The sequence below is a fragment of the Quercus robur genome, chromosome 9, assembly GCF_932294415.1.
Source record: "Quercus robur chromosome 9, dhQueRobu3.1, whole genome shotgun sequence".
In the NCBI taxonomy this organism is placed as follows: domain Eukaryota; kingdom Viridiplantae; phylum Streptophyta; class Magnoliopsida; order Fagales; family Fagaceae; genus Quercus; species Quercus robur.
Genome location: NC_065542.1, coordinates 17,593,152 through 17,650,990, shown reverse-complemented (window position 1 = coordinate 17,650,990; position 57,839 = coordinate 17,593,152). Strand labels below are relative to the sequence as shown.

The window sequence follows — 57,839 nt, the reverse complement described above, 5'->3', positions numbered from 1 at the left end:
TCCATTCCATGACCCACATCCATGTTTAGGCGAAGAAGAGCCCAAACCTGGTACTTCTCTGTATCCTGCATGATTCACGTCTTTCACTTTCTTGTTGCTACGAACTAACTCTTCTTGTTCTTCTCGTGACAGGGGAAGAGGAGAGGGATCCATATTCTCTCTTTTTTCACTTTACCTTTACTAGACTACTCTAGACACTCACACTCAGTCCTGCAAATATGGATCATGCAAATCCTTGCTTTCTCTCACTACTTCTCGTAACAAAATATTCTTGTCTTTCTCCATATATTGCATTTGTACTACCCTAGCTAGGCATGCACAGCTGTGCAGCTAAAGTTAATGTTTTTCTTTCATAGAAACTAGTGGCACAGCGCCATCCACGATTTTGATACTAGTGATCCAATAAAAGTTCACAATATCAAAAAATTTACAATATTTTGATATGATGTTACTCTTTAAGTACACTTGGAGAAGCGGGTTGTAACCTTCTATTAAATATCTTAAAAGTTTGGTCGTATCCTATAAGACAGTTTTTCAAAAGTCGTTTAAAAAACACAAACTATTTCACAAATTTAATTTAACATGTAATTATGTTTGTTGCTTCACCAAAAGTTACTTCTTCTAGTATTTTTTTTTTTTTTTTTTAAGAAATAGTTGAAAAAGCCCCATGAATTGTGACCTCATTTAACTCGTTTCACTAAATCTATATTTTATGAGTGATATATCTCAAGAGACGTTTAATTCAATAGCATTTTTCAGTTATTTCATAGAAGACAATTAATTTGATTCAAATCCTCCTATCCTAATTTTTTGTATAAAAAAATAAATAAATAAATAAAGAGGAAGAAGAAGCTATATATCTAAAATAAAATCTTAAACAATGTCAATGGGGAAAAAAATTAGGTTATTCAAATTTATATGTAAAATACGCAGGATTGTTGTTAGATAAGAACGTATATGTAAGTTTAGTTCCCATTAGTTTGCTCAAAAGTTCTGCAAAGATTATCTTAATCATTTGAACTTTCTAGAAGAAATGAGAAGTAAATTCATTTTGGAAAACAAATGGGCCTACTTCGAAATTGATCAGATTGGTGCAATTATGACAGTAGAGTCACGTGGTACGCTTTGCGGGCTAGCGTGCTGGCCTAAGCCCATGTTTTACGTCATTAAGTCTAATAAGTTATTGGGCCTTAACTGTAATTTTGGGATTTCTGTTGTCCAGCCCACTCGACTAACCACATCGGGTTATTGGTAGTCATATTCTACTGAAATAAGTTGTTGTGTTCTGCTTTATACTTCACTACTCACTTTTTGTGTTCTACTTAGAACGAAATTGCAATTGATTGAATCAATATGATGAAATGAATTTTGGAGTTTAAGTAATGGCCTAGTCGAAATGCTTCCTTTGTGATGTTAAATGTTTATGGTTTAAATACCATCTCACACTCTCCCACAACTTATCAATAAAAAAAAAGATTTAAAATTAAAATTAAAACTAAAATTCAGAATTTAATTTGTTAATTGGAATGGATTGAATTGGCTTTTCAATTCAATTCAATTCAATTCATTTGTTTAAAGGACAAATTGAAATAGAATTTTTTTGGATGTGTGGCTTTTTTTTTTGGACAATTCGATAGTTGGGGGGTGGGGGAGATTTGAAATTTTGAAGTATGTTTCTGCTGATAAAAACATAATCAATTGAGTTATAAGATTCTTAGCAATAAATATGTGAATAAAATATGATATTTTTATGACTTTGGTAAAAAGTATAAATAAGGCTTATTGGCTTAATGTGGAGGAAAGTTACAACTGCAAAAAAATAGTGGAAACAGATTTTCCTATATGGATTGTGCATTCTGTTCTCTTGGCCTCAAAGAACTTTCAAATTGCTGATGCATATTTATTTTTCTTGAGTCTTAAGATTTGGATTGTCCTAAATATTGCAATTAGAATTTTTTTTTTTTTTTTCTCTCAATATTATGTGGTTAAATAACAATTTATTTGACAAGCTCTGGTGCAATTTTGCTTGTTTTAGAAGCATGGTAAATTTTGTATTATTATCATCTGCTTTTCTTTGTATCAAACCTTAATCTGCATTTAGTTCCCTTCTTGACTTTGATTATTGTTCATTGCCAATACCCAGGCAATTAAAAGTTATAGAGACAAGATAAAGAGAGTGCTAATTGTTTTAACCTTTCAATGCCTTTAACTAAAGTGGAATGGATACATTTCTTAAGTACGACTCAGATAACCAAATCTTTAAGACCTGTAAAAAATGCAGCAAAGTATTGAGGATGGTGGGATGAAGGGACCACTGGATCATAAGGGATTATTAGTATATTTCAGTAGCATATACTGCAAATGAAGCCATTCTTCTTAATTTTCAATTCTCATTCATCTTCTGTTAAATTTCTAGAAATGACAAAGCAAATACCAATGTGATGGTTCATTGTAATAAGCTTCTGCAAACATTTTCAGTGCCAGGTTTTTTGGGTTTATGCATTTACTTTTTCTCTTTTTTTGAGAATTTTTTTTTTTTTTTTTGGCTGAGTGTTTATGATGTATTAATCTTTGATTTGATTTGAAAATGATAAACTACCTCTATATATAACATAATTTTATACTTTATAATGTGCCATAAAGAATATTTTAACTCATTGCACCAACTCATCAAAAAAAAAAAAACTCATTGCACCAAAACAGAGTGCTCCACATCTCTTCGATATTGTGTTAGTCACATAATCCCATTCCCATTAAAGGTTTTGGTAGAATTTCAGGATTATGAATATGTATATGTAATGTGGTCAGGTGAGACAAAAGGTCCAACTTTGACACCATAGCATTACTTCTTTCCGTGTTTTGTATTTTCACCATTAATTTTTACCTTATTTTGCTAATTTTCACCAAATCTACATTTATGAGTGACACATTACAAGGGATTTGTAATTCAGTTAAATTTTTCAGTTATCTCATGAAAGAAAATTTGATTCAAATCCTCTTATTCTAACTTATTGTTTTTTATAAAAAAAAAAAAAAATTGAAATTAGCTTATTCAAAATCTTTAAACAATGTTAAGAAGGAAAAAAATTAGTTTATTCAAATTTTATATGTAAGATAAGAACATGCATGTAACTTTAGTTTTCGCATCAATTTGCTCAAAAGTTCTGTTTAATCATTTGAACTTTCTAAAAGAAATGAGAAGTAATTGCCGGGGAACGTGCTGGTCCAAACCCATGATTACATCCTTTAGTTTAATATGTTGTTGGGCCTTAACTGTAATTTAGGACTTTCTTCTGTTCAGCGCACTTGAATAATTACTTCCACCCATATTAATTCAAAGCGTAGTTCAGCCCAAAAATAATGTCCGTTGTTAGTCAAATGTTACAAGTTTGGAGTTAAAGAATAAAAATCTTATAAATCATTTTTCTTTTTTGTGTATTTCACTTTATACTCTATTAATAACTTTTTATACTCTATTTGGAATGAAATTGCAATTGATTGAGTCAATCCGATGAAATGAATTAGAGTGTTTAAGTGATAGCTAGTGATAATACCTCATTTGCGATGTTACATGTTTGTAATTTGAACTCTCCTTTTCCCACTATCTATTTATATAGTAAAAAAAAAACTAAACCTCAAATTCATAATTTAATTTTTCTAAATTGGAATGGATTGGATTGACTATTCAATTCAATTCATTTATTTAAAAGACATGAGTTGAAATAAAATAGGATATTTTTTACGATTTTGGTAAAAAGAGTAATTCAATAAATAGAAACCGAAGAAAATTTTCTGTCATTTGCATCTTTATTGGTCAATTTACATTAATCATAATCCAATTTAATCTAATATGTTAGCTCTGATTCCAAATACATAAATTCAATTCAAATTCAATTATGTTTTTTTTTTCGTGGATTAGTCTTTAAACTTATTTCTTTTGTTCATTGTTTTGTAGAATTCTATTCAATTCATTTGGGATTTTGTGGTTTTAGTTAGCTAAATTGGCAATAAAGCCCCTTATTGTCAAATAAAGAATTTGAGACCAATCTTGCCTTTCAAAAAAAAAAATCCATTATTGTCTTGATTTGATAGTAAATAACAATCTACATTTAAAAACATGAGACACTTTCCATGAATTTGAATTATTGTCATAAAATTCACACAATAAATGACATCCACAATATGTAAGGTAAGAGGTACATACATCATTAAAATTATAATGATTTGAGGAAAGTACTAGATACATTGATACTTATACCCCAAAAAGGCTAGTCAAATGGCAATTAAGACTCCTTCTTGTGTTATCATTTATAAACTCAAGATCCACTTAATAAATTTGATGTGGAATTAGCACACACTCGCACACCACACACTCAAATAATCTATAATCAAAACCACACAATTTGGGGTATTATAATAGTGTAGATGTAGCTAATACTTTTCTTTGACCATTACAAATGGTATCAGTGCAAATTTAGTAATGCCATATGTCTCAAGAGCACTGCAACAAAATGTGGTTCTTGACAAAGACGTTAGAAATTTAAGTGGAAAATATATTACGATACCCTAAGTAATACACAGATGTACATAGATATGGCTAATGCTTTCCTGGATTTTTTACAAATTTTAAAATAGTACATCATATAAAGTTCCTACACTTTAACCTTCCATCTATGAATGCTTTGGATTGTGCCACATCAATTTTTATTTATTTATTTTCATTTTATGGCTTTTTTCTGTTTCTTGTTTAACTTGAAGATTGCATGTATGGACTTTGTTCATGTTGCTTGCATATTTGTTGTTACTTATTAGGGTTTTATTTTATTTATTTTTTTAATTGTTTTTATAAATAAAATAAAGTTTCTGTCCAAATCATGTTGCCATAAAATTCTTCATTTCATCAAATCTTGAAGATTTCATGGTCTCTAATGATAAATGATATAATCAGAATCATTTCAGAATTTTATGGTTTTGCTTGTTTATTTGGATCTCTTAAAATTCTTTCGAATAGAAGATGATGAAGATGGATGAAATTTTAAATTTATTACTGATTAATATGAATTTATTTTTTGATAGAGAATGATTGGAGGTAGAGAAAGAGTCTTCTCTTTTAATGTGACACATAACCTTTTTTTAGAAAACAATATGACATAACCTGATTCGTTTTTTTTCTACCTTCCCGAGTTTTTTTTTTCCTAGTAACATGTTGATATGATATAATCTGAATTATGATGATATGCATAAGGCCATAGGGTCTCTCACCCATATGCACAACTATTACTCTACTTTTTAGTTTTTAGGACACACACCTTTAAAGGGTCACTATTATTCTGGTATAGTTTGTCTTGGGCGTGTTGTTTTCACCTACTAATATAATTGCAATTGGACACACCAATCACATAATTGCGTGACAGATAACAATACCACGAAGAGAATAATTCTATACGAATCATCAGTAGTCAGTCAAACAAAGCAACTACGTTACGTAGTCTCCACCAAAATATTTTTTCCCAATATAAATGCTTTCATAAAGCTTTTTTTTTTTTTTTTTAATGGGAAAGCTTTCATAAAGCATTGAATTGTCTTAAGCATATAAGTTTGTAACACTTTATTTATTTTTTTATAATTGGACAGTGCTATGGAACTGAATTGTAATGTTCTTGGCGTAATGTGTTAATTATTAGACACACAATTTAAAAATATATATATTAATTTTTATTATAAAATACTTACAAATTGATAGTGACAATAAATAAAATTTTAACTTTTTTTTTTCTTTCTTATGTTTAAAAGTTGACACATTAATTTGTAATGTAGTAAGATTTATAGTATTTTTAATATTATTGCACAACAACAAAAAGTAATTAAATTATTTATTTATTATTATATAGTATAACTACAGTAGCTTTAGAATTTTCCATAAATTAATAAAGGAGCCAATAATAAAGCATTAATTGCGTATGAAAAAAAAAATCATGCTCTTGACAAAATGATTATAATTACAATTATATCATAAAGTAATACTTGCTAACAACCTTCAAATTTTATATTCACTGTTGATACTTGATAGCCACATTATACCCTTTCTGCTAGCCGCTAGGCCAATCACTGCGCAGAACATCATTTCCACTGCTCCATTCTTTATTTTTTCATCCACTCCACATAAAAATAAAAAATACATAAACAGTCGAACCTACTACAGGGTTACAAACCAACACAGGATAAAAGAATAATTCTAAGACACATTTAATTCCGTACTTAAATTTATAACATATTGACATATACGATTGTGAGTACGATAAATATTTTCTAATAACTTCTGATTTTATAAACCGACAATATTTTATCGATCACTCACAATCTATAAGTCAATAAATTATAAAATTTAGTATGAAAAATGGATATATCCGTATTATCGTTATTAAATAAAAATGAATGCACCTCACACAAGCGAAAGGATTATAATGCATATGACAGATGATGATGATGATTTCTGCTTATTTAGTAATGTTGGTACGGTCCTGGTGGCGGTGGAGGATAAGTGTGAGCCCCAGGTACCTCTGGTTCAGACGGAGGTCCTCCTCCATGCAAACCAATACCACTACTAGTACCCACAGCTTCATGAATTCGGACATCATCTTCTATTGTCACAGTTTGCTCGCCATATGGACCGGTTGCTATTGTTTCATGGACTCGTTCTTCTTCCTCAATACAAACTGGTGCAGGAACCATCACTGGCCTCTGCTTCTTTTTCTTGGCTAAGCAGAAGAGACCGACTAAAAGGAATGCAAGGAAGAAAGCACCGCCTAGAGAGACACCAACAGCTATAATAGTTGTGTTGTGATTCCCAGATGGAGGTGACAATGATGGTGGAAAAGCATTTGGAGGAGGAGGAGGAGGCACATAAATTGGTGGGGTTTTACCAGGGAAGTTTGGTGAGGACGGTACAATACTATAAGGGGTTGGTGGTGTTGATGAAGTTGGAGTCGGAGGTGATCTTGGGTATGGTGGTGGTATTGGACCTTTTGATGGTGTTGGTGGAGATGATGGGGATTTTGATGGTGGTGTCTTACCTGGTGTTGTTGGTGATGGAGCTGGAGTGGTGGGTGGTTTTGGTGGTGGGTTTGGGCTGGTTGGGGGATAAGCAGGTTTAGGTGGTGGTGCATGTGAATGTGGTGGTGACCAAGATGGGGTTGGAGGTTGGGGAGTTGGACCATTATGAGGTGGTGGTGGTGTTGGGTGTGTTTCTGGTGAAACTTTAGGTGGTGGAGTTGGACCATAATGAGTTGGTGGTGGTTTTGGGTATGGACTGTGTGGTGGTGGTGCCCAAGATGGGGTTGGAGTTGGGGGAGTTGGACCATAATGAGGTGGTGGTGCATGAGTTGGTGGAGGTGGAGGTGGCTGAAAATAGCCAGGGTAGTGGTGTGGTGGTGGTGGTGGTGGCGGTGGTGGTGATTTGTGATGAACATGATGGTGTGGTGGTGGTGGTGGTGGGGGGGGAGGATGGGCATAATGGTGGTGGTGGTGGTGGTGGTGATGGTGAGGTGGTGGTGGTGCCATGATAGGATTACATGGCAACGGTGATGGTGGTGGTGGTGGTGGTGGTGGAGGAGGTGGTGTAGATGGTGGCGGAGGAGAGTAGTATGGGTAACTCATCTTTTGTGAAGATACTTTGAAAAGAGTTCTTTGTTGAAGTGTAGATGAATAGAATGGCTCAATAGTCGTGCTCTATTTGTACTAGTTGGGACTCTCAAGCTCGATTCACTCTTTAGTTGCTTCAGTCAACGTTTGCTCCAACATGTACAATATTTATTTAGGTATTTTTTCGGCTTGCTCTAATTATAAGTTTACGTCGAGTTGTCATTGCATTAAAAATTAAATGACTTTATATCACCCAAAAACACAATTTTAAATGAAATTCGAACCCAATGATAGCCGACATAGCACCACTATTTTGAAGTCCTTCATTTTGTTCCCCACCATTTTTATTTTTATTTATTTTTTTATAAAAAAGAAGTCCTTATTCGGTGTAAACACACATTTTAATTTCTTTTGGTGCTGTACCATGGACCATGCATTATTGGGTTAGTCTCGCTGTAGCCTGTAAGGACACCCCACGTTTAATTATAAAATCACGTGATCGAACTGAATAAACATTTTCATAAGCCTAATAGCGAATCATGGGTCAGAAAATCCTTTGTTTTATCAATTTTATACTTTTTTTTTTTTTTCAAAGATTACGTACCAGATTGCATATAATGAGTTAAATTGAATGATTATCAACTTGCTCATCAATTTGAAGTGTTTGAATTTTACACCATGAAATTTCAGAATTTGAATTTTATTTTCTGAAATTTAAAGGTGTTTGAATTTTATATCCTGACATTTCAAAATTTAGATTTTACCTCATGAAGTTTGAAAGTGTTTGAATTTTACACTCCCAAATTTTAAAATTTCAGTTTGTAAAATTTCAACACCCCCAAACTTTATACTGTGTTTGATTGGGGGATAATAGGGAGATGGAAAACAAAGGGAGGAAAATAGGGTAGAAAATAGTGTTTTCCACTGTTTGGCATGCTGAGGAAAATGCTAAGGATGGAAAACTGAGAGAAAATTTTCTCTCCCGAGCCCATAATTTGCATCCTCCCAAATCGGGAGGAAAATTATGGAGAGAAAACTGCTCTCACCGTGGAATTATACAAATGCCCTCTCCCACGTACCCTCTTCACAAACACAACGGCTGTTCTGGAATCAAGTAAAAAAAACAGAGAGGAAGAGCTGGAGAAAAAAAGAGAGAGGCGGAATGAGAGCACTTCTTGAATGAGGGAGAAAAAGAAAGAAAAGAAGGGGGAGATAAAGAGATAAGGACAAACGTGAATGGAGGAAGAAAAGAAAAAAAGAAGAAGAAAAAAAGAGCGAAAGCCGGAGAAAAAAAGAGAGAGAATGAGAGCACTTCTTGAATGAGGGAGAAAAAGAAAGAAAATAAGGGGGAGATAAAGAGATAAGGACAAACGTGTATGGAGGAGGAAAAAAAAAAAAAAAAAAAAACATAGATAGGAAGTGAAATGAGAGAAAGGAGAAATAATATAAATAATAAAAAATTGAGAAATGTTACAACAATATTTTCACAATAAATTTTAAGTAACAAATTGTTATTAGTTAATATTAGTGAGTAAAAAATCATTTCAGTGGTGGGTTCAAATTAGAACTAGTAACAACTTTCCACATAAATTTTGTTGTGAAAGTATTGCAAAAAATGTTGTGGACGAACCACTTCTCATTGAAAGATATAATTGTTGGTAAATTTTATATTATTTAATAAGTACAAATAAATCTATTTTTTACCTATTATGTAACAAGGGTATAATAGTTAATTTATATTAACTACATTTTCTATCTTCTCACTTTTCTTTTCAACCAAACAAAAAAGTTTTCCACTCTCCCACTTTTCCATCCCTCCAACCAAACACACACGGGAGAAAACTAAATATTTTTTATCTTCCCACCTTTCCATTCTTCCACAATTTTCCATTCTCCCACTTTTCCATTCCTCAAACCAAACGGACCCTTAAGGTCCATTTGATTGGAAGAGTGGAAAAGTAGAAGGATAGAAAAGGAGAGTGGAAATTAAAGTGAAAGGATAGAAAATATTTTATTTTCTCTCCTATTTGTTTGGTTGATAGTGGAAAAATAGAGGGATGGAAAAAATGAGTTTGAATAAATTTACTCATATACCCTTATTAAAAAATAATGTCCAATTAAAATAAAAAAAAGTGACAAATAACCACAAAAAAAAAAAAGAGCAATCACCTAAAAAAATCATGTCTAAAAAAAAAAAATTCACATCTAGTTAAAAATAAAAAATAAAATAAAATAAAAGCATCACGCCAAACCCTAGAAAATCAAAAGAAAAAGAAAAAAGAAGGGCAACGTTACTACCCAGAAGGGGGGGAAAAAAATGATGCCCAGGCCTAGAAAATCAAAAGAAGTAGAAGAAAAAAAAAGAAAAAAAGTAGCGTAGGCACCCCCCCCCCCCCCCCCCCCCCACAACAAAAAAAAAGAAAAAGGCAACGTTAGAGAAGAAAAAACATAATAATAAATGCAACTTGAAGAAGCCAATCTGTACATGTATATGGGCATTTTTGCCAATAAAAAAAATATATATATTCCTACTCAGTTTTCTCTTTATTTTGGGAAGAAAATTTTTTGATGGGTCTGGGAAAAAACACATGAACCCTACTATTTATTTTTCTTTCTCTTCACCCAACTAAACATACTCCAAAAAAATTTTTCTTCCTATTTTTTCTTCAAAATTTTTCATTCATCGTATTTCACTTCCAAATAAACACACATTTAGATAATAAAATCTAAACACCCCTAATATATAGGGGAGTAAAATTCAAGTTTCAAAACATCAAGGTGTAAAACTAAAATCTATATACCCTAAATTTTAGGGTAAAATCCAAATTTTGAAATTACAGAATGTAAAATCCAAACTCTCTCAAATATAATTTGCAATTTAGCTTTTTTTTTTTTTTTTTTTTTTTTTTTTTTTTAAGTGATTATCAACTGCATACTATCATATATCTTCCTATATTTTCTGGAAGAAAAAAACTATCATTAATATAATTAACAATTTAACGGATTGTCTTGCTCTGACGCCACCGAATAAGAACGCTAAGCACATCTTAGTTAGCCCACGTGCTTTGAGTTTCGTGGTCTATCCTCCCTCGATGACTTTTATTCATTAAATTTTTGATTAGGTGAACTATTCCTTAATTTATTTATTTCCTTTACTTTATAATTGGATGAATGGAAACTATTTCAACCAAAAGGTACCATATTACAGACTAGCATGACATATAAAACAAATGCAAGCTGCTAGTTTTTTTTTAGGTATGATCACATGGCTTCAATTATTGGCTGAACGTACAACCTGAATTCAGAAATTCTTCAACCAGGAAATGTAAACATATATAGCTTTTATAGTCATCTTGTTTGGATTTCATTCTCCTCAAGATAAATATATTTAAATGTAACAAAAAAAATTACGAATTGGATTTGTTAATCCCAACTAAGTAACTAGTAAAATCACTAAAAATAGAGTTCTTAGAGCTTCAAGAATTAATGCTGATAAACATGGAAAAATGATTCTGACAAATTGGCTAAAATCCATAGTAGGTTCATTAATTCAAGCTGGTTTGTGACTTTGTGGTCCAGAATAGACAAACCTCAAACTATATTTTATGTGCCTCACAGTGCAAAAACAAAAAAGATACTGTGCTTGAAGCTTAAACAAGGCAAGGATAACACACCTGGCCTTATCCATTTGGTAAGCAATCAACATTACATCTATAGGACTAGGATGTATCCCACTCCTTGGACTAGTCATAGCCCTAGTTTGTCAAGTTTTGTTGCTTGATTCTCACTGTGGAACATGACAGTTTTGAGTGTCATATGGCAGAGCCATAATCCATGAAATTTTAGGCAAAAAAGTCGATTAAAGTGATGTCAAATTCGTCCAAAAAAGTAAAATACAATCATTAAAACTTATACGTAATTAATTTTTTTAGGTGTTGTACCGTACCGTAAGTATCTCGATGATTGAAAAAAGTCCTTAATGGTTGAATAAAAAATCTGGGATGCAATATTTACTTACACAAAAAATCGATTAACAATTTTAATGTTATGATAAAAAGTAGAATCATTCGAAACGGATGTCATAAGTTAAAACTTAAAAAAAAAATAAAAAAATAAAACAATGACCAATAAACTACAAGGTTAAATTTAATTATTTATGAAAATAAATATTGCTTTGATTAATACAGTTCCATGATTAAATTTATTTGGGTCCTTAGAGAACAACAGTTAAAAGTTAAAAACATTGTATCTAAAATTTATATTACCTAACAAATCATTATTACAATGTTGAAGTCAATGCTAATTTTGTATGATATTAGGGCGGCATCGAGGCAATTTCTGTGGTTGGTCCCACGACAAGTATAATATAAGCTGTAAAGATATATATTCTCTTTTTTCTTTTTTTAACTTCCCTATTAATTAAACATCAAGCAAACCTAAACGTGATGCTTGTCGTACGTCTGCTACTTATTGCAAAACATTATATTACTAATAAGGAAAGTATAGTGTGTATATATATATTTTAAAGAATCGATAATATAAATATAGGACATCATTTTATAAGACAACATGGAGCTTGTGGACCACATTTCTAGTAATTAATTAGCATATCTTTTTATATATTCACGAATTAAATAAGACCTAAGTTATTTTCTCCAAAAAAAAAAAAAAAAAAAGAGAGACCTAAGTTGCGTGTATGAGAATCTACTTGGTAGATGAAATTCACTAGTCAATTTTAGAAGATAATACGGTGAGACTTTAACATCTAGTAAGAGTCAAATCTTTTTTCTTTTCTTTTTTCAATATTTTGTTTTAAACCACCACGGCACCATTTCAATTAAAATGTTTCCCTTCATGAATCAAATTCCAATATAAGTAAATTTACCTTTTAATTTTCATGTTGTGGTGGAGATATGCAACTCTAATCTAATTGTGTTGGAGATATGCTCTATCTATATATCCTTAGTGCACTCTCTAGTAATTAGCATATGTTTTTTAAAATATATATATAAATTCACTAATTAAATAATAAGACCTAATTAAAAATAATAATTAAGTTTCGTGTATGAGAAAGTGAAACTACTTGGTAGATAAATTCACTAGTCAATTTAGAAGATATAAAATGGGGGAGACTTTAACTGCATCTGATAGTGATAGTCAATTTTTTTTTTTTTTTTAATCTTTTGTTTTAAAGTACCACGGTACCATTTCAATTACAAAGTTTCTCTTCATGAATCAAATTCCAAGTTCCAACCTAATTAAGTAAAATTTACCTCTTAATTTTCATATATGTTGTGGTGGAGATGCTCTATATATCCATCCTTAATTAGTGCACTTTAATTTCTTCATAACTTTGCTGCAAATAGTGAACAAAGTTTTTGATGCCCTTGCTATGCTCGATCGGTCCCTCTTTAACTTGTGTTTTTACTGTTTTTGATAACTTTGGATGTAGAGGGAGATGCCTGTAACAAACTAATTTCTACTTAGTAAGGTAGATTCTTTTCTACCAAAAATAAAATAAAAATTTCCAACTATTATTTCAAATTTTAGTTCATTTTTTTCCCAGTAGTGTTTTGTGTGTACGTTGGTGTGTAATTTGCGTTTTCTATTAACAAAGGGCACATGTCGTATGTGGAGACTAATTCGTAAGATGTCTTACTGTTATCCTCAAGATTACATTTTAGTGTGTCACTGTCGCGTAATTTTCAAATAACCCACTTGAATACATCCACTCGTCATTTGACCATTCCTAGCCGCCTTTGAAGTGACAAATTCAGTATAGAATTTCTTGTCCCCTTTAATCCAATCATCTACCATTGATCATAAATAATACCCCCTAGTACTAAATGATGAGTAATTATAAAGTATTGTTTCCAATCAAAAAAAAAAAAAAAGTATTGTTAGAGGGTGTTTGGTCATTGATTTCAAAACATATTGTTTAGTGTTTAAACACTAAACAATATTGTTCAAAAACAAAAAAAATATGTTTGGTCATTGATTTCAAAAAGTATTGTTTAAAAAATATTGCTCAAAACATATGTTTAAAACAATAGTTTTTGAAATCAGCTTGGGACTGATTTTGAACAACAAAAACTATTGTTGAGTGGCATTTTTGTAATTAAGTTGAACAGTACCAGTCAGCTTTTTCACCCACACAGACACAACCCGGCAGCATTTAAACAATATTTTATATTTTTTTTGTACTTTGCTGATTTAAAAAATATTTATTTTGTACTTTGTTCAACTTTTTTTTACCATCTAACACACACATACCAAACACATATTTCATGTTTTTGAACACTGAAACATGTTATTTAAACCATGATACCAAACATATTTTTTTGTTTTATAAACACTAAAAACATGTATTTCAATAACACTTTTTAAACTACAATTTTCACATCTTTTTAAACAATAATTTTTGAACTCTATAACCAAACGGGCCCTTAGGATGTGAGATTTTTATGATGTTGTTTTATGTATTTATACTTACAATAAAAAAATCATTTATATATTAGATTTATAAATTGAGTTTTTCTTATAAACTTGAAGTAATTAAGTTTAATGTTTAACCAAAAAAAGAAAATTTTCATTTCCCCCTTTTCAAATTGCAATTGTCATGCATTTTATGTGGTACCCAAATAAGAACAAATTTTAGTTACAAAATTAGTTGACCTTACTTAATATATATTTTATTGGAGGCGAATTTTGACAAATCCATCATTAGATTATATCTTCTTTTTATATCCTCCATACTTACAAAATATTTAGAAATTAAAGATCAATAGTTATGTCATCGATAAATTGTTTAAATTGCAAGTTTTTGTAGTTTAAAATTATGCATAAATATAAATTTATAGATCATATAATAAATAATATATAATTGACATAAAATTTGACATGTGTATTAAGAGTGTAAAGAACATGCAATTTCACATTTAAATTTTCAAAATATGTAGCAATTTTTATTTTATTGAGTAAGGTTGTAGCCTAAGGTTACAATCAATTTTGTAACTAAACTTTGTCTCCCAAACAATTCCAGTTTTATTTTTTACATTCATAATTTATAAACAGAAGAAACTCAAAGATTTTCTAGCCACCATTTATTTATGTTTTAAAATTTTTGATTAGTTCCTTGCTTGTTTTAGAACTTTTGTTAGGGTTTTTAATGTTGGCTAATTCCATCACAAATTCTCATGTATTTTAAGTTTTAGTTGGTTAGGTCCAAAATATTAAATGTTGGCAACCCGCCATGATAAAAAGGCCGAGTCCAGGTTAGAGATTGCTCAAAGAGGACAGAATTTCGATCTGCTCAAAATAACTATGAAGACAAAGCTTGAGAAAGTTGTTGCAGTAATAAACTGGGAGCTTAGATACAAGTCATGTTACATACAGTATATTAGAGGTCTTGTAAGTCTTGATTGTAATGCAACCTATTCCTAGTAGAGTTGACAAAACTGGGCTAAGCTTTGAAGTGTTATCATTATTCTTTTTTAACTGAGTTTTCACTTCATAAACAATTCATCATCTCTTGTGTGATTGTTTATCTATATTATTGAATCTGGTTAATTAACTACTTGAGCCTAATTTGTGAAATTGGTAAATCCATAGTAAACTGTACTAGATTTCAGAGCATATCTAACATTTTAAAACCAATTCCTTCCAATGGGATAGAGATGGAAAATGACATTCCATGCCAATATCTATCTTTCTTTAATATTTTATTTAAACGGTGTATTGATGTGTCAAATATATCCCTTTCTCAATTTATATTTATTTTGGTCGGATTTTTGGATAAAAAATATATTTATATTTAATTAATCTACTATATATTTTATTTTGATGGCTCTCACTTTCATTTGGCCCACTGTTCTACTATAATATTGACCTCTCACCTCCGCTGCTCCGCAGCCATAGCTTAAGAGTTCAGACCAGGGAAGAACAAACCTAAACGTGAGATGTAGACAGTTTTTCTCCTTCACTGGTTGTTGGCATTGTTGCATAAGTGCATCTAGTTGTTACCTGAGGACTAGCGAAATAGATGCTTCTTATTTTTCAAATGAGTACTTCTAAGCTTACTTTATTAAGGACAAAAATAGGGGAGTAATTATCGTGTTTACCCAGCCCAAAAAAATAAATAAATAAATATTGGACATTGACTAGTATATAACAAAAGGGTTAAGTGTGAAATTTAGATACCAGACATTAGATTTTCAATTAAATTTAAACATAAGATTGTATGGTTAAATAAGAGATTTAGAAATCAATCCTCCTATCTATATCAAAAGTCAATTAGTGTCTTAACATGATGATAAAAATCAATCGTCAAGAGCAAACATCATAGGGTTATGTTTGATAACAGTTTTTATTTTCTATTTTCAAAAACTTGTTCTTGGGAATATAAAGAAAAAATAATTTTCTTGTATTTTTGAGGTTTTGGGCTTATTTTGATAAGTTTTTAGGCTTCGAGGTTATTTTGGTCATTTTTTAGGTTTCGAGGGGGTATTTTGGTCATTTTTAGGTTTCTAGGTTATTTTAATCAATTTTTAGGCTTCAGGGTTATTTTGGCCATTTTTTAGGTTTCAGGGGTATTTTGGTAATTTTTTGGATTTTGGGAGTATTTTGGTAATTTTTAGGTTTTGGAGGTATTTTGGTCATTTTTTTTGGGTTTTGGGAATATTTTGGTAATTTTTAGGTTTTGGAGGTATTGTGAGAGACCACAAATGTTCCGAGAGAGAGAGAGAGAGAGAGAGAGAGAGAGAGAGAGAGATTTTTGGGTGCTTTGAAAGACACCTCTTTTTTTTTTTTTTTGGTAAGTGGTGTGGAGTCGCCACTTATTTTTTATACAAAAAAAATAAGAAAAAATTAAATATATAATACACGACTGAATTGTTCTATTTCATTGATTTAATAAAAAGAATAAATATTTGATAAATTGAGCATTACATGACTTTGGGTCCTAGTTAGAAACTACCAAATAATTACATGGCCTTTTCTCCTAGTTACAATCTATCCAAAATAAAAATAAAGATAAAGCCTAGGTCTACCTATCCAAAGCCACTTAATTCAGAGGCTAGGTTACGGAATGGGAAGGTGTTAGACACTCATTCTGCCTAGACAGAGTCTAGTCTTCTAAACTCTTGTGACCAATGTACCCATTTATACATGACATGAATGATGTATTGCACACATAAAAAAAATTAAAAAAAAAAATTAAAAAAAAAAATCTAAATCACACAAGTTTATTTATGAATGTATCCTCCTTTTTGTTAAACAAAATTCAGATTTGTTGTTGTGATAAAAAAAATTGAATTGGGTTTAGAAAAATCAGATCTGTTTTTAAGAATTAAAAAAAGTGGTTTTTTGATAAAAGAAAAATCAGATCTGTTTTGTGATATATTAAAAAAAAATCAGATTTGTATATTAAAAAAATCAGATCTGTTTTTATATGTGTAAACAATATTAAGAAATTTTTTTTTTAAGAAGAGGACTTTATTCATGAAATAAATCTATGCTACATGCACTAAACAAACAAACAAAACCACTCATGACCCCTTTTTTATTTCAAAATATGTTATGTTAAAAAAATTAGATTTGTATCTAAGGAAGATACAAATTAGTTTTTATTTTTAAAAAAATTCAGATCTGCATCTAATGAAGATAAATATCTGTTTTTGATTTTGAGAAAAATTCAGATCTACATCTAATGAAGATGCAGATTAGTCTTTTATATGAGATAAATTCAAATATGCATCTAATGAAGATGCAGATCCGTTTTTGATTTAAGAAAAATTCAGTTTTTAATTTAAGAAAAATTCAGATCTGCATCTAATGAACATGCAGATCTGTTTTTATTTTGAGAAAAAAATTAGATCTGCATCTAATGAAGATGCATATCCGTTTTTATTTGAGAAAAAGAAGTGATAACATGCAGATTTTTGAAACTAAGAAATAGATCATAACAATAATAAAAAGAATCAAGAACATGTTTCAACAAAATAAATCAACAATTCATGATATGAATATTTGAAACAACTAAACTAAAAAATATATAAAAACATGCATCATCACAACAAGAGAAACATAAGAAAAAAAATGGGTTAATAAGAAACAACCTCTTGCAAGAGGCACTCTTCTTCTTGAGGGGATATTTTAGGGTTCAAAGAAATTTATGCAATTATCTTTGAAATCTTAAAACCCTAACTTAAGAGAGACTATCAAAAAGGGAGATTAGAAATATGAGAAATTTGAGAGTGTGAGAAAGTGTCTCCCTTAGAGCGTCAAAGAGTGTCCTAAATTTTGAAATCCAGTCTCTATTTATAGAGACTAGAATGCTTTAAAAATAAGCAACGACGAATAGAATGTGAATCGGGATGTGTCCTTCTGCAAAAAAGTCAAAAATGTTGTGTTTTATCGTCACCCGAAGAGCGTTGGGCCAAAGTCCTTATAGGTGCCATTCGGCACTTGAAAGTGCCGATCGACACTCCAAAAGTGCCAAATGGCACTCTTGGATGCCAATCACGCTTTCATGTTCGGGTGTGTTTTGGACTTTTTTTTTTAGGTTTTCTTGAGCCAGACCTCACACTTAGACGTGTTTTCAATTCGCATTCTAAGATTTTTATCCCTTTTCTAGATAATTCAGGTTTTTTTCAGCAACAATTATCTTCTAAATAAATATTCTAAAATAAATCTTGATAAAGTTCAAATTATCCATAATTTTTTGTTATCCTATTATCCCCTTTATCTCACGCAAGCAATCCTATTTTAGACACTAATTATCAAGCAATCACAAAATTATTTAATTAATTTTAATTGTTTAGCTAATCAGAATTAATTTAAATTAATCATGCATGGTCAACTCTACCTAAACACAACGCATGCTTCAATATCTTTCGATCCGACGGTCCTATTTGGAAACTAGGCATACTATCGTGACCGTTAGAATCTCAATATCATTTTTATGATATGCAATGAACAAGTTAATGCATGTAATGCAATCGTGATTTTTTTAGTATATGAATGGTCATTCCAGTCATTCTCCTTGATTAAATCATGGGTGCAAAATCAAGTGTCTATAGGTATTTTGGTCATTTTTGGGGTTTTGGGGGTATTTTGCTAATTTTAGGTTTCAAGGGTATTTTGGTCATTTTTTGGGGTTCGGGGGTATTTTGTTTATTTTTAGTTTTTGGGAGTATTTTGGTGATTTTTAGGTTTTGGGGGATTTTTGGTCATTTTTTTGGATTTTGGGGGTATTTTGGTTTTTTTTTTTGTTACAGGGGTATTTAGGTCATTTTCTTATGTTTCAGGGGTATTTTGGTAATTTTTAAGTTTTTGGGGGTATTTTAGTCATTTTTTGGGTTTCGGGGGTATTTTGGTCATTTTGTAGGTTTTGGGGTTATTTTGGTAATTTTTAGGTTTTAAGGGTATTTTGGTCATTTTTTAGGCTTAAGGGGTATTTTGGTTATTTTAGTGGTTTTGGGGTATTTTAGAGTTGGGTGATTTGTAGAAATGATACTTGGATCATGATTGGCTTTAATTGGGTTAATACCCATTTAACCCAATTAATAATTAGGTGGGTTTTGGTGGGCAAATGGATTTGGGTTGACAAATGGATTTGGTTTGATTTTGTCACCCCTAGAAGTGATACACAGTTTTTGAATCAGAGCCATTTACAAAGCAGCAACAATTTCATATAAAAATGTGCAATATATAAATGCACTACCATAAGTGCAAAGGAAACTAAAAATGCAATATATACACACTACCATAAGTGCAAAGGAAACTAACTATGCGGGATCATTTTTTGAGCATGCTTTTAGGAGGCACAGATCTGGGCCATGCAAATGATCTATGCCATGACAATGACCTTGGTTGACAACTAAGGCTATTTAATTCTTTCCGTATTCTTCAAACTAGTCGCTAACCCGTGCGATGCACGGGAAAATTAATAACTAAGTTCTAAAATAGTGTTATTTATTTATTTTTAATAATGTTAAATAATACATGAGTATTTATAAAAGTTCAAATCTCTTAAAACACTATACCAATATGGGAAATTCAATTGCTTTGTTCTAACCAAGTACAAAGTTAAAAACAACATCTAACTTTGTATAACTTATTTGTACCTTTAGTTAACAACCTCAAACTACTGGTAGGCATCCTACATCTATTATCAATTGCAGCCTTTCTTTCATGAACTTTAAGGTCTCTATCATTTTTTTTAACATAATCCCTTCTATTATTCAGTCTGTTTGCAAAATCCTGGTAATCCTTGTTGTTTATTCCTTGTTCTTGTTATCATCAATGTTGCTTAAAAAATCACATTTAGGAGTATCATTTGTAAAGTCATATATGGTGCAATTAGTAAACAGTAGAAAGGAAGCACAACATGCAAACACAAGAATGCTTAACATATCTTTATATAAACTACATCCATTTAAATAAATAAATAAATAAATAACATATTAAAAGAAAATCATTAAGGACCTTGAACTTGGTGAACTAAGGTTATAATGTTATTACATAATGTTATTCATTAGCCCTGTCTCAGTCTTGTGTGCACTACAAGCATCTAATTGTTCATTAGTAGAAACTCCATCTCATGTAGACCAGGCATTATAAAAGTATACATCCTTAGTCTTGTGCCCTTTGAAAGGTAAGAGAAATACAAAAGAAACTCACCAATGCAACCCTTTTCACCTTAACTATCAAAAGAATAAAAGTTAGACAACCTTAAGCTAAACTCTCTCAATCAAAAAAGGGGAAACATCGATGTGATATTCCTTTTTGTTAAAAGGAGAATAAATAGAATAAATATTCCAAAGTAAAAATTAACCTAAAAGATTCCATGCCGTTGATGAGTAGTATAATTAGTCCAGTTCATCACCAATCAAAATGAAAAGCCATCTTTCTCCTTAAAATTCATAAGCTGCAATAAAGGAGTTGTTATACATTCTCTAAATCCTGTATATTATAATCTATTGTAAATTGGAAAGAGATATGTTCTCCTAGAGATTCAAGATACGATGAGAGGGATAACTATTATCAAATTTGATGGAAATGAAAAAGAATATCATAACATTCTTAGGTAAAACTAAAACATACAGTTTTTTGGATAGAAATTTCATGGTGTGAAATTTCATCAACAAATTCAGAACTATTGATTCAAAACCTAACGATAATCATTCATGTTGACTTCTAAAAGTTCTACAAAATGACAATGTTACAATAGCAAAAAAAGAAGCAATGTCAATAAAAAAATGTTCAAGCTTAAAGAAAAATTAAAATTGAAGTCATATGGACTTACCCCTCCATGTGCAAGAGCAATGGCCATGATAGTTGCAGTTGACCACATATATGAGACAAATAACTTTTTATTAAGCAATACCCATCAAGGTTTGCAGCAAATTGAAGAAATTTCGTTCAACATAAAGCAAGAACCATCCAAAATTACAATGAAAGAAGTCCTCAACTCAGAGATAAATAGCAATACAGAAACCCCACTTACTTTGCCTTAAAATAATCTTTCATTAAGACCAAGCCATATGTAACTAATAGTAACACCAAAGGCCAACTAAACATAAAATATACCAAACAAACGAGGGTTCCTTGTTCATGAAAATTGTTCTGTAAGGCTTCCAATTCAAACAAACATTTGGCAATAAAGAACAATACTTTTTACCAGCCAAATTACTTTTGATTACCTAATTGAAATATGTGAATAAAATACACAGAGAAAATAAATGAAACACATTTATTTTGCTTTCTAATGATTTACAATCAAAAAATAAAATTGTTGGAAGCAAGCCTTGAATTGTTTATCAAATCCATTATTTCACTATGTTCGAAGTAAAGACATATATAGTCTCTAAAACATAAAATAGCTCAAATTACGACAAATCCATTATTTTTTCTCTATTTTTTTTTTCTTTTTTGGTTCTAAATTGATGAATCAGAGAGAATATGGTATTATTTGAGTCCAATAAAAGAAAGACCTATCTGAGTCCAACAATAGAAAGATACTTTGGTTTGCAAAGCTTGAATTTAGGACCTACCCCAATCCAACCCCACCATTTTGTCACTTGAATGAACCAAGAAGCAAAGGCTATAAAGATATTAACTTACCTCTCGGCACAGAGGGCATTTTCCTTTAGGCTCTGCTGACTTTAACTTATCAACAATTGACACTGATGCAGATGAGCAAGCACACATGTAGCAAAATATATGGCCACAAGTGAGGGAATATGGATCAAAGACTGTGTCCTGTTAGGGGAAAAAAATCAAATAAAACCAATTAATGAAGGGCCTCACTGAATAATGACAGAGCACTGTCCCTCCATAAAACTAATAATCATGGATGTTTTACACTAACCAAATATGATTCTTTAAAACTATATGATAGGAGAGAACTGAATCCAGACACAGTGTGTTGGAGCCTGAATATCTAAAACCCAACCATATTATTGCATTGAGGCCAGAAGGGAAATTTATAATAAAGCACAAGAGTTAATATTAGGAAGCAGATAGGGCCTAAGCTATTTCATGATCAAATTTGTGTTTTAAAAAGGGATCTTAATAAGGCTTTTAGTATTGGTAGTGAATGTTTTGTATTAGAATCAAATAAATCTTATCATAAAACATAAAACTAAAATTGACCCTAGTATGTTATCAATCCAATGAATCAAACCCATATAAGCCATTCAGACAATCAAATCCAACACAGTGGTTACTTTCATACTTTAAAAATAATCACTTTTCCACTAAGTAACCCCTGAACATATAACTGAAATTAATAAAACCCACTATGGGCTCCAAACCCATCAATCTAAGCTAATCATTCAAAAGAAACACTCCTAAACGAAACCCTAAATCATATTTAACAACCAAAAACGAAACCCTAAATCATATTTAACAACCCAAATTATAGAATAAAATAATAAATAAATAAATAAAAAAGTCTCAAAATCAAAAACTTTCTGCCATTAAAGGAGTGGGAGGCTAGCGCCCGTGGACTATAGTTTAGGGGTTTGAGAATTGAGAGAGGTAGAGAGAATGGAAGAGCCAAAGAACCAAAAATGAAACCCTAAATTATAGAACAAAATAAAAAACTTACCGGTAATGTTTGCAGAGAGAATCTGGTCCGATGGTAAAGTCTCAAGATGTCGTCAGTGCTCAAAGGTGGAGATCAGTGATGCCTTCTTTCTATTTTGGACTTGACAGTGTGGGGATGGCTTCTTGGCAAGATTGATTTTCAGTGTTGGGTTTTGGGGAAGAAGAGGGTAGAGAAATAGAGAAGAGATAGGAACGGCAGGGGTCTGTGTTTTGAGGAAGAAGAAGGCTGGTTTTGTATTTTTCGGGTTTTGGAAAAGATTTTTTTTGTGTTTTTTTTTTTTGGTTCCATAAAAGTTTTTTTTTTTTATTTATGTTTTTTTTTAAATATTGTGTTGACGTGGAAAATTGTGGGAGTTTCAAAAGCTTTGGTTTTATATATATATATATATATAGATTATTCTATATAAAGTTGGGGAAAGGTAATATTTGAGTTCAAAATCCCAATTCTAACAAAATCACATATGAAACAACAATGACCTCAATTCAAAACAGAACAAAGAGAAACAAAAACAAACAAAACAGTCTATTTCTCTTCTTTGCCTTACTTTTTCTCAGTAGCCAAACAATGAAACAAATATAATAAAAACTCAACTTTAAGGCTTTGTTCTATTTAAACCAATTTCAATCCATATCAATCAAAGAGAATTGAAACTTGAAAAAAGACCATATAAATAAATGTAGAAGATGCAATGACTTGCCATATAATGTATTTCAAATCAACTTTCTTGTAGCTTCATGTAGATTTGAAACAAAAAGAGAATTGAAATAGCCTTAATTTTCATGAGTCAAATAATTTGGTTAAGAATTAGAACACAATCACTTATTTAACAAATAAGAACAAAAGATCACATCACCGTGAATAAAGTATTATTCTTCTAAATTTGTAAATTAATTAATTGGTGGCATGTTATAATATAGGTAAATAGTTCACATGATTCATAATTCCTAAACAAATCTAATTATGTTCAAAATTCATTGTTGTTCTATATGTCAAACCGTGCAAAGCATAATGTAGGCATGGGTGGCGCTAGCCATAGCCTAGGGGATTCAAATGAATCCCCTAACTTGGCCAAATATATATATATAAATATATATATATATATATATATATATAATATTATATTACAAAAAATTTATTTCTTTTGACCCTCTAAAATAAAATTTTGAACACTATGATCATGTATTTGTTTTCCTAAGCACAACTAAAATAACCTTAAATATAATCCTCTTACCAATATCTTGGCATTTAAAAAAAAGCCCAACAACAAGCCAATTTAATCTAAAACCTTGAAAATAACAATTAGTTGTTGAATCTGAAGTGCTTTTAATTTGTTATTTGTTGAGTGAGGATCGAGCATGTGAGACAGGTCAAGAGTGATTGAGTGAAGACAAAAGTAAATGTTAACAGAACAAAAATTTTCTTTGTATCTATTTGAGAATAATTTATCTAACTTTTTGAGAAAAGTATAAAATAAGACTCTTATTTCCTTTAAACATAATTTATTATTAGATGAGAATTATGAGAAGAAGAAGAAGAGGAAGACAAATAATTTGATTCAAATCCTCCTATTCTAATTTTTTGTATTAAAAAAAATAAAAATAAAAAGAAAGAGGAAGAAGAAGCTATATATCCAAAGTAAAATCTTAAACAATGTCAATGAGGAAAAACTTAGGTTATTCAAATTTATATGTAAAATACGCAGGAGTGTTGTTAGATAAGAACATATGTGTAAATTTAGTTTTTCCATTAGTTTGCTCAAAAGTTCTGCAAAGATTATCTTAATCATTTGAACTTTCTAGATGAAATGAGAAGTAATTTCATTTTGCAAAACAAATGGGCCTAACTCGAATTTGATCAGATTGGTGCAATTTTGACTGTAGAGTCATGCGATACGCTTTGCAGGCTAGTGTGCTGGTCTAAGCCCATGATTACATCATTAAGTCTAATAAGTTATTGGGCCTTTACTGTAATGTTGGACTTTCTGTTGTCCAGCCCACTCGACTAACTACATCGGGTTTTTGGTAGTCATATTCTAGATAAATAAGTTTTTGTGTTTTGCTTTATACTCCATTGATCATTTTTTTGTATTCTACTTGGAACTAAATTGCAATTGATTGAATCAATATGATGAAATGAATTTTGGAGTTTAAGTAATGGCTTAGTCGAAATGCATCCTTTGTGGTGTTAAATGTTTGTGGTTTAAATCTCATCTCACACTCTCCCACAACCTATCAATAAAAAAAGGATTTAAAATTAAAATTAAAACTAAAAATCAGAATTTAATTTGTTAATTGGAATGGATTGAATTGGCTTTTCAATTCAATTCAATTCATTTGTTTAAAAGACACAAATTGAAATAGAATTTTTTGAATGTATGATTTTTTTTTCTTGGGACAATTCGATAGTTAAGGGGGGATTTGAAATTTTGAAGTATGTTTCTGTTGATAGCAACAGAATCAATTAAGTTACAAGACTCTTAACAATAAATGTGTGAATAAAATATGCTATTTTTAGGACTTCGGTAAAAAGTATAAATAAGGCTTATTGGCTTAATGTGGAGGAAAGTTACAACTGCAAAAAAATATAGTGGAAACAGATTTTCCTATATGGATTATGCATTCTGTTCTCTTGACCTCAAAGAACTTTCAAATTGCTGATGCATATTTATTTTTCCTGAGTCTTAAGATCTAGATTGTCCAAAATATTGCAATTAGAATTTTTTTTTTCTCAATATTATGTGGTTAAATAACAATTTATTTGCTATGGTGCAATTTTGCTTGTTTTAGAAGCATGGTAAATTTTGTATTATTATCATCTGCTTTTCTTTGTATCAAACCTTAATCTGCATTTAGTTCCCTTCTTGACTTTGTTTATTGTTCATTGCCAATACCCAGGCAATTAAAAGTTATAGAGACAAGATAAAGAGAGTGCTAATTGTTTTAACCTTTCAATGCCTTAAATTAAAGTGGAATGAATACATTTCTTAAGTACGACTCAGATAACCAAATCTTTAAGACCTGTAAAAAATGGAGCAAAGTACTGAGGATGGTGGGATGAAGGGACCACTGGATCATAAGGGATCATTAGTATATTTCAGTAGCATATACTGCAAATGAAGCCATTCTTCCTAATTTTTAATTCTCATTCATCTTCTGTTAGAAAAAAAAAGTCCACCAGTCTATATAGAAATTTTAATTGGGCCCCCCCAATGATGTATATCCGGCTCCCCCTCCCATTTCTGTTCAATTCACTCCCAGGCCTAGCATGCTCCAGTGTCAATTGTAGGCCTCTTTTATCTTCTAATAAAACAAAACATGACCCCCCTTATATTTAAATACCCAAAGGTACTACCCAACAAAATAACATTTTATCACCCATTCTCAATCTCAAAATCAGAACCCTTTCTTTTGCTATTCTTTTTAGAGAGGTGCTACGCCTACAAAATTTTTACAATATTTTTACAAATCATAAGTGGTTAATTGTTATTGGTTCAAATTTGAACCTAACACTAAGATTACTTTTTTCCTTCAACAATAACAATCAATAACAACCTGCCACTTAGGATTTGTTATAAAAATGTTGTGAAAATATTGTAGACATATCATTTCTCTTCTTTTTATTCTCTTCTTATCTTTTGTGTACACGCCACTGCCCACTCCACTAGTACCAGCAGCCCCCAAACAAAACAAAACCTCAACTTAGCCTTCCTTTCAAACTCAGTCCTCACGATCCCAAAAAAAACAAAACCTGACCATTATTTTCTTTCTTCTTGCTTTCTTAAAATAAATCATTCAGGGGTGAGTTTTCAGTTTTCTTTTCTTTCTTCAACACTACACCTTCATCTATTTTTTTAGTGTTTTTTTTTTCTTTCTTCTTCTCAACTATATACGCTTACTTAAATATTTACATGCACTTTAATTTTTCATAGATTTTTATAGAAATATATGATTGAAGGCATGGGGGAGGTATGAATAACATCCATATAATTAATAATAGGAATGATGATAGGTTGATTGTTTAAATTACAGTGGAAATTTTGTTTTTTTCCTAAGTACGAATAACATCCATATAATTAAGTAAAAATTTCTAATTAAGAGTTTATTTTTTAAGTTCTTTTCAGGTTAATTTTTGAGTCATATTCTTAAAGCTTAAAGAATTATGAGCAAACGAAAAACAATTGATGCATTCTTTAAGAAAAAAGATGTTAGCAATTCAGAATTTAGGACACCTATGGTTGTAGAAACAAATGTGGCTGTAGAAATAAATGTTGATACTTCAATGCCTAATGAACACCCTTCCAAATGTTCAAGAATTCAATCTGAAGAAATAGATCGTGATCCAGGATCACGTAAACAAATATGTGACTTTCCTATCAACAAACAAGATGAATCCGATGAGCTTATCTCAAAGAAGGTTCATATCAACCTAAAAATATAGACTGTCCATACAACAATGATAATCATCATTGTCGAAAATCGGCCCCCCCATGTAAAAAATCCTGGCTACGCCCCTGTTTCTGTGTTTTGTATTTTCACCATTAATTTTTACCTTATTTTGCTAATTTTCACCAAATCTATATTTATGAGTGATACATCACAAAAGTCCAGTTATCTCCTGAAAGAAAATTTGATTCAAACCCTCTTATCCTGACTTATTGTTTAAAAAAAATCTATTGAAATTAGCTTATTCAAAATCTTATACAATCTTTAGAAGGAAAAAAAAAAAAATAGTTTATTCAAATTTTATATGTAAGATAAGAACATGTATGTAACTTTAGTTTTCGCATCAATTTGCTCAAAAGTTCTGTTTAATCATTTGAAATTTCTAAAAGAAATGAGACGTAATTGCCGGGGAGCGTGCTGGTCCAAAGTCCAAACCCATGATTACAACTTTTAGTTTAATGTGTTATTGGGCCTTAGCTGTAATTCTGGACTTTTTCCTGCTCCGTGCACTCGAATAACTAAATCTACCCATATTAATTCAAAGCGTACCTCAGCCCAAAAATAATGTCCGTTACTATTGTTAGACATATGTTCCAAGTTTTGAGTTAAAGAATGAAAATCTTATAAATCATTTTTTTTTTTTTTTTTTGTGTATTTCACTTTAGTGCATTTCCAACAAATTCACCAAATTTTTGTACTGTTTAGAGAATGAACAGTAACATTTAGCTTTTACCTACCTACTTTTCCAAATATACTTTCCAACAAATTCTCTATCATTTTCTCCATCTCATTTAAATATTATTTCTTCATTCATTCATTATTCTTTTTTTATCATCATTTATTCTTTTTTTAACAACTATATTTTTCAATGAGAAGTGTTACGTCCACAACATTTTACGCAATACTTTCACAACAAAATTTATATGGAAAGTTGTTACTAGTTCTAATTTGAACCCACCATTGAAATTATTTTTTTACTTGTCGATATTAACTAATAACAATATGTTACTTAAAATTTATTGTGAAAATATTGTGGTAAAATTTCTCAATTAAGATTTTTTATTCTTTATATTATTTTTCTTTCTTTCATTTCATTTTCATCCATACATTCATTTATTTTTTTTCTTTTTTTACTTGTTTTTCTCCTCCACATGTCCACTGTCCTATCTCTACCCCCTTCTTTTATTTTCTTTTTCTCCTCAAGAACATTCTAGACATCAGAGAAGAGAGAGAGAGAGAAGAAAGGACAAAGCCGGTGGAGATTGAGGTCACTGAAAGGACAGAGTCGATGCAGCACTACCACGTCCGCTGCCCCACCACCAGGCTGGGTTAGATCGGCTTGCTTGTTCTTTTTTTTTTCTTTTTTTTTTTTCATATTTGCTTGTTCTATGATGTGAGAACACTAAGAAGCAACAGAGAGAGAAAGTGAGAGAAAAAAAGAAATCTAGTGGAGAGAGAAAGAATTGATATAATAGTAGCTTGTATGATTTTTTAATCAAAAAAATTTAATTGCTAATGTACAGTAGCTCATCAGATTTGATGAGCTACTGTTCATAAGCCCCCCCCCCCCCCCAAAAAAAAAAAAATTCGGGATTTAGAGAATCCACTGGAGTGCTTTTTTTGGTTTCATTATCTATTATAGAGAAAATTTTGGGTTTAGCTTCTCTGTTGGAGATGCTCTTAGACTCCATCAATAACTTTTTATACTCTATTTGGAATGAAATTGCAATTGATTGAGTCAATCTGATGAAATGAATTAGAGTGTTTAAGTGATAGCTAGTGATATTACATCATTTGTGATGTTACATGTTTGTAATTTGAACTCTCCCTTTCCCACTATCTATTTATTAAAAAAAAAAAAAAAAAAACTAAACCTCAAATTCATAATTTATTTTTTTATAATTGGAATGGATTGGATTGACTATTCAATTCAATTCATTTATTTAAAAGACATGAGTTGAAATAAAATAGGATATTTTTACGACTTTGGTAAAAAGAGTAATTCAATAAATAGAAACCGAAGAAAATTTTCTGTCATTTGCATCTTTATTGGTCAATTTACATTAATCATAATCCAGTTTAATCTAATATGTTAGCTCTGATTCCAAATACATAAATTGAATTCAGATTCAATTATGTGGGTTAGTCTTTAAACTTATTTCTTTTGTTCATTGTTTTGTAGAATTCTATTCAATTCGTTTGGGATTTTGTGATTTTAGTTAGATAATTGGTAATAAAGCCCCCTATTGTCAAATAAACAATTTGAGATCAATCCTACCTTTCAAAAAAAATTCCATTATTGTCTTGATTTGATAGTAAATAACAATCTACGTATAAAAAATAAAAACATGAGACACTTTCCATGAATTTGAATGATTTTGTCATAAAATTCACACAATAAATGACACCCACAATATGTGAGGTAAGAGGTACATACATCATTAAAATTATAACGATTTGAGGAAAGTACTAGATACATCAATACTAATACCCCAAAAGGGCTAGTTGAATGGCAATTAGGGCTCCTTCTTGTGTTATCATTTATAAACTCAAAATTAACTTAGTAAAATTTGATGTGGGATTAGCACACACTCGCACACCACACACTCAAATAATCTATAATCAAAACCACACAATTTGGGGTATTACAATAGTCTAGATGTGGCTAATACTTTTCTTTGACTATTACAAATGGTATCAAAGCAAATCTAGTAATGCCATATGTCTCAGGAGCACTGAAATAAAATGTGGTTCTTGACAAAGGCGTTAGAAATTTAAGTGGAAAATATATTGCAATACCCTAAGTAATTCACAGATGTACATAGATATGGCTAATGCTTTCCTGGATTTTTACCATTTTAAAAATATTACATCATATAAAGTACCTACACTTTAACCCTCCATCCATGAATGCTTTGGATTGTGCCACATCAATTTTTATTTATTTGTTTTCATTTTATGGTTTTTTTCGGTTTCTTGTTTAACTTGAAGATTGCATGTATGGATTTTGTTCATGTTGCTTGAATATTTGTTGTTACTTGTTAGGGTATTTTTTTTTTTTTTTTTTTTAAATAATTTTTTTTATAAATAAAATAAAGTTTCTATCCGAATCATGTTGCCATAAAATTCTTCATTTCATCTTAACAGGTAGTCAAATCTTGAAGATTTCATGGTCTATACTGATAAATGATATAATCAGAATCATTCCAAAAGTTTATGGTTTTGCTTGTTCATTTGGATCTCTTAAAATTCTTTCGAATAGAAGGTGATGAAGACGGATGAAATTTTAAATTTATTTACTGACTAATCTGAATTTTTTTCTTGATAGAGAATGATTGGAGGGAGAGAAAGAGTCTTCTCTTTTAATCTATGAAGCACAAGTGCGTTTCCGAATTCGGGTGCGGGTGCGGGACTCAACAATTTTTGAAAAAGTAGGATGCGGGTGCGGCGATTAAAAAATTATTAAAAATATTTTTATATAGTGAATTTAATATTTTTATATAAAAAAATTCAAATAAATGGTAGAATTTAGTATCAAAAAACAATTATTTATGATTTGTTTTTAATAAAATCAATATTTTTGGTAATTGTAAACAAAAAACCACATTTCAAGAAGGTTCTTTTACTCATTTTCTAATTCCCAAGCCCACCGACATTAAATATTTGACTTTTCCACCTATTGAATTTATATTCTTTTGTTACATACCTTTATTCTTCTTCCATCCATTTTTCTGTGTCTTCTTATCTTCTTCTTCCTTCTTCTTCTTCTATTTTTTTTTTTCCTCTCACAAGGCCACATGAAGCAGAAGAATGGCAGCCGCTGCCCATTTCAGCTTGTTTTGGCAGCTGTTTCGGCCCCAATCGGCCTGTTTCGGTGGCCGTTTCTGCCGTATCGGTTCCCGTTTCCATGAGAATCGGCCCGAATCGGTGCAAATTTGGCTGAGTCGGCGCGAATCGGTGTGAATCAAAAAAAAAAAAAAAAAAAAAAAAAAAAAGAAAAAGGGGAGAATCAGTGTGTCGAACGCCGGACGCTGCGTTGGACTCCGGTACGACGACCTTGGAGCCACGTCAATGCTTTCTAGCTTTTAATGTGACACATAACCCTTTTTTTTAGACAACATTATGACATAACCTGATTCTTTTTTTTTTTCCTAGTAACATGTTGATATGATATAATCTGAATCATGTTGATATGATATAATCTGAATTATGATGATATGCATAGGGCCATAGGGTCTCTCACCCATATGCACAACTATTACTCTACTTTTTTGGACACACCTTAATTTAAAGGGTCGCTATTATAAATGCTTTCATAAAGCATTGAATTGTCTTAAGCATATAGGTTTGTAACACTTTATTTGTTTTTTATAATTGGATAGTGCTATGGAACTGAATTGTAATGTTCTTGGCGTAATGTGTTAATTATTAGACACACAATTTTTTTAAAAAATTATTAATTTTTATTATAAAATACTTACAGATTGATAGTGACAATAAATAAAATTTTAACTTTTTTTCTTTCTTATATGTTTAAAAGTTGACACATTAATTTGTAATATAGTAAAATTTATAGTATTTTTAATATTATTGCACTACAACAACAAAAAGTAATTAAAATTTTTATTTATTTATTTATTATTATATAGTATAACTACAGTAGCTTTAGAATTTTCCATAAATTAATAAAGGAGCCAATAATAAAGCATTAATAGCGTATGAAAAAAAAATCATGCTCTTGAGAAAATGATTATAATTACAATTATATCACAAAATAATACTGGCTAACAACCTTCAAATTTTATATTCACTGTTGATACTTGATAGCAACATTATGCCCTTTCTGCTAGCCGCTAGGCCAATCACTAAGCAGAACATCATTTCCACTGCTCCATTCTTTATTTTTTCATCCACTCCACATAAAAATAAATAAACAGTCGAGCCTAGTACAGGGCTACAAACCAACACAAGATAAAAGAATAATTCTAACACATATTTAATTCCATACTCAAATTTATAACATATTGATATATGCGATTGTGAGTACAATAGATATTTTCTAGCCACTTATGTTTTTATAAACTAACAATTTTTGCTCGATCACTCACAGTCGTATAAGTCAATAAATTATAAAATTTAGTATGAAAAATGGATGTACCCATAGTATTGTTATAAAATAAAAGTGAATGCACCTCACACAAGCAAAAGGATTATAATGCATATGACTGATTATGATGATGATGATTTCTGCTTATTTAGTAATGTTGGTACGGTCCTGGTGGCGGTGGAGGATAAGTGTGAGCCCCAGGTACCTCTGGTTCAGACGGAGGTCCTCCTCCATGCAAACCAATACCACTACTAGTACCCACAGCTTCATGAATTCGGACATCATCTTCTATTGTCACTGTTTGCTCGCCATATGGACCGGTTGCTATTGTTTCATGGACTCGTTCTTCTTCCTCAATACAAACTGGTGCAGGAACCATAACTGGCCTCTGCTTCTTTTTCTTGGCTAAGCAGAAGAGACCGACTAAAAGGAATGCAAGGAAGAAAGCACCGCCTAGAGAGACACCAACAGCTATTAAAGCTGTGTTGTGACCCCCAGATGGAGGTGACAATGATGGTGGGAAAGCATTTGGAGGAGGAGGAGGAGGCACATAAATTGGTGGGGTTTTACTATAAGGGGCTGGTGTTGGTGATGGAGCTGGAGTGGTGGGTGGTGTCCAATATTGGGTTGGATCAGTTAGGGGAGTTGGACCATATTGAGGTGGTGGTGCATAAGTTGGTGGAGGTGGAGGTGGCTGAAAATAGCCAGGGTAGTAATCTGGTGGTGGTGGTGGTGGAGGAGGTGGCGTAGATGGTGGCGGAGGAGAGTAGTATGGGTAACTCATCTTTGTGAAGATACTTTGAAAAGAGTTCTTTGTTGAAGTATAGATGAATATAATGGCTCAATAGCCGTGCTCTATTTGTACTAGTTGGGACTCTCAAGCTCAATTCACTCTTTAGTTGCTTCAGTCAATGTTTGCTCCAACATGTACAATATTTATTTAGATATTTTTCGGCTTGCTCTAATTATAAGTTTACGTCGAGTTGTCATTGCATTAAAAATTAGATGACTTTATACTACCCAAAAACACAATTTCAAATGAAATTCGAACCCATGCAATGATAGACGACGTATAATTTCTTTTGGTATTGTACCATGGACCAGGCATTATCGGGTTGATCTTGCTGTAAGGGCACTCCGCACTACACGTTTAATTATATAATCACGTGATGGAACTGAGTAAATCCTTTGTTTTATCAATTTTATACTATTTTATTTTTTTCAAAGATTATGTACCAGATTGCATATAATGAGTTAAATTGAATGATTATCAACTTGCTTAAGGTGTTTGAATTTTACACTATGAAATTTCAGAATTTAAATTTTACTTTATGAAATTTAAAAGTGTTTGAATTTTACACTCTGATATTTTAAAATTTAGATTTTACCTTATAAAATTTGGAAATGTTTAGATTTTACATTCATAAATTCTAAAATTTTAAAGTATAAAATCCAAACACTCTCAAATATAATTTGTAATTTATCTCTTTTTTTTTTTTAATTTTTAAAAGTGATTATCAACTACATACTATCATATATCTTCCTATATTTTTTTCTAAAAGAAAAAAAACATATGATCATTAATTAACAATTTAACGGATTGTCTTGCTTTGACGCAACCGAATAAGAACGCTAAGCACATCTTAGTTAGCCCACGTGCTTTGAGTTTCGTGGTCTAACCTCCCTCGATGACTTTTTATTCATTAAATTTTTGATTAGGTGAACACTTGCTTAATTTTACTTTATAATTGGATGAATGGAAACTATTTCAACCAAAAGGTCCGTACCATATTACAGACTAGCATGCCATATAAAATAAATGAAAGCTGCTAGTTTTTTTTTAATAGGTATGATCGCATGGCTTCAATTATTGGCTGTACGTACAACCCGAAAATTTTCAACCAGGAAATGTAAATATATAGCTTTTATAATCATCTTGTTTGGATTTTATTCTCCTCAAGATAAATACAGTATATTTAAATGTGACAAAAAAAATATTACGAATTGAATTTGGTAATCCTAACTAAGTAACTAGTAAAATCACTAAAAATAGAGTTCTTAGAGCTTCAAGAATTAATGCTGATAAACATGGAAAAATGATTCTGAAAAATTGGCTGAAATCCATAATAGGTTCATTAATTCAAGCTGGTTTGTGACTTTGTGGTCCAGAATAGCCAAACCTCAAACTATATTTTATGTGCTTCCCAGTCCAAAAAAAAGATTCTGTGCCTGAAGCTTAAACAAGGCAAGCATAACACACCTGGCCTTATCCATATTGCTTACCAAATGGAGAAGGCCAGGTGTATACATCTATAGGACTAGGATATATCCCCACTTGCTTACCAAATGGAGAAGGCCAGCTGTATACATCTATAGGACTAGGATGTATCCCCACTCCTTGGCCCAGTCATACCCCGTGTTTTTTTTTTTTTTTTTGAGAATCAGTCATAGCCCTAGCTAGTTTGTCAGTTTTGTTGCTTGATTCTCACTGTGGAACATGACAGTTTTGAGTGTCATATGGCAGAGCCATAAGCCACGGAATTTTAGGCAAAAAAATATCGATTAAACTGCTGTCAAATTCGTCCAAAAAAGTAAAATACAATCAATAAAACTTATACATAATTAATTTCTTAGGTGTGTACTGTAAGTATCTCGAAGGTTGAAAAAAGTCCTTAATAATTGAATAAAAAATTTGGGATGTAATTTTTACCTACATAAAAAATAAAGGCGAAAACACTATTTTGATCCCTGCATTTTGGGGTCATAATCAATTTGGTCCCTACATTTTGGTAGCGATCAATTTGGTTCCTATTATTTTCAATCTACATTTAATTTGGCCCCTACCATTAACTTTTTGACGGAAAATGTCTACGCGACAAACGAATTGCCTAGTTGGCACATCAAAGCTTATGTGGCCGATAAAATATTAATAAAAAATTTTTAAATTAACATTTAAAAATGCCACATAAGCATTTGAATGATAAAAAATTCCACGTCAGAAAAAAAAAAAGATAAAAGAAAAAAAAAACTTAAAAACACAAAAATTAAATAAATAAAAAATCATCAGAGTCATCAAAGTGCCAAAAAGAAGAACCATAAAATTAAAATGAATTAACTTCATCTTTAATGTTCAAACAAGAAGAACACAAAATATAAAAAATCAATAGGAAGAAAAAAATTTGTAATCTTGAACCCTTTCATCAAAATTTTATATCTCAATACAGAATGTCTATACAAATTATTCCAAAAATAAAATCAAGTTAAACCAAAAAGTTCTCTTTCACACAAATACGATTCAACTAAATACATATTCAAACTTGTACAACCTATACATATTAAATTATTCAAATAGAGAATAAGAAGAAAAAAAGCCAACATTTGCGATAACCTGCATCTTACTCCCCCGATTCCTTAAACATTCATCTTAGAATTCTTAGCAAATTTAGAAAATTGCAACAGGTGAAAGGGAAACGATAACCCAGATTTGGGCAGAGGAGACAGAGCTTGGAGTCACTCATCCATGGCAGATCGGCAATCTCGACCATGACAGATGAGGTTGGCTACAACATGGATGGCAGCGACACAACTGTTTGGATCTCGGGTTGACTGATTTGGGCATTGTTGGCTGGATTTGGGATTTTTGTAGGATTTGAATTCTCAGAGATTTTACATTTACCCACAAAGCTACACACACTAAGTTTGAGAAAATAGATGTTGGGTTAATTTTAACTCTATGTTTTTTATTTTTTAATGTGTTTGATTAATTTTTAAAAAACGTTTTGGTGTATTTTTGGGGTTTTTTTTTTTTTTTTTTTTTTTTTTTTTTTTTTTTTTTACGTGAAGTTTTTGATCAAACAAATGCTTATGTGGCATTTTTAAATATTAATTTAAATTTTTTTATTAATATTTTATTGGCCACATAAGCTTTAATGTGCCAATTAGGCAATCCATTTGACACGTAGACATTTTCCGTTAGAAAGTTAACAGTGGAGACTAAATTGACTGTAAATTGAAAATAACAGGGACCAAATTGATTGCTACCAAAATGTAGGGACTAAATTGATTGTGGCCCCAATATGTAGGGACCAAAATAGTGTTTTATCCAAAAATCAATTAATGTTTTAGTGTGATGATAAAGAGTAGAATCATTCGAAACGGATGTCATAAGTTAAAACTCTCTATAAAAATTTATTTTAAAAAAATAATGACCAATAAACCACAAGGTTAAATTTAATTATTTATGAAAATAAATATTGCTTTGATTAATACAGTTCCATGATTAAATTTATTTGGGTACTTAAAGAACAACAGTTAAAAGTTAAAAACATTTTATCTAAAATTTATATTACCTAACAAATCATTAATAGAATGTTGAAGTCAATGCTAATTTTGTATGATATTAGGGCGGCATCGAGGCAATTTCTGTGGTTGGTCCACGACAAGTATAATGTAAGCTGTAAAGATATATATATATATATATATATATATATTCTCTTTTTTCTTTTTTAACTTCCCTATTAATTGTTTCTCCAAAAAAAAAAAAAAAAACTTCCCTTTTAATTAAACATCAAGCAAACCTAAATGTGATGCTTGTCGTACGTCTGCCACCTATTGCAAAGCATTATTTACTAATAAGGAAAGTATAATATAATTTTTTTTTTTTTTTAAAGAATCGATAATATAAATATAGGACATCATATTATAAGACAACATGGAGCTTGTGGACCACATTTCTAGTAATTAATTAGCATATCTTTTTTCTCAAAAAAAAAAAAAAAAAGCATATCTTTTTTTATATATTCACAAATTAAATAAGACCTAAGTTGCGTGTATGAGAATCTACTCTTGGTAGATAAAATTTACCAGTCAATTTTAGAAGATAATACGGTGAGACTTTAACATCAGCTGATAGGAGTCAAATCTTTTTTCTTATTCTTTTTCTTTTTTAATCTTCATGAATCAAATTCCAATATAAGTAAATTTACCTCTTAATTTTCATGTTGTGGTGGAGATATATATATGCAACTCTAATCTAATTGTGTTGGAGATGCTCTATCCATCCTTAATTAGTGCACTTTCTTCGTAACTATGCTGCAAATAGCGAACAAATTTTTTGACTTGTGTTTTTACTGTTTTTGATAACTTAGAATGTAGAGGGAGAAGAAAGAAAGTTTTTCTTCAAACTAGTTTGAAGAAAAACCCTGCAAACTTCTTATATATCTCTTTTTTTGGTGTGAATTTTAAAAATCTAGCCGTTAAATTTCATGTTCCTTATATTTTTAACATGCATATCAATTTCGTTCAAATTGGATTTTATTTAACTTTCAAACGATAAACATATTTATTATACATAATTTTAGATCACAAAAACTTGAAATTTTAACATTTGTTTGATGACATAACAATTGATTTTTAATCTTCTTGAAATTTTGCTGGCATGAAGGATATAATAAAAACATTTAATCCAACGGTTAGATTTTCAAAATTTACACTCAATATAAAAATATATAAGGAGTTTGAAGAGTTTCTTTTCAAACTTTGGAGAGAAACTTTGTTTGAGGAGATGCCTGTAACAAACTAATTTCTATTTAGTAAGGTCGATTCTTTTCTACCAAAAATAAAATAAAAATTTCCAACTATCATTTCAAATTTTAGTTCATTGTTTTTCCCAGTAGTGTTTTCTGTGTACGTTGGTCGGTTGGTGTACGTGTAATTTGCGTTTTCTATTAACAGAGGCCATTTGTCACATGTGGGAGACTAATTCGTAAGATGTCTTACTGTTATCCTCAAGATTACATTTTAGTGTGTTACTGACGTAATTTTCAACTAGCCCACTTGAATACATCCATTGGCGTCCATATTCCGTAATCATTAGACCATTCCTAACCGGTTGGCAAGCCTTTGAAGCGACAAATTCAGTATAAAATTTCTTGTCCCCTTTAATCCAATCATCTACCATTGATCATAAATAATACCCCCTACTAAATGATGAGTAATTATAAAGTATTTTTAGTGACGTGATATGGTGCTTTATATTCTCAAATCCATACTAAATCTCACTAATTGTTGAGTAATTATTAGGTATTTTGAGTACAAGGACATGGTACTTTTTCTTCTCACATTATAGTGGATCTCATTAATTAAATTCTTAATGAAATTTATCGTAAATATGAGAGGATAGAGGATCATATCACTGTACCCGAGGAGTACCTAATAATTAATGATGGACATCACTTGTAAGTTTGGCTGAATTTATGACTTGATGTTCTCCCCTTTCACATTCATAATGGACCTCATCATGAATTAAATTACTGGGATTCACCATAAATGTGAAAGTTAGAAACACTATGTCACCATCATATTTTTAAGGCATAATTGTATTTTTATATAATACACAAAATAAAATTGATAAAATAAACTTATCCAAACAAATGACTAATAAGTAATATTTATTTGCTTGTATAAGTATATAAAAGCTATTAGGGTCATATTTTTTATGTAATTAGCATATCCTTTGACAAAACACACTTACTTGTAATTGGGTCTTAGTTTCTAGTCTGTTCAAGAACATCACGAAGAAAATCTACAAGTGGTATTATTGAAGACACAAGACTGCTCAAGAAACTGCTAAAGAAAAGTTGAATTTGCAGGTCCCAATACCTCCTCGATACATGTCGATCTATCGAGACTTAATGAAGCTCGATACCTGGCTTGATACCTCTCGATCTATTGAGCTATGGGATTTCTGATATAGTCTACAACGTTTTATTCTAAGCGGCTATTTGTTTATGAATTTGTGTAAACTAATAGGAGAGCTTACTTAAAAGGCTCATTAAGTTCATATTTAAATAAAGTGGTAGAGACAAAAAACCGTAATGCTTTATAAGTTTTTCAATATTGAGACCCTAGCCTCCATCTTTTGAACTTGTGAGTTTAGAAAATAGAAGAAAGAGATCTTGTTAGGTTCTGCACCAAGCAAAGTCTCTGGCACTAACAATTGAAGATCTTATTGGTATTTTTATGTGAAACTGCTACAAATCAACGACAACAATCAGAAGAGTTGTTGTGGATTTAATCACATAGTGTGATTTGTGCAAAAGAGTTAGTCACGTATTGGGATCCTACAAGAATAAGTCCAATTGGGTATTGGACCTGATAGGTTCAACTGTAGTGGGTATTTGAGATATGCTACTAGGGTAAGATTCCTTATATTTATAATTGTTTTTTTTTATTAGTGGATTTTTCAGGAGTTGTGACCTGAAATTCACCCGGTGGGGTTTTTGTTTACGAAGATGACAAGCATTAAGCCATTGTGACTGAACAAATATGAGGTAATGTTTAGTACTGTGTAGTGCCATGTTATTGAGATATCTGCAACTGCATTAGAATTGTATTTTCTCATGTAATCTTGATGTTATGAGTCTGATGTTGCATTTTAGATCCTCTTTATGATCATCAATGACTGATTAAACTACTCAGAAAATTTTACCTACTAAATGCAGGTTATAAGAGTTGGGATAGTAGCTTGATGCCAGATTAGCAAGTGAGGGAGATAGAGGAGAGTGAAGGAGAGAGAGAGAGAATAAGAAAGATAAGAAAATGCTTTAGATTACTACACCAACACTGCCCAATATATATATTTCTAAAATCTATGTGTTTTGAGTAGTTGATAGGCTAAATCTAGAAAATTTAGAGTACGTTTTATGGAATTTCTCATAGAAGCTTTATTGTTTTCTAAAATAAATTTGTTATCTGGTTTTATTTCCCTATTTGATGCAGAAAGCTAAATATTATAAACAATTATTCTTTTTTCCTTCTATAATGGTTTTAATCAGATAAGAATGATCTTATTTTGCAGTTAATATTTTCAATTGTAGATTAGGAGCTGCATTCTAAAGAATTATGTTCTTCCATCCTTTATAAAGACAAACCATGTCATCATTTATGACATTAGTAATAAAAACAATCAATTGATATTGATATTAATTCAAATTTTTATAAATACTGCCTTACCTTATGACAATAGTAAGCTAGAAGTTTAGTTTTTATTTTATTTGTAAACTCTTACAATCATGGACCAACAAAATTAGTGATCTGCTATTTGCTCCAAAGTTAACATTGATAGTATTATTGATGTGTAGGTGTAGAAAAAAGTTTTAAACACCCCAAAGTGGATATGGTAGGCAAGATTACCATCATGCTATTGCTGCTGAAAAGCTGTCAAACTTAAATCCTTTTGTAAGTTTTTGCTTCCTTTTAATTTCCTTCTTTTATTTGATTTGTAAAAAAAAGTTGGGATTGTCAAATGATCATCATCCCATTTTTGTTATATCTGTGGCCTTTTGTAATTTCCTGTCACTGAATTATTTAAAAAACAAAGTTTTGAATGTGTTTATATCTATAATTATTTATAGCTATGAATTTATTTCCTTATGCTCAACCTTTAACATTCCGATGTAGAGAGTTATTATAGTTCTTTATTTGTATGGATCATATTGTTTGAGTTTTGTATTTTGGTTTAAATGAGAACCCATATCCAAAAAAATTGCTACTACCAGTAAAGTTTTTTTTTTTTTAATTGGTTGCAAGGCTAAGAAAGCTATGAGTTATGACATAAACATGAGTTATGAAAACAAGTTTGAGTGATTGCTTACATGTGAAGAGTATTAAAATAAAACAATGCTTGAGTGGGTTACCTAAGAGATCTCAGAATTTAGTAAGAAGAAGAGTGCTAATTTTGAAAAAAATTGAGCATATGAGAAAAAATGATGTGGTGTTTGGCTCAGTTATTGTGACTGTGATTTACTTATTTGTTCACAGTCAGGATTGTCCAATATATTTTTGAAGAAAGAGAGTATAGAAAAGACAAAGACAAGTTGAATGTCAGAGGATTCAAGCGAGGTTTGACATGCGTTGTAAAACAGCTGGTGATGATTTGCTCTTTTTCAGTAGGATTACTAGATGTTTCTTGCATTTATAAAGCTTGCCAAAGTGGTGAAGGAAAATTTTTAATTATTAAAGTGTGAAGTAGTTTTTGTTATAAATGGGTGTTAATTTTGAATGGAGTTTCAATGTAAAGAAGACATGTCTGTAGTTGGGTATGACGATAATGATGATGATGGTGGCAACAATGTTCCCTCATCGAGTAGTTTTTTCATTTTGTTATCGCAATTTTTTACCGAAAGCATTGTTTTTTACCGTAAAAAAAATCTGATTGTGATTTTTTTTTCCCCAGCTAGCTTGGATTCTTTATCTTAATACTTACTTACATATCATTCATGTTGGGCTGGTTGTGTTTGGTTTCTGAAATACTAGAGTAATGTAATGTAATGTAATATTGGATTGGTTTTGATTAAGGTATTTGGGTTAGAATTCATTTTGTTTTGGGTTATTAACCAAATCCAAGTTAGTTTAGGTTGTAATGAAACTGTAAGTGGTGTGTCAGTATAGACTTTTTTAATATTAAATAATCACATAAGAACTATTAATTATTGTTATTAAAATTCTATCAAATATCTCCTCATTATCAATAATTTAACTTGCTTCGTTCATTGAACCAAAATTTTTTTTTCAAAAATTCTGCTTATTAGTTATTGATGCAGTTCATAAAAATACTATAATTCAATCATTTATAAATTTGATTGTGATAGTTATCTATGTATTTAATTTGAAATTCGTACTAGGTGTTATTTTTCACGTGTTGCTCCTCTTTATAATTTGGTTTCCTATGTTCTTTGAGGGCTTCTTTTTTTAATTATTTTTCCTGGGGTTGTGATGTAAAGGTCTAAGAGTTCACAAATCACAGTGATTGAGGTATGTAATTGCGTTACAATGAATATCATAATTTAATGGTAAGTTTAGGGATTTTCCCATTTTCTATTGATTTTTAAATATATATATATATTCCAACATGTAATAGAATGCAAACTTGGCAAAGAAGCATGAAATTAGGAACAATGGGCATTTTGTTCTTTGAAACTTATTTCTCTGCATCTTGCCATCCTATATCTATGGTAAGCTTTTTTGTAGCAGGTATTATTCTTTTGATGGACAATTTCTACTTGAGTATAATTTGGTTTTAATGCTCATTTGAGAAATTTGAAATTTGTAAATTCTATTAAATAGTTTACTTGCTGCAAGTATTTTGATCTCTGCTAATTTCTATGTTTAGTGTCATACTATGTGCTTTATATTTTGTTTCTAGAAGGACACCATTGTAACATATGATATATATTTTTTAAATTCTATAAAAGATAGTTGGCATTGATTTTAATTGGAGTGATATTGTATTTTATACATAGCATTCCTGCAAGTAGGACAAATGAAGGGCTATACAACATGCCCTTGCACTAATATATATTTTACTGTGAAGGATACTTTGATGAACATTTTCTTTCATTTTTTTTCCCTCTTTTTTATATAGGTTTGGGAAGAGTTTTAGACTTCCATTTTCTTATCTTTTTTTCCAGCTAAAAGTACTTACCTCTTTGTAGTAAAAAAATTTCAGTTGAGGTTTTGGACTTTCTTTCATCAAAAGCCAGTGAGTTAGGCAGCTTAGATTTGGTGCAAATGTGAGTTGGGTGTTTTGTCATTTGATGAGTTGCCTTGAATGTGTTTGATTATTGTTGTCAATCAGAATCACATTAGAGTTTTGAATGAGATTTACACTACATTGACTCAAAAGAACAAAAAACTAAGCCCTCTCTCAAAAGTCTTTTTAAAGAATAGAGAATGCCAAGAAGAAATCTGCACTTGACCATAAATTAGGATTTAATATTGGATTATTTCAATGAATTATGTAGACTGCTTAATCTATCCTTTGGAATTGTTTTCCTAGTTTCAGGCTTCTTTATTTCCTTCTTTCTTAGGCAAACAATATTGAACTTCTTCTTTTCTTTGTTTGCAGCTTCATCCTGATGCCAAACTCAGGATTTAATGTCGAAATCAAAGTTTGAGAGGGAATTTGCAGCTTGAAAGTAGATGAATTTATTACATTTTGTACGTTAATAGCAATTTCCCATTTTGATTTGCAAGGACATTCTCACAAATTTAGAGACTACTACATCCCTCTTGGCAAATATGTTCTGAGACTTACAAGACTTAAAATGAATATAAAGCATAATATTAAATTTGTATCAGCAAAAATGGTGTCCTCACACACTTTATATATAAAAGAAACTGAGGAAACATGAATTTTTTATAGTTATATTTTTCCAGTTTCTTTCATTCCTGTTGTAACAAAGAGACAGAACTAAGTTAAACATGCAAAAGGTTAAATTTTATTTGAATATTCATGTTTTATCAATAATTGTGTTGTGTCTATTGCTATGAAACAAATTGCAGAGCTTGAAAAGGGTGCTCATTTCATCTTTGATTACTATGTTTTTAGTTATTTTAATTTTTCAACCAAGTCAATATAGTGTATATAATTGTATTGTGGCTGTTTGGATCAGTTATATATTTGCTTGAATGCAACAAAATTTTCCTTATAATGTCTATTGAATTTTGCGTAAGAATTTGTATCATGACTATAATGTAGTGATGTCAAATAGGCTATTGTTTTCTTCTCATCATCTATTGAGTATTTTTTGTTTTTTTTGGAGAAAATCTTTTGAGAAATTGAATGCATGCTCAGTTGCTTAATGGAACACTATGGAGTTTTACCCAAGAAATATGATGAGTTAAAACACTTTGTTTTCTGAAATAGTATGACATCGTTCAGATATATAGATCTAACAATCTAAATTTTCCTTTCCATTTCTTCTCCTCTCTTCCCTTTTTTCTTTTAAAGAAACATAATGATATCAAATTCTTATAACTGTATTTTATATATATATATATATATATATATATATACTTCTAAGCTTTGTTAATGAAATTTTCTGGTTAATAATATGAATTAAGACTTAACTGAGCCTTTTAAACATAAATAAACTCATGATTAATAATATATCCATTCCCGTGCGATAGCACAGGTTATATACTAGTATATATATATAATAGGTAAATCTGAGAGAAACTCAAATTAGAATTTTAAATTAGAGTTCCAATTTTGCGCCATATGTCTTAAATTATTCATTTTTAAAGATTTTTATTTCTTAATTTTAGAATCAAATGTGGGACCACATCATAAATATTCATCCAAGTGAGTTATTAAGTACAAAAACCAAAGAGTCTAGAATAAATGAATCGTAAAAAAAAAAAAGTGTTTCACAATATTTATATATAAAAAAAAAAACATGGACAATTTACATTGTATACCTAATAATTTCCTTACAAAATTTTTTAAAGAGTTAAAAAAATATAAAAATGGCTATCAATAGTATTTAAATTATATATATATATATGAATTATATTATGCATCTTATTGTATATTTTTAAGTATATCCATGCATATGCATGAGGTTACAAGCTAGTGTGAATAAGATCAAAGGTTTTCAATATTGGAAATGAGTTGCTAAATTATAATAATATAATATTAATATACCCAAGTGATAATTAAGTTGGTCACAAATACAGAATTGAAAGCCATGATCAATTTCAGATTCTTAAAATTATTGAGTAGACTTCTTTATATTCTTAAAAGTATTTTTTACATTCATAATTTATAAACAAAAGAAACTCGAAGATTATCTAGCCACCATTTATTTATGTTTTAAATTTTTTGATTAGTTCCTTGCTTGTTTTAGAATTTTTTGTTAGGATTTTTAATGTTGGCTAATTCTATGATGAATTCTCATGTATTTTAGGTTTTAGTTGGTTAGGTTTGTCAAAGGCCTAATGGTGAAACCAATTCTGCAGTAGGTGCATCAGTTGCCACTCCAATGTAACTTAAGTTGTAACACAGTGCAGTAGATAGTGCACCAAGGCAGCACAAGCATGCATCAGAACAACTAAAGCAATCTGATGATACAACAGCAAGTGCCAGAGTAACAAATATGAAGATTGAAGAGTTGAATGATTGTCAAAGAACTGAATCTTGTATTACACAGTTGAAGAAAATCAAGAATAGTACAAATGCATCTAAACGACAGAATAGAGGTGTAGCATAGTTAGAGTTTTACTAAGAACTACTTGTAGTTTTGTATATAACTAAAGCTAGATTAGTGGCTCATGTGTGTGTTAAGTCTGTTAGTGTGTGTTCACACGTGTAAGTTAGTTACAGCTCTGTTTTGGGTCTTTTAGTGTGTGTGTATATATATATATATATATATATATATATATATGTCCAAATTACTTCAATGAAAGATAGATTTCTCATTTCAATCACAAATTCAGCTTCTCATATGGTATCAGAGCTCACTTCTAGATGCTTCTATTTCTAGGGTTTCTCAGATCAATTTTGGGAATTTTCTCATTTTCTCATCCGCCATTATCATCTTCTTCGAGCTTTTCTCATCCACCATTGTTGTACTCTACAAGTTTTTCAAGCTTTCTCAATGGTAGAAATAGCAGTAGCTAATGCTTCCACTACAGAGGTTTCATCTTCTTCACAAGATTCGTATAATCTTAGTGATCCTTTGTTCTTGCATCCTAGAGAAAATCCAGGAGCAATTCTTACTTCTCAACCATTAATTAGAGGAGAAAATTATCCTGCTTGGGCAAGATCAATGAGAAAATCTCTGATTGCCAAGAACAAGCTTGGATTTATTGATGGATCTTTAACCATCTCTTCACCATTGGTAAATTCACCAATAGTTGCTCAAGCATAGGTTCGTGCTGACAATATGGTGGGCACTTGGATCATCAATTTTGTGTCACCAAAGCTCCAAGGTAGCATTATCTATAGAGATACTGCTTTAGAGATTTAGACTAATCTTTGAGATACTTTCAGTCAAGGAAATGGAACCAAAGTCTTCAATATCCAAAAACCGATTGCTGAGATTCATTAGGGAGAGCAATCACTTACTGATTACTTCACTCAGCTCAAGGTTTTGTGGGATCAATTGCAAAATTTGAGTCCATTTCCTCAATGTACTTGTGGTCAGTGTGTGTGTGGTAACAATCAAAGGTTGAAGAATCTTCAAGCTGAGGAATCCACCATGAAGTTTCTTGTGGGAGTAAATGATGCTTTCTCTCAAGTAAGAACTCAGATCTTGTTGATGGATCCTTTGCCTTCTATCAATAAAGCTCACTCCTTGTTCATCTAAGAAGAAATGCAAAGATTTGTTACCAACCCTATTAGAGTTGAATCAACTGTTTTGGCTACCAAAAGTTCAGGCAATAACTTCAAGGGTAAAGAGAGACCGTATGTACTCATTGTGGCAAAATGGGTCATACCGTGGACAAATGCTACAATCTACATGGTTTTCCACCAGGTTTTAAGTTCAAGAACAACAAAAATGCCACTGCTCATCAGGTCTCCTCTAATCTTAAGTTGATTCAAGGCAATTAGTCTAATGGAGTTCATGATTTTGCTTCAATCATGCCTGCTTCTTAAGCTCTTGCTTTCACTCATGATCAGTACCAGCAACTTTTGACCTTGATTGGTTCTTGTTCTACTTCACAACCCACAACAAGTCAGGCCTCTCATGTAGCCAATGCTGTGACTTGCACATCTAATGTTGTTGCAGGTAATTTTACTAACCTCAAGCACTCAGTCTTCTTTGCTAGGATAATAAATAGGAGAGCTTATGATTTCAATATATGAGTTATTGATATTGGTGTTAGTGATCATATAGTGTGTTTTATGAAATTGTTAACTTCTTATACTGAAATTTCACATACCATGGTTGAATAGCCTAATGGGGAGGCTGCTGTTGTCACACACATTGGAACCATACACCTTTCTTCTCACATTACCCTTACCAATGTGCTTTATGTACCTTCTTTCACCTTCAACCTATTGTTTGTCAGTGCTTTGACTAAAACTCAACCCGTATGTCTTGTTTTTCTGTCCAAATTTTGTTTTATACAGGACCTTACACGATTGGAATGGGCCAAATGCATGATGGCCTGTATCTGTTGCAAGATTCCAGCTTGGATCAAGCTACTACCTCTCTTGCTGATTTTCTTTCCAAGCAGTCTTTCAAATCTTTTTCTGCTGCTTGTTCATCTAATCTCTCCACCAATTTGTGTTCCCTTTGGCATTCAAGGCTTGGACATCCCTCTGATGTGAAGGTTCAGTCCTTAAGCCATGTGTTTCCTTTTCTCAAGAATTGTTGTAATAAAACTTGTACAGTTTGTCCTTTAGCAAAACAGAAAAGGATTTCCTTTTCCCTTCAATAATAATAAATTCTCATCCTTTTGATCTTGTTCATATGGATGTTTGGGGCCCTTTTTCTGTTTTGACTTTTGATGGCTATAAATACTTCCTTACTATTGTTGATGATGCATCTAGAGCTACTTGGATTTTCTTGCTAAAAGCAAAATCTCATGTTAGACCATTAATTGTTTCCTTTTATAACATGATCCTCACACAATTTGGAACCAAAATTAAGGCCATTAGATCTGACAATGCCTTAGAATTTAGCATTCCAGATTTTTATAATTCCAATGGAATTATTCACCAATTGAGTTGTGTTTATACTCCACAGCAGAATTTAGTTGTGGAGAGAAAACACCAACAAATTCTTGGTACTGCTAGGGCATTGCAAATCCAATCTAATGTTCTTTTATCATTTCAAGGAGATTGTATTCTCATTGCAATCTACTTAATTAATAGGCTTCCTTCTCCAATTCTTGGTCATAAAACACCTTTTGAGATCTTATTCAATAAGCCACCCTCCTATTCTCATCTTAGGACTTTTGGATGCTTATGTTTTGCTACTAATCTCACTCCTCATAAGCATGAATTCACTCTTAGAGCTAGAAGATGTATTTTTCTAGGATATCCTTTTAATGTCAAAGGTTATAAGCTTCTTGATCTTGATTCCCATACTGTTTTCCTTTCTAGGGATGTTGTTTTTCATGAATCTACTTTTCCTTTCTCTTCTAATCTTCCTGAGTCTCTTGATCTCATTCCTTTGCCTATTTTCTCTTCTAATCCTAATCCATCTTCTGTTTTTATTGATTTTCCCTCTTCCAATCCTTCCCTTTCTTCTTTGCCTATATCTGATGATACCATTGTCCAAATTCATCATGATTTTGATGAGGACATTCAAGAGTTTCCTAATGCACCTGATCCACTTCATGCCTCTGATCAGCCGGGTTAGCCACCTGTTGCCCTTAGGACTAGACTTACTAAGCCTCCTTCTTACCTTGCAGCTTACCATTGTAATCAGGTCTCATCTGCTCCCATTCCAACTTCCTCCATTTTAGGTACCTCACATCCCCTTCAATCTTATATCTCTTATACTAACCTTTCCCTCTCCTACAAGTCTTTTTGTTGTGCCATTTCTTCAATTCCAAAGCCTACCTTTTACCACCAAGCAGTAGGTAATCCCAAATGGCAGGATGCTATGGATGCTGAAATTAAGGCATTGGAAGCTAACAATACATGGACTATCACTAATTTGCCACCTGGTAAGAAACCTAATGGATGTAAATGGGTGTATATGGTTAAATACAAGTCAGATGGTTTAGTTGAGAGGTATAAAGCCAAACTTGTTGCTAAGGGTTTCACCCAAAAGGAAGGGCTAGATTACATTGATACTTTCTCTCTTGTTGCTAAGCTGGCATCTGTCAAGTTTGTGCTTGTTGTTGCTACTGTGAAAGGCTGGTTTCTCAATCAGCTTGATGTCGACAATGCATTTCTCCATGGAGATTTGCATGAGGAGGTGTACATGTCACTTCCACTAGGCTTTCACAACAAGGGGGAGCAGTGTAGTAAGGGGGAAATGTCACAGATGGTATGTAAGCTCAACAAATCTCTTTATAGTCTTAAACAAGCATCTAGAATGTGGTTCTCCAAGTTTTCCACTACTTTGATTGAGTTTGGTTTTGTTCAGTCTAAGGCATATTATTCCTTATTCACTAGACAACAAGGTGAGTCTTTCATTGTGTTGCTAGTGTATGTTGATGATGTCTTAATTGCAAGTAATGATTAGAAAGGGGTTGAGGACTTTAAAGTTTTGTTAGACCAGAAGTTCAAGTTGAAGGATTTGGGAGAGTTAAGGTACTTTCTTGGATTGGAGGTTGCTAGAACAAATAAGGGAATTTCCTTGCACCAAAGGAAATATGCCTTAGAGATATTAGAAGATACTAGTTTGCTAGGATGTAAACCATCTAAGGTTCCTATGGTTCAGACTTTGAAACTTAGTAAATTTGAAGGTGAGTTACTTAATGATCCAAGCCAATACAAGAGACTGGTAGGAAGACTCTTGTACTTAACTATCACCAGGCTTGATATTACTTTTGCAGTTCACAAGCTAAGTCAATTCATGGCAAGGCCACGAAAGCCTCATTATGCAGCTGCTCTCAAGGTCTTACACTATCTTAAGAATGAACCAGGTAGATGGGTCTTCTTTTCTGCTAGCTTAGAACTTCATGTGAAAGGTTTTAGTGATGCAGATTAGGCTTCTTGTCTAGACACAAGAAGGTCTGTAATAGGGTATTGTATTTTCCTTAGAGATTCCTTAATCTTTAGGAAATCAAAGAAGCAAGCTACTATCTCAAGGTCTTCAGCTGAGGCAGAGTACAGGGCAATGGCTGTGTCAACTTGTGAGATTATGTGGATTCTCTATTTGCTAAAGGATTTTACGAGTTAAGCATGACAGAGAGGCACTATTGTTCTGTGATAGTCAATCTACCTTACACATAGGGTCTAATCCAGTTTTTTATGAAAGGACAAAGCATATAGAAATTGATTGTCACATTGTGAAGGATAAAGTGTTGGCTAAAGTGATTAAGGGTCCATTTGGATACAGCTGAAAACTGAAAAACACTGTAGCAAAATAATTTTTAAATATGTGAATAGTACCGTGGGACCCATTTTTAATGAAAAAGTTGCTGAAAAGTGGAATTTGTGGGTCTATGAACAGTACACAATGTGCACTGATTGGCTGAAAAAAGTGAGAAAATTCAAATTTTGCGGCTACTGTTCATTGAACAGTGCATGAACAGTAGCCTAAGTCTCACAAACGCGTGAAAAAAAAAATGGAAAAACGCAGACGCAGACGTGCTGGGTTTTCAGCCCAATCCAAATGTAGCCTAAGTTGAATCATATAAGAACACATTGCCAATTGGCAGATTTGTTAACCAAAGCCTTGGGATATAAGCAATTTTCTAAATTGGTCTCCAAGATCGGACTGATTAATATTTACTCTCCCTTAGTCCATCTTGAGAGGGAGTGTCAAAGGCCTGATGGTGAAACTAGTTCTGCAGTAGGTGCATCAACTACCATTCTAGTACAACTCAGGCTGTAACACAGTGCAGCAGATATTGCACCAGGGCAGCACAAGCATGCATTAGAACAAGCAAAGTAATCTGATGATACAATAGCAAGTGCCAGAGTAACAAATATGAAGATTGAAGAGTTGAATGATTGTCAAAGAACTGAATCTTGTATTACACAGCTAAAGAAAATCAAGAATAGTACAAATACATCTAAACGACAGAATAGAGGTGCAGCATAGTTAGAGTTGTACTGAGAACTACTGTAGTTTTGTATATAACTAAAGCTAGATTAGTGGCTCACGTGTGTGTTAAGTCAGTTAGTGTGTGTTCACACGTGTAAGTTAGTTACAACTCTGTTTTGGGTCTTTTAGTATATATATGTACAAATTACTTCAATGAAAGATAGATTTCTCATTTCAATCACAAATTCAGTTTCTCATAAGGTCCAACATATTGAATGTTGGCAACCTGCCATGATAAAAAGGCTGAGTCCGGGTTAGAAATTGCTCAAAGACGACAAAATTTCGATGTGCTCAAAATAACTATGAAGACAAAGCTTGAGAAAGCGGTTGCAGTAATAAACTGGGAGCTTAGATACAAGTCATGTTACATACAGTATATTAGAGGTCTTGTAAGTCTTGATTGTAATGCAACCTATTCCTAGTAGAGTTGACAAAACTGGGCTAAGCTTTGGAGTGTTATTATTATTCTTTTTTAACTGAGTTTTCACTTCATAAACAATTCATCATCTCTTGTGTGATTGTTTATCTATATTATTGAATCTGGTTAATTAACTACTTGATCCTAATTTGTGAAATTGGTAAATCCATAGTAAACTGTACTAGATTTCAGAGCATATCTAACATTTTAAAACCAATTCCATCCAATGGGATAGAGATGGAAAATGACATTCCATGCCAATATCTTTCTTTCTTTAATATTTTATTTAAATGGTGTATTGATGTGTCAAATATATTCCCTTTCTCAATTTATATTTATTTTGGTCAGATTTTTGGATAAAAAATATATATTATTAATTAATCTACTATATATTTTATTTTGATGGCTCTCACTTTCATTAGGCCCACTGTTCTACTATAATATTGACCTCTCACCTCCGCTGCTCCGCAGCCATAGCTTTAGAGTTAAGACCAGGGAAGAACAAACCTAAACGTGAGATGTAGACAGTTTTTCTCCTTCACTGCTGGTTGTTGGCATTGTTGCATAAGTGTATCTAGTTGTTACCTGAGGACTGGCGAAATAGATGCTTCTTATTTTTCAAATGAGTACTTCTAAGCTTATTTTATTAACGACAAAAATAGGGGAGTAATTAAGGTGTTTACCCAGCAAAAAAAAAAAAAAGGGTTAAGTGTGAAACTTAGATACCGCATGTTAGATTTTCAATTAAATTTAAACACAAGATTGTATAGTTGAATAGGAAATTTGGAAATCAATCCTCCTACCTACATCAAAAGTCAATCAGTGTCTTAACATAATGATAAAAAGTAATTATCAAGAGCAAACGTCACTTTTTTTTAAAAAAAATGACTATGTAAAATTTAATTATTTTTAAAAAATAAATGAGAAATTACACTTTACCCATTTGTGGTTTGCCCAAAAAACACTTTGCCTACCTTTGTTTTAAAAATTGGCACTTTACTCGCCTGAGATTAGCTCTATTTGTCTCCTATTACCCACCTTTGTTAAAAATATAGATAAATTTGTATTTTTGTTACCCTTTTATGTCTCCCTCCTCTCAAAATATAAAAAACTAAAAATTCAAGGGAAAAGAACATGGGTAAATTTGTATTTTTGTTACCCTTTTACATCTTTTCATGTATCAACTTTCAGATGTGCGGCCAAGAAATTACAAGAGCAACAAGTAGCGACCCATCCACACAAAATAGAAGGCACAGTTTTCTCTTGGCACTTCTTTTTCATTTATTTTGTTCTTTTTTTATTGTGTGTGAATTGGATTCTCATGTAGAGCTTTGTATTTGTTTTCAACCAGACAAGAACATGAATGCAAAAAAAAATAAAAAAGGAAAACATGGAAACACAAAACAGAGAAGCAACAAACATATCGAGTAAAGAACAAACATCAATTAAAAAGTGAAATTAATAAAGAAGAAAATAAGAAACTTTCCTTCCAACTTTTTTCTTTTCCAGAACTTTGGATTCTTAGTTATGATTTTTAGCTCTATTCCAATCAACAAGCTGGGTCTCCATATTGCTGATTACCTGCATCCAGGCATTCCGTTTCACATTTACCTTTTGCCATATATGGAGAACCTCAATATCATTTGGGGTAGTGATTAACCTTTTTAGCAATCCAAGCAAGCTTTGCATTGTCGATATTTTTATTGTTGTTTAGATATTGTGGGCATGTTCTTAATAAAACATGTAGGCCTCTTTGATACATGAAAAGAAGATGTAAAAGTTAGATTTTAATTTTTACAAAAACTAGTTTTTCGATCTTCTTTTCCTTTGATTTTTTAGTTTTTTTATGTTTTGAGAAGAGAGAGACATAAAAGAGTAACAAAAATATAAATTTACCTCTATTTTTAACAGGAGATGGGTAACGGGAGACAAACAAACTAATTTCAAAAGGATGAAGTGCTAATTTTTAAATCACAGTTAGGTAAAGTGTTTTTCGGGCAAACTACAGGTGAGCAAAGTGTAATTTCTCCAAAAATAAAATTCATGTTCATGTTTGAATTTAATTAAAACATTGTTGAGATCTAAAAAGTTATAACACCAAGGCCCAAAATAGCACAATGGGTGAACCCCATATAAAAGGGTTGAGCTCACCACAAGAGAAAAGGATGGCCCAAGTCCATTAAAAAAGATTTAAAGCCCAGAACCCACAAAAGGACAGGCCTTAGGGCCCATGAAACGAAGGGAAGTGTAGCACAGAAATGAAGGACAGATATATTTTGTTCTTCTCTTTACTATTTCTCACTGTTCAATACATATATATTCTTACTTGCTAGTATGTACGTATTGTAGGATTCTTGCTCTGTGCACCACTTGGTTTGTAAACAACTCATTTAGCTGCGGTGAACCAAATCCAGTCCCTTTAAACAACAACTCAAAGGCCCATGGTCCTTGTTTCTATTTGGGCCTAGACTGTCCAAAAAAGGACCCTCACAAACATTTAATGTATTTACACGTACGCCTAAACCTTTGTAACTAAGTTTATCCATTAAATTCATAAAGATAAATCACTACATGATTCCATTTCATTTGTCCTATTCTCCTATTAACCCCTAATATCCTGCTTGTCCTTTTCACTTTCAAACTCAGTTGGGGAAGCCGAAGCCATTAATAATCAATCCATGGCTCAGCACATAACTTTTTCAGGCTAAGAAAAGTGATCCAAACATCAGAGAAATTATAAGATCCATATTGTGGACAAGTGATGTAGACTTGTAGTCCACCATTTCACTAAAAAACTTCTACTTGTTTAAAATTGTTAGTTAGAAAAAAATTTTAAACAGAAATTAATTACTGACTTAGCAATTTTAAACAAGTAGAAGTTTTTTAGTAAAATTGTGAACAAGTGATGTGATCTATCAGAGAACTCTATAATTTCACCAAACATAAACTATGGGCCAAATAATTAGGTTAAACCCAAAATTTTTGTATTGGGCTGTTATCGTGCCACGCTGTACACGCCTTCCTAGAATGGGCCACCTTAATTAGCTTAATCTAAAAGCCCACATGACCAGCATACCATTTTTGGTGCATCATTATCAAAAGATTTAGAAGAATTCTGTACGTCGATGCCTAGAAATATTCAAAACATTTTTACAATAAAATTTAAGTGATAAGTTGTTATTAATTATTGATTATGGACAAAAATGTAATTTTAATAATAAGTTCAAATTATAATCAATAACAATTTATTATTTATGATTTATTACGAAAAATATTATGGACATAACACTTTTCCCCAAAGTAACATTCACATTCTTATTAAAAAAAAAAAAAAAGTAACATTCACATTTTCTGTTTGTGCACGTTCGTGTGTGTGTTTTGTTATCTACGATAAAATTTCAAGTTTTAACATCTACTCCATAATGATTATTCTCAATTATTATTCAACGAAGATATTAATTAATTTTTTTTGTAAGTGAAGTTTGAACCGTAAATCTTTTATTTGACAATAAGAGATTTTACCAGTTGAGTTGTCTGAAACCCACAATTTTTTATTCTATTTTTTGTGTGTTTATCATTTAGAAATATTTGTGTTAAGAAATGAAGCAAAATATTATCCTTAAGAGTTATTAGCTCAATCAAAGGAGGGCGGGTGTCTAAATATGACGTGCCAAGATTCTAATGGAGAATTTAAATATAGAATATAGTTTAAATTGAATTGAAAATTGTAAGGACTTGGTTCGTAACGACCCCAAAATGATATTGGGTTCGCACATTAGGGGACCAAACAATATAATTTGTAGAACGTGGGTTTGAAAAGCTAGGCCTTGGTCACCGGACGGTAGTTAATCAGGATTTCCATATTGATTTGCATAAGGATGAACCTGACGCGTTTAGTAATAATCTATTCCGATACGCCATGAGTGACTCCGATCCTTCGACCTCGTCCAAGGAGCTTCATGTCCTTATTATTCTCCCTTTTTTAGGACTCCCTGGTCTGGAAGCCCCTTTTTTGGCGCATAAGTCTTCACCTTATATAGCCCCTTTTGGTTGATCCTGGCCCTCCACCTGTTGATCAGGCAGGTACCTATTCAAACACCTGTCCCATCAACCGCTTCCCCCTACTTTTTGTTAGTTGCAATAATCGAAACCATACTGTTCAGGCGTCTTTTCTCATTAATATGGTTAGGACGTTTGTGGGTGCATTCAATGCGGAGGAGACGCATTTACCTGGAACCACTTCCATTCTGTACCCCCATGTGGGTCCTATTCTACTCGCCTCTTCTTCTGGGGACTTTTTAGAGGCTGCCTTTGACGACATGTCGCTCTTCCCTTTGAAGTCTTGGGATGCCGAGGACAGGGTCATTCTCGGCTATGTCTCTAGGCTATTTGGTCTTTCCCTAATCGTCCTCGGCAACTACCCTCCTCGGCATGGGCCCTGGGCCTTAGTGGAAAGTGGGCCGGGTCGCAAGTTCTTTGGCCCCACAATAGCCCCTCAAAATCCTGCTATCTGGCTCCTCAGACGGATAGGAGGGTTTTGATGACATCAAGCGTCTATCAATGCTTGTCAATCCTTGTCACCTATCGGTTCCCGAGACTTTTCGTCTGCCCGAGACACGTTCTTAAAGCATTTGGAAGGTGAAAAATGTCCTCATTAAATGCGGGCGGTTCTGTGCTTCCCACGTTCAACGGCGTGATGGAGATCTAACGGTGGAGATTTCCTTGCCTTTATGGGCGAGAAAATTCGTGCAGTTACTTTCGATGGGAGGCACAAATGATTTTTGGAACTAATTGGTCTCTTCACTTTTGCGCTTAAGAGTTCTAGCACACATATTCTGGGTTCATCCAAAATTTCATCCACATTCAAGTTTATCTCCAGCACAAAAAGCCCGTCCGAGGCACCTTTCCTCTTTTTTGTAAGTTTTCTGTCTTCACTAACTCGTGCTTTTTCTTTTCCGGGTTTATTTTTCTCTTGTTCCTCTCCTTCTCCCGTCATTGGTTGAGTTTGTTTAGTAACTTTTAGAGATAGTTAAATTGAGACTGAGGAAATTGGTTGATACTGAAGAGGTGATGGAAAAGTTCATTGTCGATTATAGGATTCCCCCCAACGTGAGTCTGAGGCACTGTAAGATGGGGGAGTGGCACCTTCTGAGAAGGACAGGCGAGGTGGTAATTCATGTTCTCGCCTTCGTAGAGGGGGGTATGAGAATCCCCATGGGGCCGGTAACGAAGGGTTACCTTAGGCATTTCTGATTAGCCCCCACCCAGTGCACCGGCAACATGTTTAGGATTCTGGGTTGTGTGGATGCCTTAAACGAAAAGATGGAGCTAAGATTGACCCACCATGACGTGAATTGGTGCTATAATCTCCAAAATTTCAAGGGAAAATCCTATTACATGAAGACGAGAGACGAGAGGGTTCGACTAATCCAATGCCTCCCTGATTCCAACAAGGGGTTAAACAAGGACTTCCTTATCGTATCCAGTGAATGGCATGATGGCGTTCCATGCCCAATGGTGGAGGGAGAACCAGGTGGGGTATAGAGAATGGAAGGGTGCCGATCCTTTGCGCCATTTCAATTTGATGTGGTTCGGTTACTAACCATGTGCATGTCTTTTTCTTGCAGATCCAAACGCCTTTCACCGACACTTTCACCTAGTTAACCAGGTGGACTTGGAGACTGTTCTTCAAGTGGCAGTTTTCGTAAATGACGAAGATGGTCAAGTCAAAATCACTCACAAAATCTTAGGGTACGCTCCCCTTCAGAAGTCATTTTCTGACCCAAGGCACGTGATCAACGCTAGCCATCCTCGGCTTCCAAAAATTACCGTAGTCGAATCAGGATTTTCAATCTCCGAAGGATCTTCTGTCCCAGAGGGCATCCCATTGGTGGACCTCTCCCCATCTCACCAAGCAGCGGAGGACGAAGGCGAGTTGGGTCAGTCCGAGGAGGGATTTGGGGCATTTGACCAAGCCGATCCGTCCAAGGATCCTTCTGGTGATCTAGGGGACCCAACCTTGTTCGAAGCAGAACTGTTGTCAGTAGGAACATCCTCCCAAGCCGAGATGGGCCTTAAGAGAAAGCCCTCAACTAGCCTATTCGACCTCATTAAGGGCCAGCCGGGAAAGGGTGCACAGGGAAAACCACAATCCAGTGTTCCAACTCCCCCGCCTCAGCCTCAGCCCATCTAGACTAGGTCATCCTCCACTAAGTCGCAGCCAGAATCTCCCTACTCCAAACTTCCTGCTCCTCCTCAATCAGCTCTGCCTCCTCGGCCGGAGCCCACTGACTCAAAGAGAAAGAGGAGTCCCAAAGGGAAGGAACCCATGGATGGGGGAAAATCCCAATCCTCTCAGGAGAGGGATGAAGCCCCGCGAGTTCAGAAACAGTTAAAGATTGGGCACCAGAACAAAGGGAAAGGGACCGAGGCCCAATCCGCCCAAGGCAAGGGAAAAGGGATCGAAGCCCAATCCGCCCAAGGCAAGGGGAAAGGGATCGAAGCCCAATCCGCGCCGAGTGCTTGGCTTCCCGCCCCCATGCTCTACGGGGAGCCATTGCTGGAAACCGCGTCCATGAGGGACCTTGGAGATGGTGAGGGT

General features: G+C 32.2%; 1 protein-coding gene and 1 long non-coding RNA gene across 4 annotated transcripts; both read right to left on the bottom strand.

The window, feature by feature from the left end:
• Nucleotides 1–5,981: 5,981 nt before the first annotated feature.
• On the bottom strand, nt 5,982–33,173 carry LOC126699440 (protein TRACHEARY ELEMENT DIFFERENTIATION-RELATED 7A-like). 2 transcript variants are annotated; one of them, XM_050397271.1, is made up of 3 exons: nt 33,044–33,173; nt 7,503–7,601; nt 5,982–7,439 (listed from the first exon to the last, which is right to left on the bottom strand). In XM_050397271.1, exons 1-3 carry the CDS (start codon nt 33,084–33,086, stop codon nt 6,502–6,504), a joined length of 1,080 nt encoding a protein of 359 aa, XP_050253228.1. In that variant the 5' UTR covers nt 33,087–33,173; the 3' UTR covers nt 5,982–6,501. The 2 variants fall into 2 exon arrangements, with proteins under 2 accessions (XP_050253228.1, XP_050253227.1); XM_050397270.1 differs by lacking the exon at nt 33,044–33,173 and having other exon boundaries at nt 7,503–7,707.
• On the bottom strand, nt 20,035–22,937 carry LOC126699441 (uncharacterized). Of its 2 annotated transcripts, XR_007646796.1 has the most exons (4): nt 22,754–22,937; nt 21,766–21,903; nt 20,477–20,569; nt 20,035–20,345 (listed from the first exon to the last, which is right to left on the bottom strand). It is a non-coding gene; the product is annotated as an uncharacterized LOC126699441 (long non-coding RNA). The 2 variants fall into 2 exon arrangements; XR_007646795.1 differs by lacking the exon at nt 22,754–22,937 and having other exon boundaries at nt 21,766–22,212.
• Nucleotides 33,174–57,839: the final 24,666 nt, after the last annotated feature.

Coding starts and splice junctions, on each gene's coding strand:
- LOC126699440 (XM_050397270.1), bottom strand. CDS start 7,656: ATGAGTTACCCATACTACTCTCCTCCGCCACCATCTACACCACCTCCT. Junction 7,440..7,502: donor CCACCACCATTATGCCCATC/CTCCCCCCCCAC, acceptor CACCACCGCCAC/CACCACCACCACCACACCAC.